The sequence below is a fragment of the Perca flavescens genome, chromosome 2, assembly GCF_004354835.1.
Source record: "Perca flavescens isolate YP-PL-M2 chromosome 2, PFLA_1.0, whole genome shotgun sequence".
Classification (NCBI taxonomy): Eukaryota; Metazoa; Chordata; class Actinopteri; order Perciformes; family Percidae; genus Perca; species Perca flavescens.
The window spans coordinates 7,500,187-7,561,134 of record NC_041332.1 but is presented as its reverse complement, the minus strand read 5'-3'; the positions used below and the strand labels follow the sequence as shown (position 1 = coordinate 7,561,134).

At 42.4% G+C, this 60,948-nt stretch overlaps 2 protein-coding genes across 2 annotated transcripts in view; one reads left to right on the top strand and one right to left on the bottom strand.

Moving 5' to 3' along the window:
- Nucleotides 1-4,218: 4,218 nt before the first annotated feature.
- Nucleotides 4,219-27,687, bottom strand: LOC114545822 (metal transporter CNNM1). Its single transcript, XM_028564368.1, has 10 exons — nt 26,247-27,687; nt 14,526-14,669; nt 13,934-14,074; nt 12,496-12,665; nt 12,316-12,406; nt 11,384-11,529; nt 9,919-10,201; nt 8,286-8,390; nt 6,664-6,768; nt 4,219-4,432 (listed from the first exon to the last, which is right to left on the bottom strand). Exons 1-10 carry the CDS (start codon nt 27,685-27,687, stop codon nt 4,353-4,355), a joined length of 2,706 nt encoding a protein of 901 aa, XP_028420169.1. The 3' UTR covers nt 4,219-4,352.
- Nucleotides 27,688-36,703: 9,016 nt separating this feature from the next.
- hoga1 (4-hydroxy-2-oxoglutarate aldolase 1) overlaps nt 36,704-60,948 on the top strand; it is a 27,760-nt gene continuing 3,515 nt past the window's right edge. The window contains exons 1-5 of the mRNA XM_028601202.1: nt 36,704-37,275; nt 40,802-40,930; nt 42,571-42,698; nt 44,208-44,342; nt 52,144-52,240. Of these exons, the coding sequence (XP_028457003.1) occupies nt 37,053-37,275; nt 40,802-40,930; nt 42,571-42,698; nt 44,208-44,342; nt 52,144-52,240 (712 nt within the window). The 5' untranslated portion in view covers nt 36,704-37,052. The remainder of the gene's footprint in view (nt 37,276-40,801; nt 40,931-42,570; nt 42,699-44,207; nt 44,343-52,143; nt 52,241-60,948) is intronic.

The window sequence follows — 60,948 nt, the reverse complement described above, 5'->3', positions numbered from 1 at the left end:
CAAGGTACTCCTACAGTTAAACTCCAATACCTTCTCTTTTCTGGCGTTGTCCTTAAAAAAAAAAAATTAAAAAAAAGATCTGGGATGTCTATTGTTTTTCCACCTCCAAGATGAATTTCTTATTTTCCATGGTGTTGTAGAGGGGAACTATATACGATATTGGGGGTGGGGAGGGGGGGATGTCTTTTGGTAAATTGACTGGACGCTCTCGCTGTTTCACTTCCTGGCCGGCTGTCCGAACAGCTCATGTGAAAATAGACCCGGCGCTAGAGCTGGGCAATATATCGATATTACATCGATTTCGTGATATGAGACTAGGTATCGTCTTAGATTTTTGATATTGTAATTTCGCAATATGGCGTAAGTGTTGTTTTTTCCTGGTTACAAAATAACTGGATCGGGGATCGGAAAAATGAACAGATCCACGGGCCGATGCAGTTTTGTTAGTTTTTTTCCCCTCTGTCGCACGTGTGTCGCATGATGGAAGAGTTGAGCGTACAAATAAATAAGAATTCAATACATTACATCAATGTTATTTTGTCTTAGTTAGGAAAGTAATGTTTAGTTAGGAAAGTCTGGTGCCTTTAGTCTCTTCCACATGGTGGAAGGAAGGTAGAAGGTATACAGTTTATTATTAATTCAACAACGGTATCGGATCGGTATCGGGTATCGACAGATAGACAAAGCCCTGGCATCGGTATTGGGACTGAAAAAGTTGGATCGGTGCACCCTAATATCAAGCATTGACTTGAATGTCGGCAATTGCTCGCGGGGGTAGCGGCGCCTCCGGAACGCGTGCACAGACGCGCCCGGTGGGAAATAGGGGTAAGCCCTGACAGTGAGCCGGCATTCACCGTACCAGGACCCTGAAATTGAAGCAGCTGAATGGAATTCAGCCATCATTAATGCTATTTACACCTGTGCTCTTTCATGCTGGGACACCTCAGAAATGTCTTCAGTGAAAATGACCCCGGTCTGATGCAGATTCAGTCAAACCAAAAACAACATTTTACCGAATTAGTGACACCAGTTGGGGTAGTTTTTGGGTAATACAGTATAAAACATCTTGTCCATGGTTCGTCCTCCCAAGATCTACGGAGTCGTTTCACATCGATAACGTTGCATTAAGCGTTTTCAGTATTGCTGTTACACAAAAAATGGGTAGCAGTTGAGTGTTGTAGGAAAAACGAAAGAGGAGTCCAGCTTGGTAAAAAAGCATTTAACCTAGGGCTGTGCAATTACTCAAAATGTTAGTCCCGATTACAATTTCGCCTCCTAATGATCTTAAAAAACGGATTCATAAAAAAAAGAAAATGATTATTTTGCATATAATGTTTTGCAAGTAAACTCTTATTTGGCTTATGTTCTGAATTGGGGAAAATAAATTCAAACAGCAAAGTTGTTGATTTGTTTGACACGCTCTACAGGACTAATGTTAGCATCAAATCATGCTAGAGAAGACTCAGCAGTTAAGGCTTAATTTGCATTCAAAATGTAAACCCATCAAATAACCCTTAAATTCACATTAAAATCCATGCATCAGGGAGGCAAAGCAAATATGTATTTGAAAGAACATTCAGTGCTTCTGGATACATTCTTCAGCTCAAATTCTACTGCCATTTTTTGCATAACGTTTCAGAAAACCCGTTTTTGTTGCCAACGTAGAGATAAAAAAGCTGAAATTAAAGCTTTAGTGCGTAACTTTTGTATATTAATGAACCGCCCGTTACATTCAAGCCGTTGCCAAAAGAGTTGCTCCAAAGCTAATTCAGACTATCAGCTCCACACAACTCTCTCTGGATCTCTCAGTATGGCTATGGTCAGAAGATTGTGTCGTCTGGTGATACCCGCGCAGAAACTTGAGTGAAGATGATGACCTCTTCTGAAGAGTCCAAATGTAATCCTCCGTGTCCTCCTTGGCTACTAGCAACTGTGTGGAGGAGGCGTTGGGGGCATGTGCGCGATCACGGAAGGCTTGTATCATGTAGATGCGCCGACAGTTTTGTTGTCATTACTTAGGATTCCTCATGGGGGCGGCAGAAACTACGCACTATAGCTTTAAACATGATTTGGATGAAAACAGCAAAAAAAGGAAATATTTCTGAAAAAAAATGATATAAATGCAAGTCAATCCAGTGACATTTAAAGTAAAGATGAAAAGTTGTGTTTAGCTAGTTGTTAATATTTACATAAATGTTGATTGGTTGAGAAATAATTGGAGACACTGATGAGTGAAGACGTACTGTACATCAGAGTCTACAACAGAACCTTATGGAGGTATGTGTTTCCAGTGTAGATAATATGGAAGGTGTTGGCTTCTAAACCCAATAACATATGTAATCTTGACATCTTATGACACAAGGGGACACAACCATCATATGTTGTGGGGAACAACAGTAGTTTCAGCCACTTTCCAGCCACTTTCAGTTCCCCCTCCAATAAAGAAAAGCTAGAGAAAACGAGATTCATTTATAATTGAAATGGATCTAATGAAAAGGGCTCAGCACGAGCTGAATATTTAAAGAGGTTCAGTGGTCACACATCGTGTCATGAATACAACTGAACTGAAATGAAAGACATTTAAAAAAAAAAAATCTATATGCAGACAGGTGGCTCCAATCTGTCTTCTGTCCTTGTCTGAACCAGAGTCTAATAGCGCTCTTAGGTTCAGAAGAAGACAATTTTTTTTTTTTTGAGCTATAAAAATGCGATTCGTGTCACATATCTTCAAAAGAAAATTTTCGGCTCAGATAATGAAAAAGAAGAGCTCAAAACAAACAAGGATGAGGGTAATTTCTGGATAAGCGGAGGCGTTATAGCGATGAGTTTCACTACGAAGCAGAATATGCAACATAACAAATCCAATCTGACTATTGTCAGATAACAAGGTGCACAATCAATCAGCTACTTCAGAGTCAGCCTGCTGTTTGAACAAACAGCTGCGACGATGCAGAGCGGGCGTTTCAACCATTTGTTTTTTTACATACAAAAACTACTGATGCAAAGTTACACTTATGTCTAAAATTCATTGTATGCTGTTGGATTGTTCATTGTAAGTAGGCGGCCCAAACCAGAAAAACACATACTTTTGGCCACATTATGTACTTGCTTAAGGCCTTTATACACTGGGAGCGTTACGAATAAACAACACGAAAATGAGAAATCCTCACCTGGGAATATTTATACCGGCAGGCAGGGTTCAAAATAATATTTTTTGTCCACCAGCCACATGGCGAGGGAATGTTCAAATTTGACCTTTTTTTTTTTGCTGGTGAGTGACGCAAATCTACCAGCCACTTGTATTTTGCCATCATTTGGCTGGTGGCTGGTGCTAGCTTTGGACCATTGAGGACTTTTATTGTGAAATTAAATTAAAAGAAGTGGATATGACATGCGCTGGTTGAAAGCAGTAAAAGTTTGTCGCATCGGCTCTGTGTTCGGGCTAGTGCCCCCCCGTGTTGTTTTACGCAACAGGAGCTCAGAAAAATCAACATTGTTTTGAAAAAAAGATTAGGTGTCGCTTTGTCACTGCGTCATATTGGCGCTCTTTGCGAAAGAACTCATGACAACAACAAAAAAACGGTGCGAAAAAATATATTGACTTGCGAAGTGATCGCAAGGAAAAAAATAAGAAAAAAAACGCCCCTGGTTTGTAAAGACCTTATTAGACGTGTGCCAATCTGCATTTTAGAAAAAGGGAGGGAAATGTTTTAAAAACTGACACAATCTGGATATAAAATGCTTATTCGTACATAAATAGAAGACAAAAAAGAATATTTGTTTCCGGTTCATGTTGGATTATAGATCTAATCAGCAGGTAAACAAGCAACATTAATCAAAAGACCTTTCAAACCAAAAGCCTGAACACAAAGCAGCCAGTTTACTTCGGTTATGTTGAGATGTCCCCATGCAATTCGGGGCAGTATAAAAACAGCAACGTCTTTGGTGTCTTCCATCCGATTCCTGTGTACTGTTATTCCCCTCAGCTCGATTGGAGAAGTGATCATATATATATATAGTATAAAACTATTATTTTCTACAAACCTTTAACATTCACAGTCATTCCTTTACAAGCATCAGCATGAAAAAACCTGTGAAGTTCCAGTATAATGCATATTGCAAAGCTGCGACTCCCGTTTTCCATGAGTTCAGTACATATCTGAGGATGGGTCCACTTTATAAACACACAGTAACCGTGGGAGGGGGAGGGGGGGGGGTGTTGGAGTGTGTTGTTCTCAGATAAAACTCTGATAGCTGTAGTTCACCAACCACATCGTCTTCACAAACAACTTAAAGAACCATCAGATGATGGAATGTCCGGGTCCGTTGCACTCGTGCGTGCACACACGCTGCTAGGTTTTCACCAGCGGCTGTTCTGAAATGTCCTCTGGTGTTCTTTCTCCTTCGCGAGATTTTTTCCTCTTCTTGTGGCCTGTGGAGTCAACACAGTTAAATTCAAATTCTGTTATTTTTCAAATTGGGACTTAAAGGAACACGCCGACTTATTGGGACTTAAGCTTATTCACCGTAACTTCCAGAGTTAGACAAGTCGATACATACCCTTCTCATCTCCGTGCGTGTCGTAACTCTGTCTGACGCCCCCAGCGCTAGCTAAGCCTAGCACAGACTCTGTCTGACGCCCCCAGCGCTAGCTAAGCCTAGCACAGATCCTGGAGATAACCGGCTCCATCTAGCCTAGCTTAGCACAGATCCTGGAGGTAACCGGTTCCATCTAGCCTAGCTTAGCACAGATCCTGGAGGTAACCGGCTCCATCTAGCCTACTGCTCCCAATAAGTGACAAAATAACGCCAACATGTTCCTATTTACATGTTGTGATTTTTTTTTATAGTCACAGGTTGTACAAATAACAAGGTCACATGAGACACAGCCGTCTTCTAACCGTATACGTACTGGGAACTATATTCTCAGAGAGGCAAAGCACTGCTACTTCTGCTACTTGGGCGGAGGGATTTGCTCGCAGCACTTGAAGCCCTGTGGTGAGGAGCAGAGAGTTCGCCTGGAGTTCGCTCAGAGTTGGAGTAATAGAGTCAACAATTACTAGATAGTAAAAGCATAGTGACCTTGTTATTTGTACATGCTGTGACTTTACAAATCACAACATGTAAATAGGAACATGTTGGCGTTATTTTGTCACTTATTCGGAGCAGTAGGCTAGATGGAGCCAGTTAGCTCCATGATCTGGGCTAGGCTTAGCTAGCGCTGGGAGCGTCAGAGTTATGACACGCACGAAGATGAGAAGGGAATGTATGGACTTATCTAACTCTGGGGGTTACGGTGAATAAGCTAAAGTCCCAATAAGTCGGCGTGTTACTTTAAAGGTGCTCTAAGTGATGTTGGGTGACATAACTTCTTTTTGACGTTCAAAGTATTGTCAAACAAAACGGAGGCTAGCTCGCCCCTCCCTCCTCCTCCTCCTCATCCCGTCCCCTCCACCCTCCCTTCCGCGCACTAACCCCCCCAACCCCCACCCGCAAATCCTTCTTGTCGGCTGGAACACTGTTTGTTATGTTTGGTGGTGCAGGTTGGCGCAGTTTGTTTTTGTTGGCGTTTGTGGAGCCTGGGCTGTCTACGTTTTTTTTTTACAGTGTGTTGAGGGGACAGGCAGCTAGCAGATAGTGAGGAGATGTTTGCTGTATGTGACAAAAAATGTTGTAGCCTAAAAAACGCTTCACATCACTTAGAGCACCTTTAAAACAGAGATTAGTTCTACTGAAGCTAAAAGCACTTAAAAAATGCTTAAAAAAAACAAAACGCAGCAATGTAAATGTAGCCTTTGGCATGTGCAGATATATGCGGCTAGTTTGGTTTGCTGGCTGCAGTTAGCTACAATAGCTAATCCAGGGGGCTAATTTCTGTCTACTTTTGGATGTTGAAACCCTCGACTATCGGTCTGACACCTGTTTAGTGTGTGACAACAAGGGCCAAGTTTCAGGGGTCGTTGTTCCGAGTCCAATTAGCAACTTGATACCCGAGGATGGAGTTGGAGTTAAGGCTGGGACACACAGGGCCGATAATCGGCCGTGGGACAGTCTAGCGAGGTCAGTGACTCAAATCTGTTCGGTGTGTGCCGGGCCGTCATCCGTCTGGGGGGCTGTCGGCGTTCATTTTGGCCGACCTGACATGTACGGATGTATGATGAACGGAGAAAACAAACCCATGTGACGCGTTCGTCCAATCAGCTGCCGGTTTTCATTTCTTGGGCAACAATACAGAGTAGCGCCGCCTGCTGCTATGGAGACGTATTACATTTCTCAAGTCGGTGTCGCCTCAGTGTGTCCCGGGGCAGTTTTTTGGACCTCGAGGACCCGACTGATCATTTCGACTGGCTTTTCTGTCAACGGTGGGCCGTCTGGTGTGTGTGTCTCGGCTTTTAGAGAGACAACGTCTCTAAAAAGATATCTGCATCGTGTCTAGTTTTATCTCTGGAGTTTATTGCTTATAAGCTATAAAAAAAAAGAAATGGAGCCCTGTACAAAACGTCATGAGAATACAAAGTAGGCAAGTCCAAATCACCAATGTATGTTTAAGAAAGAGGTGTGTGTGTGTGTGTGTGTGTGTGTGTGTGTGAGTGTGTGTGAGAGAGAGTGAATCAAAGCAGAGAGAGAGAAAGAAAGGCATATAAAAGGTTTTGTAAGACTGACTGAGTTTGAGCAGGAGTTTCTTGCCCAGTGTGTCCTCTGAGCCGCTCAGGGACAGGCTGCTGATGAAAGGGGACGTGTCCGTTTCTATGGGAACAGAGGCCATGTCTGAGAGAGGGAAGAGAGACGTAGTCATGCCTCTTTCAATGATGAATAGTTTTCGGTCTCTGTCGGAGGAGGACACATTCAAAGTCCTGTGTGACTCTTCAGACAAGTTTGTGCATAAGTGTGAAACTGAGGACGACATGTCAACTGACAGCTCTGGAAACTTTTAAAGCTTTTCGCACGGCATTAAGCATGATCGGTCCACGTACTGTAAACGGCAAAAAGTCTGTGTTACCATATTTGACAGGAATCTAAGCATTTTCCTGTTATTTCTGACAATTTGATAAAAATAAATGTGTATATTATGCTTGAGTAAAGAAAACCCCAATTAACAAAACTAGTAAAAAAATAAATTTATATATTTATTTATATATATAAAATAATATTAATACATGTAAATAAATCACCAAATCATCAATTGCTATTTTTATTCTCAATACTTGTAATTTTTATTTTCCGGACAAATTTGAGATTTGCTCTCTAAGTCAGTCCGGCCAAGAGCCCATTCAAGCCCATTTCCAATTTCTCCAAATCGAGGCACCAATCACAACCGTTGAGGATGGCTTCACACCAATCACAAGCGTTGAGGCGGGCTCTACACCAATCACAACCGTTGAGGATGGCTTCACACCAATCACAAGCGTTGAGGATGGCTTCACACCAATCACAACTGTTGAGGCGGGCTCTAGACCAATCACAACCGTTGAGGCGGGCTCTACACCAATCACAACCGTTGAGGTGGGCTTTACACCAATCACAACCGTTGAGGTAGGCTTTACACCAATCACAACCGTTGAGGCGGGCTCTACACCAATCACAACCGTTGAGGCGGGCTCTACACCAATCACAACCGTTGAGGCGAGTTTTACACCAATCACAACCGTTGAGGCGAGTTTTACACCAATCACAACCGTTGAGGCGAGTTTTACACCAATCACAACCGTTGAGGCGGGCTCTACACCAATCACAACCGTTGAGGCGAGTTTTACACCAATCACAACCGTTGAGGAGGGTTTTACACCAATCATAACCGTTGAGGCGAGTTTTACACCAATCACAACCGTTAAGGCGAGTTTTACACCAATCACAACCGTTAAGGCGGGCTCTACACCAATCACAACCGTTAAGGCGAGTTTTACACCAATCACAACCGTTAAGGCGAGTTTTACACCAATCACAACCGTTGAGGCGGGCTTTACACGATGATGTTAGCGCAGCGACGGCGAGCAGCTTTTTTGTTTACATTCAACATGACGGCTACCGAACCCGTTGATGTCGCTGCTACGTCACCCGGATCTTTGGTCTGATTGGTTGAAGGACTATCCAATTGCGCCCAGAGGAATTTGAGCGGCGTCCGTTGGTGACGCCCCTTTGGAAATGGGCTGCAAATGAATCTCGCCCAGACCCAGTCTCAGTTACAACCGATGCAGGAAAAAACACTGAAAATGTGAGTAGAAAGAGTCTTTCCGAACAATCAGATTGCACGTCTAAACATAGCCGTTAACAATAAGAGCTCATACCAGTGTGCGCGTCGGCCTCAGATCTGTCCTCCCTGATGTAAGGGATCTCATCCATCCTGAGAAACACTGAGTCGCTGGGGCTCTTCTGGCCGTCAGACTTGCTGCCTGCAGCCGATACACATAAGCACATGCACGCATCAAAATACACACGAGGCCTTTCCTGTGGTGTAGTCTTAATGTATTGTAGTGGGTATACTGTACCACTTTTTTTTTCCTGGATCAGAATGGGCCTTTAGGGGGGGGTCATATCAAAGTGTGGGGTCTGAGTGTCCTCCCCCAGGGTTATTTTGAACGTCAAAGACTAATTTCCTGCATTCTGATAGATACACTTTTATGCACCGATTTATGGTGGGAATACCTTTTAATTATCCTATGAGAAGGAAAACACAGATGACATTCAAAATGATATCCAAAATATAATGGAATATAAAGAAGTAAGGGGGCTTTCACATCAGAAGCCTGGATCACAAAAGTTGACCCCAAAGCAATGAGGACAAAATAAATTAGGCTACTTATATTTGTCTTAAATGTGGTAGGGATTTGACTTTTGCCTAGAAATCATATTTGAAGTTTGTTTGTTTATTAACATTAATATTGGAATATATTGGTATATTTATTTATAATATTTTGACCATTAAATGCCTTCAGTAAAAGACTTAAGTATCAAACTTAAGTTGTACATTTTCTGTCCACCAGGGGGCAGTGTATCAGTCAATGTCACGACTGTGAGTGAGCGAGAGTTAGATTTTGAAATGCGTGAAAAAGCCTCAGAATCTGAATTGAAAACGTTTACAAGCAAACACATTTACAAAAAATAATGCCCATAACAGGTTCGAATATTAAGGGCTGCCTAATATTCGTTCGAACGTCATTATTGTTCTTCAATATTCAAATTATATTCGAATAATGAAGTTTGGAGTCAAAGCCCTAATGTGCGGTATAGGCGGAGCATTTGGGCCCGGTTGCTACGCACACACTACACACTCCGCTCAGTGAGGAGCAGGGCGATGAATGTTCAGCAGTGTTAGTTTAGTTCGCTGTCACATTACTCAACCCCGTATTTGTGAATAGATGTGAAAGTTCTGTCACAAAATCATGTTGTTGCGTATCTTTGCACATTTGTAAGTGGGTATATGGAAATCCAGGAGATTTCTTAGTGGGTATACTGCGTATACCTGCGTATCGTGTAGACTACACTTCTGGGCCTCTCCATTTCTGTAATTAAAAACCCAAGATGACAGCCAACAAATGTCTAACACTCCAATTGCTTCTCATAAGGATCCGCTAACGGGCACAAACAAAAACACTGAGAACATGCAGCCTCGTGTATTTTTTTTATTTTCATGTTTCCATGTCATTTATATTGAGTTATTTCTGTGTCTGCCAGTCTGTTTATCTCTCCTCAGACTCTGCCTCACACTGCTTTTTGAAAACATCTCTTTGCAATTTGGATGGGGTTCTTAAACTCTATTCATTGTGAATATTTTGCCCTAATGAATTCAGAGAAACTCATTGGAGGGAGCCGTCATTGTTTGTCTGCCTCTGCTGGCTCACATCATCTCTGATTTATTTCGGTCTGAACTGTGTACCTGCTCCAGGATTGTGGTCTGTCTCAGGAGCGGAGGACACTTACGGACGATGCGGTTCTTCTCGTTGAGCAGCGAGGTGCTGTGCGGGACGCTGGACTGCTGTCCTCGGGTTCGGGCGGAGCTGGGCCGGCCGTGCTCCCTGGGTGGGGGCATGAGGGTGGTGGTGGTGCTGCTGCCGGGGGGCGTCAGCATGGCGCCGTGCTCCGCGGCCGGGGCCTCCGGGGTCGCGGCGTTGCCTTCTGCCAGACGGCCGTCTGCATCCGGCGTCAGAGGAGAGCTGTCCATGCGGGTGGCTGTCACAGCGTTCTGGTAGTGGCTCCGGGTAATCTGACACACAGGAGCAGAGGATTATGGGTAGTGTTAAGGGTTGGAAGGATGCTATTTTACAGCAGCTCCGTGCGGAGGTTAGCGCCGCCCATGACGATTGTGATTGGTTTAAAGAATTGGCAATAAACCAGAGCATGTGTTTCTCCCATCCCGGAATGCTATGTGGACTAGCCAGACCCTCCTCCGCTTTGCAGCGTGTGGATAGTAAAAGTGAGACTAGGCAGTGACTTAAGGAGAAATCCGGCGCAAAATGAACCTACGGGTTAATAACACGTGTACCGAGTCGAGCGTTCTCTGGGACATGTTTTCATGCTAATCGAATGTGACCAGTTTTAGCGCAAACCGCTAATTAGCTTATAACGCTAGTTATAAGTGGGGCACGCTAAAGTAAAAAGAAATCTCTATTTCTATACCACTGACAAGGCTCCACGGTGGCATACTGAGGGTCCCTACATGTAAACCGAAGCATTGTACCGACAGTTTATTAAAAAGATAGTTTAGAAAGACAATACTGTTCACGTATACAGGCAGGCGCCATCTTGGGAATTCTATGTTACTGGTTGCACAGCGTTCGTCGTTCATCTTTTCCCAAGATGGCGACTGCCTGTATACGTGAACGGTACTTATAAACTATCTTTATAAACTATCTTTTTAACTAACTGTCTGTACATTTACAAAGTTCTCAATGCTTGTGTTAACATGTAGGGACCCTCATTCTGCTACTGTGGACGTGTGGTGCTATTTTGAGCCTTGTTAGTGGTGTAGAAATAGAGATTTCTTTTTACTTTACCCTCTGCCCCGACTACTAGCGTTATAAGCTAATTAGCGGTTTTCACTAAAGCTGGTTACATCCGATTAGCATGAAAACATATCTCAGAGAACGGTCGACCCAGTACCCATGTGTTATTAACCCCTAGGTTCATTTTGCGCCGGATTTGTCCTTTAAGTCTGATTCATGGTCCTGCGGAGGCTCCACGCAGAGCTTTCGCTGTAGCCTACGTAAGTGGCCTGGAGTTTATACTTGTGCGTTGGTGTCTGTGTCGTAGCGTATCTCTTTAAGAGAATAGCACGACTGGTGTGTGTGTGTGTGTGTGTGCGCGCTAGGGGAGTGTATACTGTATGATAAAAGGCCAAAATTGAAAACCCAGTGTTCCCTGAGGTGGTGCGACATTCAGGTGTTACCTTGATGATCTGCAGATGTGTGAGCTGTCTGACAGAGTAGTCTGGCAGGTAGACGTTCCCTCCACCGTTCAGTTGGCTCATGCTGCCTCCGTACAGCATGGACTCCGAGCGGTCCAAACCACTGCTGCGAGAGGGGGATCTGTGGACTACAGGAGATCAAGAAACCAATCAATCTTTTACGGAGCACTTTCACAGAGACGGATGAGACTCAATGAAATCATGAGCGAGCTGAGGGCTTCATTTTTCATTTTTCCCTTCTTGATATGAGGCGGGCTCAGCCATTGTAGCTGAAAGCTTCCATTCAGTCAGTCACTTCGCTGCTGTGAATGCTGCATTTATATTCTGGCAGTTAAACGACTCGGACATGTCGACATATTTCAAGCTGTTCAGAGAAATTTTAAATGGCATGGCCGAAGATTTGTGGAGCGTTTGAGTGCTGCTGATCAGGTTCTTCTCTCCAAGTAAAGTGCACATTCACAAGCAGTCATTTAGTTTTGACAAAATGTAGATTCTTTCAGTTTTCAGATTTTCTGATTGTTTAATTTCCTTGGTAAATACATCTTGTGTGTATCTGTGCATATGTAGTCTATATGTGTGTGTGTGTGTGTGTGTGTATACAATATGTATTTGTGTTTTTTAATTCTATACTCATGAGAGCCACTATGAGCTTAAAAAACAAGCAAGTTTTTGGGACGTTTGGGCTAAATTAGGATTTAAGTTTTCAGTTTAGTGTTAGGATTGAAATCTGGAATAGTTTCTTTTACTGTATTCAGGTTAAGTTCAACATGTGGTTAGACGTACAAGTGAAGAGGAAGGAGGTTTAGTTTGGATGTTGGGAAGCAGTTTTTCTCATAAGAGTGTGTGTGTGTGTGTGTGTGTGTGTGTGTGTGTGTGTGTGTGTGTGTGTGTGTGTGTGTGTGTGTGTGTTTTACCTGCTGGCATGATGGAAGGAACCCCAAAGTAGGAAAAAGCTCCATTCTCAAACTTCAGCGCCTCCTTACCAAACTCCACCTCAACCCGACCCTGAAGGAACACAGAAACACGGCAGTGAGCCGACCAGCTTCTGTCCGTCTACTTGCAGTGACTTCTTCGAGTATTAAAAGCTGGTGTACCTGCAGGACCAGGACGAAGTAGTCCACGGATTTGTTGCGCTGGAACAGGAAGTGCTGTGACGCTCGCTTGTTCTTCTCGTCAAAGCTGAGTTCCTGAACCACGCTGGGGTGTTTGATCAGCCTCAGCAAGATCTTCTCTGAGATGTGAGCGGGTTTGAAGGGCTCCACCTCTGACAGAGGGAGGAGAGAAGTGATGACAACATTTTCTCATGTCCCAATCAGGAGGACTGGCCATCCCACTCAGGACTCTGGCTGGTATAAAAATGGGCATGACCAGTATCTAGGGTTGCCAACTTTGTCGCTGAATTGAGGGACAAAAGGTGGCCTGCCACAGCAGTGCGGGTAGGTTTTTGTGTGAATGTACGGTGTATTGTTTTAAGCCATTTGTCATAATGATAACTTAGATCTCTTAATTTAACATTAATACATATATTAGGTCTCATGCCTTGCCAACATACAGTGGATTTAATAATAGTTTGTTAATGTGTGCATTTCTTTGGAAGCATGATGGGTCAAGTCATTCTTATCTCCATGGCCAAATGAAAATTCCCTGCAACAAAGTACAGAAGTCAACGCTTGAAGGGCTTTACCCACTTTTTTTTTTTTTTTTTTTTTTACATCCCATGGTTTATTGTAGCTGCACAGCCTTTTTTTTTTGAAACGGTCTCCCTGTCTCAACCTGCAATGTTGAATCCTTTTCTGTTTTTAAATTAAGACCCATGTTTAAAGCCCATCTTTTTCATTCACATAGATTTTGCTTGTTTTCATGTACAATCCCCAAGCAGCAAGAGATATTAAGGCCGGTTACACACTGAATGCGTGGCGCGAGCGTGTAAGCTGTGTGGCGTGTCCATTTATATTTCGGCTCCCATGGTAACAGGTTAGAGCTTGCACACTGCCTGCGTGACACGCACGTCTCAGGCGCAGCTCGAGACGCGCTGTAAACGCGTGCATGCTAGAAATAGAACCAACGCCTATTTTTCAAGCGTTTCCAGGCAAAATAGAATACAAAAAGATGTTTTTATGTCATTTAGACACAAACAAATATTAATAAATGACATGTTGATGTTTGAAAGTCTCAAGGTTTTGATATAAATGCAGATATATAAATGTAATAAAAAATAAATCGATTTTCTAATATTGCACCTGTCAATACAGAACAAATTATTCTGTAACCTATTTTTCCATCAATAGCCTACTGCCAACGTTGTCTTTGCTGTAATCAAATCAGTATATATTTATGTTTAACATGGTATATCATTTTTTTCCACACCAAAGGGCCAACATTCTCTGTCCCTTTAAAGAACTGAGCCTGGAGGAAGTATCCTGAGTTTGGATGCTATCCCTCGTCTCTCCTTCCCTCTGAGGATGTTTGCTTGTTCCACAGTGTAGAGATACAAGAACCCAGACACGCATTAGCGAGCTGATTGGCTGTTACCTGTGGACAGGAAGCGGTGTGTTGCCAGGAGAAGCTGAGGAGAGATGTTCACTTTCATCTCGTTCTCCGACAGTTTGAAGATGGAGAAGTCCTGCTGCTTCCGCTCGTGGTGAGAAACACGGCGCTTCGTACGATTGTCAGCTGATTGGGCAGACACACACCGACACACAGAATGAATAAATCCCAAAGCTCTTAATGCACACGTGTCAAACTTAAGGCCCGCGGGCCAAATCCGGCCCCCATATAAATTTAGGTTCACAATAAATTTTGGCTTGCCTATTGTTGTGACTTTTTACAAAGTTTTTGGTGCCTTTTTCAACAATTTTGACTCATTTTTTCTGCGCTTTTTTCCGATTTTTTTTGTCATTTTCTTTGACATTTTGTCGACCAAACTGTAGGTGAGAAGACTATATAGAGACATGCAGTAATACAGTCAAAGATATTTGACTTTTTCGATGACATAAAAGAAAGAAACTCTACATGTCTGGCCCTTGATACGATTCTCATTTTCCAGAGTTTGCCACCCCTGTCTTAATGCATGCGATACATTAATATTTTGAGTGAGTGCGTGTCTGTGCGCATGCATACATACTGTAGAGGTCCGTCTCGTCGAGTATCTCTGACTTGATGATTTCCTCGATGACGTCCTCCAGGGTGACGATGCCCATCACCTCATAGAAAGGGTCGCCCTCACCCTCGTTGTTCACCCGCTGCACGATGGCCAGGTGGGACTTCCCTGGACGAAAAGGTCGACTCAGTCATCACTTTTAAACCAGATTGCATTTAGAAAATACTTTACAGGGCAAAGTATACAGTACTTAAGCAGTATTTATTAGGAACGCATTACAAACAAAGCTGAGAAAATGACTAGTGACCCCTCCCATCCATTACACAGCGAATTTGAACTTCTTCTCTCAGGGAAGCGTTTCAGAGTACCAACAGCAAATAGAAACCTCTTTAAGAAATCCTTCATCCCCAATGTTAAGCTGCTAAATAACATTGCTTTTTTTATGCACAGCAAGCATTTTTAGTAGGCTATATTTATCTCTTTATTTACTTATTTACTTTTTGTAAATGTAACCTTTGTAAAGTCACTTTTTATGAAATGTATTGTCTGTTTTGTCCGTCTTGGCTATGTAGCCTACTGTTTGTAATGTCCTGTCTCTCTTGTATTCTTGGTGAAACCAAAGAAAATTCTGTGGACAATAAAGTTTTTTGTATTCGCAAAACATTTGGACAAAGCAAAATGCAACTGCAGTGTTTTCTCTAGGTTTGTTGAAGACGTAGGTGCACATATTTTTCATCTTCACCTTTCATCTTTTTCACCAATTTCACAACGGACCTTTTTCAATTTCCATTTTTCAAAGCCATTATTTGGTCTCTAAAACTAGAGCGGATAATAAATATAACACTCAAAGAGCTTAAAGAATAAACTTGCTAAAGAAGTCCACAGGGGACCGACAACCATTAGTCATTTAGTTAGTTTTGATGCGTTGATTTTACATTTATATGGCTTAGATGCTGCCCAAAAGGGGTTGGGTGCTGCACCTAACCCTTATCAGAATCAGAATCAGATATATTGGTCAAGTATACTTACTTACACAAGGAATTTGACTTTGGTAGGTGTTAACTCTCTATATATTCAACAGTAGACAAGTAGTAGTAACATACTGTACAATAGAGACAAAAATATAAACAAACAACACAGGACTTTCACCCAGGAGACCGGGGATCGTGTTCCACGTGTCACGTTTTCCTAAACCCAACCGTCGCTTTCTTTCTTTTCCTAAACCCAACCGTGCCGTTGTTGCCCCGCGTCCCGTTATTATTTTCTTAAATCCAACCGTCCCATTGTTCTTTTCCTAAACCCAACCCAACTGTACACGCAGATAGCTCCAAATGCGTACAGATAACACGCTCCACTTGGCTTAAGAAAGTTCCGTGTATGTTTACGCGAAGTCATGATATCACATGGCTGGGTCCGAAATTCCAAACTAACATGCTATTTAGTACCCTAAAACAGCATGTGAGATTTTTCAGTATGTCCGAAATCTTAGAATTTAACCAATAGTGCTCGAATTGCATGCTATTTCTGGTGAAATATTACATTATGCAAACACTGGACAATACACCGGCATAAGTATCCCACAATGCAATGCGGTAGCAACCAAGGAGCTCTGTATTGTCAAAAACGCTTTACTTTTTCCGTCTCTTCTCACGTGCTTGGCTTGCATCGAGTGGGAGCTCTGCAGCCTGATGCTCAGTAAGTGGAGCAGCAGGAGCTGAATGCAGTGGGTGTAACAGCGAGGGAGGATTCAATACAAAACACAGGAACGCAATCCATCACATGGACACACTCTCCAGAGTCTGCTGGGCCTCTGCTGTTTCCAGGAGGATGAGTGTGTTTCTGGAGGTAAAATCTTGGGGCGTTTCCAAAGACAAATGGAGTAATTAATAATCTGTGCACTGCTGGGGGGAAAAACTTGTTCTGCAGAAAGAAATAAAACATAAAAGGCAGGCAGGGTCTTAAATGGGATTCAATTTAATTAATTTAAACGAAGCGGAAAGAACAAGAAGAAAGGGTTTTGTGTGTGTGTGTGTGTGTGTGTAGAGACACTGCACTGCAGACAGCAGCAGGTTGTGTTACGTCACTCATCCATCCCTCCGTTACATAATTCACAAGTTCACTGTCAGGCAGACACACACACACACACACACACACACACACACACACACACACACACACACACACACACACACACACACACACACACACACAAAAACAGAGTGAATCCTTGTTTGTAGCTCCTCCTCAATCGGCTGGCTCCAAATCAACTTCCTCCTTGCACTCATGCCTGCCAAATACTACCAAACACACACACACACACACACACACACACACACACACACACACACACACATCAATTCTGGCAGAGCCGCATTCAGCTAAATAGGTCAGCCTTACATACAAAATAGCTTGGAAGAGGAGAGAGTATTTTCAGTCAGTCTTATATGTTCTTTCTCTGTGTTCTGCAGATTTGGCTTATTCGTTTCTCCATCAGTGTTTCTCTTAACGCTTCTTTTTCCTTCTAGTATTTCTTTGACCTCCCAACCTTTTTTAATGTCCTTGATTTCCTCTTAAAGGGACAGTTCAGATTTTTTGTTGTTTTAACACATGGGTCTCAAACTCGTGGCCCGGGGGCCAATTGAGGCCCGCGGGATGATATTTTGTGGCCCCCCTACTTAACATCAAAGTTTCGTTTCAGTGCAGCCCGTGCGTTGTTCTGAAACGTTCTTATCACTTACGGGCTACCATAGCTAGTCTCGTGACAGCTTCCTGCGGCATTTGCTGTCAACGGTTGTCAAGCTAGCCAACCGTGAAGTACCTGGGGAAGTATCAACGTGTTCCAGAGTGACGGAAAATATATGCCATCACCCAGTTCCTGTCAAAACGTCACAGGCAGTTTCAGTGAAAGTGGGAGAGCACAGGGGCACCCCTACATGTCTCACATGCACAGAGAAAGTTGCGGTGTACAAGGAATATAACATCAGACGTCATTACTCAACTAGACATAGTATACTAGTATACAGAGAAAGAACCGGGTCGCCAATCTTAAAAAAATGTCTATTGAGGGAACAAGATTTATTTAAGAGCAAACAAAGAATACTTTTGTTGAATACTTGATGCGGCCCAGCCTGACCCGCACTCTACCTCGAGTGGCCCCCAGGTAAATTGAGTTTGAGACCCCTTTTTTTAACGGGTTAGTTCAGATTCACCAAAGTTGCACAATAACACTAACAAACTAACCGATTGAGGCAGCGGTAGACTAGCAACTCCGGTGTTCTGCGAGGTAAAATTACTGTTTTTGTCAAAGGAGTCTGGTGGATTTGAAGAGAGCATCGATGGAACGGTTTTGTTAATATTATTTAAAAATGGAGCTTTACAACAGCTTAGTCAGAGAGGCTAATTTATACAGAACTCCCTCTAAGGAATGCGTCCTTTGTTCCTGTCCGTTCATTCTGTGTCCCATGTGAGGAACCAACTCTTTCACATGGCAAGACCTGCAAGAAACTGCCTCCAGAAGGCTAGTAGGTAGTCTATGTCCACCACGTTCCACTTCTGGGATTGGTCCGATGCTGCTGGAAATTCTGCTGGATGTCGCTCTTTTCTGGCCCGGATGTCCGTTACCTTCCTCTTTCTTTGTGGTGAGGACTGTGGTTAACTGCTCCTCAGATCTCTGCAGGGTAAATCCAGACAGCTAGCTAGACTATCTGTCCAATCGGAGTATTCTCACGCACGACTAAAACAACCTTTGAACGTACACATGTTCCACCAAAACAAGTTCCTTCCCGAGGCTATTTTGCAGAGGCACTGTGGCTCCGTTGGGCACTTAGCGCCGCCCATGACGATTGTGATTGGTTTAAAGGAATGCCAACAAACCAGAGCACGTTTTTCACCCATCCCGGAATGCTGTGTGGACTAGCCAGACCCTCCTCCGCAGCGCAGTGGAGGAAGGTCTGGCAATGTGGTGACTAGCTAGTAGGCTAAACTCAGCAAGTTCACTTTACCAAGTGTCACTGCAGGGTCCCATGTCCAAAACTTAACACTCGACCAGAGAGCAATAGATTTAGATGAATTTGAAAGTGATTTTGTCCAGCTGATCAGGATAAGGGCTGATCAGCTGAAACATGTACTGTGAAAATATAATGAATACAGAGAACAGATGGCAGGGAGACAAACTGTAAATACAGCACACTGAATATTTTATACTCTGCCTCCTGGGACACGGTACATTAACAAGGATAGAGAGAAAGAGGGGAAGGAATTAGAGGGAGAAAATAAAGGACTGTGGGGGGGGGTGGATATGGCCGTAAAAGGGCAGTAGTGTCTCATGTAAATCAATCAGTGTCAACAGAGGAACAGGATCAATAAAGTCCCACCGGAGGGTTGCAATTATATAACAACGGTTACCAACAAAATAAAAGTTATGATATGATGTATTCATATTGTGGGGCATTCATTCCCAAACGGAATAAACACCGCACATATAAACACTAAACTGCTTTGCTAGCTCAATCATGTTGTAACTAAGATATATGCTGAAAAATAATTCTTTGGATGGATAGGTTTAGTTAGTATAATGTTAATGTTATTTATCCGCGAACTTCAAATGTTAGTTTAATGTTAGTCAACCAGTCAATTAAAGGGTAATTACCGTTTATTTCAACCTGGACCCTATGTTCCTGTGTTTTTGTGTCTAAGTGACTGATGGGAACAACAATCTCTGACATTGGTCCAGTATTAAGCGAGAACACTGCAGTTGGCAACTGTGAAACAAGCTACAGTGTAAGTTAATAGGGCAGTTGTCCAGCTTGTATTTACCTTCACAAAAGTGCTCGTTTTGCCGCTGACAAGCTCAGATTAATATTCTAAGTGTCTGACAACATTATGGAAAGTATTTCTAAGGAGAATGACCTTTCTGTTAAAGGAACACGCCGATTTATTGGGAATTTAGCTTATTCACCGTAACCCCCAGAGTTAGACAAGTCGATACATACCCTTCTCATCTCCGTGTGTGCTGTAATGCTGTCTGACGGCTCCAGCGGCATCAGGCCAGCACAGAACATGCAGGTGAATGGTTCCAGTAATCCTACTGCTCCAAATAAGTGATAAAATAACACCAACATGTTCCTATTTACATGTTGTGATTTATAAGTCTGGCGTGTACAAAAAAACGTAACGTAACATGAGACACAGCCGTCTTCTAACTGTAAACAAACCGGGAACTATATTCTCAGGCGGAAGAATATAGTACTTGGGCGGAGTGATATGCTCGCAGCAAGCCTGTCTGAGAATATAGTTCCCGGTTTGTTTACTGTTAGAAGATGGCTGTGTTTCATGTTACGTTGTTTTTTGTACACGCTGTTCCTATACAAATCACAACATGTAAATAGGAACATGTTGGCGTTATTTTGTCACTTTTGTCACAATTTGGAGCACTAGGCTAGTTGGAACCAGTTACCTGCAGGATCTGTGCTGGGCTAAGCTAATGCTGGAACCGTCAGACAGCGTTACAGCACGCACGGAGATGAGAAGGGTATGTATCGACTTGTCTTACTCTGGGGTTTATGGTGAATAAGCTTAATTCCCAATAAGTCGGCGTGTTCCTTTAAAGAGTGAGATAATTTTTTTTAATATAAAAACATCCGCTAAATTGCGTTTGCTAAACCCACAAGACTCCATGTAAATAAACAGTAATTTTAGCGTCATAAAATACACTTCATTCAAAGTCGACAGAAACCAAATAAAACTATGAACCACTTTTCCAACCATCACTACTCTAGTTTTGGTTGAAATAAACAAAGTTTGCCGATTTACATGTGAAAATTGGTTGGCTCTATACACGCTAAAAGTATTGCTTTCTGGTGGGTTTATTTAAAGTGATGAGCTTGGTGTTCTCTGGGCCTACTATCATTTTGATTTGAGTACGTTCCAAATGTCTAGTCGACCAATCAGATTGCCTGGTCGGATCTACTTGTTGTATAATACAACATCTCCCCTTTATAAAAGGATAATAGTGAATCATAACTTGATTTTTTAAAATAAAAATATATCACGTATTTGTCTTATTTTGTCAATATTTACCACAGCTAGTTTCTTGTTTAGACTCTCAGATGGAATCATATTTGCTGGCTTTTCTTCTTCGGAAAACTGTCACCACAAATTAAAGTCAGAGCTCTTACTTGGCCACACCGAGACTTTTCTTATCTCGATTTTGAAGCTAATGTTGTTCTCGTGGTCTGTTTTGGCATCATCGACGAAAAAACAAACTTCTCTAGTTTTCTGGCAGTGGGATGCAAACTCCCGTCCAGGATGTGTGTGTAAAATGTTCACCGTTCAGCCTTCCATCTGTCCAACCAAGCTTCCCCTGGCAATGGCAAGGCTTTTCGTACCTGCATTGTTCACAGCGGGAGGAGGTGTTACTTGGCCGGTTTCATTTGTGCCAGACACGCTGCTTAGCATTCAGGCCAAAAAAAACAGACCGGCAGAGTCTCTGCTACACCTCTGCAGTGTCTTTAAATGTGTTGAAATGAGTGTTTAGTCTAACTCTTGGCAGGCAAAGGTGTGCCTTATTTTCCAGACACTGCCTCTTCCATACAACTCTTCTAATATACTGCAGCTAATAAGCTCTCACTGCAATTATGGCATTGGTGGTGTTGCTTTTTAGATTTCTAGGGTACAGTTACCATTGTTTCGACTTTATTTCATTTTGAAGTTATCTGCTTCAAAAATACTAATGTTAATGCAGTTGAAACAATGGTTGTATGGTATAACAAAAGTTCTCTTTACGTTTTGTGTAGGACCATATTATTGTAGCTGAAAAAAGAGATTTGGACTTTCCAGCTTGCAAATGTGAAATGTGTTAAAGGGGCGCTATGCAGTTTTGGCCATTTCTTCGCTTTTTGTTGCAAGGGTGTTTTTTTTCCGCTCACAGGCGCTAGGGGGGAGCGAGACGACCACCATTCAACTCGAAAAAAAGTCATATAACTATTCCAATGACTCCGAAGCTGTTCAGTTAAGGTAAATTAAGCTAAAAAAAAAGCACTGCATAGTTCTCCTTTAACTTTATATGCGTTCAAACTACAGTCAAGATAGTAGTTACCTTGTTTCAAACGTTTTCTTACTGTGACATACGAAAGGCCTTTAGCTCTGCCAGTCCTGTTATCTACTCCACAACACTCTGAACACTGAGCTGTGGCTCCCAAAGTCGGCTCAGTCAACCTGAATAAAATCTTAAGTAGCCACCGGGCTCATTTAGCAAAGCACATGTATCCACGGATACATGTGTCTCCACGGAGAGCCTACGTAAGTGGCCTGAAGTTTATACTTGTGCGTTGGTGTGTGCGTCGATCTAATAGCAGGGCCGGCATTTGTGTGTGTGTGTGGTAGAGCAAGTGAGAGAGTGACGGCCACTAGCTTTCATAGCAGTAGTGACTCTAGAGGCATAGTGGGAGGAAGGAAGTGTCCCCTGTTCTTTCTGACCACGGTGGGAAATCTGGAGCAGGAAAAGTTAACCCTCTCCTTGATTTCATGTTGTTCATGGAGAACGCTACCAACGCTACCAAGCCACAGCCGAGCGACGTGCGTCCCCGCGACGTGTAATTGCATTGTTCGAGAGGTACATGTCAGGCTACGGCGTAGGGTCTGTGTCTCCATGTACCTACGTACGTAGCCACGGCGTAGATTTTACACAGAAGCATAAATCACGCTGAACTCTGGCATATTGAGAAATGCAGAGAGCTTTGCAAGGGTGTGAAGGTAACGTACATTTATTTAAGTTCAAAATTCTAGCTTTTACTTGTCGGACTTGACGTATAGCACTTAAAGGTGCACTATAAGTTCCTGCATGACGTCCCTTCTGTTGACGTTCCAAGTAAATACCAAACAAAACAGAGCAAGCTCGCCCCTCCCCTGACTAAAGCGTCTTATATACTGTATATACTTGTATACAACTGGGACGTGCAAAAGTGACGTCATGAGATCGCCGTGACTATTCAAACCCGCGCTGGTGCTCACGACAATAGTTGCGGTCTTCTCCTGAACAGCGATGGCGCTAATGAGCAAAGGCTACCGACGCTGCCCTTTCTACGGACTAGAAGAAGAAGAAGAAGGTAAACAACGGCAGAACTGGCAGCAGCATTGCGGTCAATGCTTCGATTTGATTCAATGACCTTCTTTGTTAGATCGAGCCTTTCATTCACCATAAAAGAGCTCATCTTCACCCAGTAAGTTTACAAGACAGACTTGCATTCACTTTGAGAGTTCTGGCATCCGGTTGTTGGCTGCTAAAAAAAAAGAGCTGCATGCGACCATCGGGTGCACCGGCAGGATATTACGTCATTTTGACGTCACGATGGTGAGCGCCACCTTGGATGCGTCTAGTATATAAGAGCCTTAACTGTCACTAACTCCCACCCCCTCCCCAAACCATCTTGTCGGTGATCGGCTGGAACGTGGTTTGTTGTATTTTGGTGCACAGCCTGTGCCCCTAGTGTTTGTTTGACGTTTACGGCCCCTGTGTTGTCTCCCGAGACCAGGCTTTTTCACGGTGTGTTCAGGGGACAGGCAGCTAGCGGATTAATGAGAGACGCCTACGATTTGAGACAAAAAATGAAATTGCGCTGAAACCGTGCAGGGACTCATAGTGCACCTTTAAGACTTGATAGTCTAGACTTGAGACTCACAGTGCTTGTGCCTTGCAAAAACAACTACTTTGTCCCACTTTTGTCTTTTACCCTTTGGTAGCATGTTAAAGTAGACAAATCAAATGTGTTAGTAAGACAGAATTACAGTGAGCAAGCTGACCAGTTGACATATACATTATACGTAGATCATCAATCAGCTCTCAGTCAGAAACAGATCAGAGATGCCACACTTGGCCAGAAGGTCTCAACTGTGTATGATGCGCTCATACCCACAGCAGTGATACGCTAAAAAACAACAGGCTGCGCAATTGTGGGTGTGTTGCTATGGGAAACAGGTAGAAGAAGAAATACAAACTAGGGAGTTAGCAAAACGCTAAGACGCTACGCAGATGTTTCAACATAGATATACACCACTGTTGTTTTGTATGTGTCTGCACTTATTCGTTTTTTATTTTTCCCAGAGCTCTCAGTGGCAGCATCCACTGCTGCAGGGGTCCCATTGAAATGAACGAGGGAACCTGCGTTTTTCTGCCGCAGTGCCTGAAGGTGTTGTTATACAGAGAGAGAGAGAGAGAAAGAGAAAGAGGGAGAGAGAGAGCGAGATCCCACTGATCCCTCTGTGGAACAGTGACACAGAAAATCATGTTTGTTCATCACAAAACTCTGATGGCATCTGGCTTTGTACAAAATACTCCACACACACACACACACACACACACACACACACACTGAGGTTTAAGTCACAGGGAAGACATTTCACTGTGTTTCCCAAATATGCATAGTAATCTAAGCTCAAAACAGAAGCTCATCTTTAAAACATGACATTTACATGATGGCAGATTTCCTCTCGGTGCTTACAAAATAAGCATAAATGTAAATGTATGAGCTGTCACTTGTCTTCTGTAAACAGAAGCAGCTTTGGTCAAGGTGTCCTTCTCTGTTTACCTCCGTCTCTCTTCCCGTCCCCGGCACACACACCCAGCAGCAGAAAAGAGAACAGAAAACGCTGACCTTGCAGGTCCTACGAACACGCAGGAAAGGCAGAGAGCACAGCGAGGCCTGTGATTGGCTGCTGAGCACCCCACCCATTTTATATACTCTACAATAAAGCAGCTGACTCCATACAGGAGAAACAGTGCCCTGCTGCAGCAGCAGCTCTGCAAAGTGGGGTTCAACTCTCTTTTTATTTTTTTATTTTTTTTTATGGAGCCAGGGGAGGGCATTGCAGACTAAAGCTCTCAGACACACATTCACAATACTTAAAGGAGCAGTTACAGGGTAAAGAAGGTTGCTCAAGGGCAGCTCAGCTGTCATTTGTGACTTTTACGGCAAGTCCGTGGACTCAAACCAGCAACTTTTAGGTCACATCCTCCTATAATTTTCACAAGTTGCCTGCCAAAATGTAGGTCTGCTTTTCTGTAAACAGGGTACAAACACATGTTCAGTGTCTACACAACATGTGTTTGCCCCCCCACACCCCCTCCAAATTGAGCATACATACATAAAGTCAAAGAAAATGTATTTCATGTTACTACAAGGTCTGATTATGAATGTTGTTTTTTTTAATCTCAGGTCTCCTTTGAAAAACAGATCTCGATGAGAAAAATAAACAGTCCCTCCAGAAAAACGTGATTATGCGATCACATAATTCAATGCATAATCAGCCAAAGTCTGCATATTTATGCGGGGGGAGGGGGTCGCACTTTTTCAAATACGCCGCACTTTCGCCGCATAAATTGTCGATTTCCGCGCCAAATGTGCGTGGCTTGCATGATTTCATAATCCCCGCATTTTCGATTGCAAAAAAGTCACACATATATCTTAGCAGAAAGTTGAAAATGTTGCGTTTACTTCGCAACATTTTCCCCTGTTGCCACGTTTATGAAGTGACGTAATTACGCAACGTGAACATAATCGAAAAGCAGGGTGTTGGGGGGGAATCACTTTTTTTTTCTCTTTTTCATCAAACTGCAGTTTTTGCACGTTCCCGCAATTTCATTGCATAAAATTGCATAAATATCCTGCATATTCCATCGCACTTTTTTAAGAAAACGTGCCGCATAATCAAGGATTTTTTGCCCGCAACGATCACAAAAAAACTCTGCATTTTTCTGGAAGGACTGACTAAAGTTAAGTGGATGATCCGTACATGTAAGTCAGTGTTTTCCCTAGGTTTGTGAAAGTCATAGCAGGAAGTATTTGGCGTGGGGTTTAGAGGTCTTTCCTCAAGAAAATGTTATGTTTTTCAATAATAAAAAAAAAATGCGATTTCACATCATTTTGCAGCATAATTATTGCCATACCTGTGTCTTGAAAAGCTAGAGCAGATAATAAATAAATAACACTCAAAAAGCCTAAAGATTAAACTTGCTAAAGAAGTCCACTGGGGACCGACTACAATCATTAGATCTGAGGAAAGTCATTTAGTTAGTTGTGATCACAATGACTTCACATTCATTCTTTCGGCTTAGGTGGTGCCAAAAAACGGCTTGTGTGCCTTATGATGGTAGGTAGGGAGAAGATTGAAAATAATTCTGAATTTCCTCAACTCTTGACTTTCTCTTAAATTTCACTGGAAGTGTCTTCATCAGACCTGTCTCGGACAGTGTGACATGCAGTAACTCTATAAGATCTAGAGGCCATAATCAAGCGGGCACAAAGACATCTCTTCATACAGTATGTGTACAGCATGACTTGGGATTGGCTGGTTTTCTAATAATAATAATATGAATAATCACATAAAATAACTAGCAGCTATATTAGTGTTTCTCTGATCAAATATATTTTCAACGTGACAGCAATTTCATACATTGTATTTATATCTTCTGAGACTGCACTTCATTTGACCAATTCTTTTTATTTATTAATTTTTTTTTGACAGGACAGCTTAGTTATGACAGGGGGGACAGAAAGGGGGAATGACGTGCATCAAAGGGCCGCAGGTCGGAACCGAATCCACGGCCACTGCGTCGAGGACTAAGCCTCTGCATATGTGCACACGCTCTACCAGGTGAGCTACCCGGGCGCCCATTTGACCTCAATTCTCTCTGACACACACATACACACACACACACACACACACACGTGCGCGCGCACTCATACTCACCTTTCTTGAACTCTTCCAGCATGGCGTCCAGTTTGGTGTCGTTGAACACGAAGTGCAGCGGGTGTTTGTAGAACTGGGTGATGGTCTTCAGCGGGGTGCAGTCGTCCGGGTCGACGAACGCCAGGTCCTTGACGAACAGGATGTCCACGATGTTGGAGCGCTCGTTCTCGAACACCGGTATCCTCGTGTATCCGCTCTGCATCATGTCCGACATGGTGTTGAAGTCCAGCACCACGTCCGAGGCCAGCATGAAGCAGTCGCTCAGCGGCGTCAGCACGTCCTCCACGGTCTTGGTCCGCAGCTCCAGCGCTCCCTGGATGATGTTGAGCTCCTCTTTCACCAGGTCGTGGTACGGGTCGGACACGCGCAGCATCTCCAGGAGCTTCTCCCTGGTGTAGAAGTTCGAGATCTCCTGGTTGAGGATGAGGTCCAGCAGTTTGCTGATGGGGTAGGAGATGGGGAAGGAGATCACCATGAGCAGCCGCGTCACCCAGATGGTTTTGGAGGCGATGGCGAGGCCGTGTCGCGACGCCACCGAGTGCGGGAGAATCTCCCCGACGAAGAAGATGCCGAAGGCGCAGATGACCGTGGAGAGCCAGGTCATGCCCAGGATCTGGCACATCCACACGGCGAGCGAGGCGTTGATGATCGCGGTGCCCAGCAGCAGGGTGCAGAGCACGTAGTTACCGTGACGACGCACCGACTCGATTTTCCGCGCGTAGTTCTGCTCCTTGTCGGTGCCGCTGTTCTGGAGAACCTGCAGCTCCACCGGATCCAGCGCCAGCAGGCTCAGGTTCAGCCCGCTGAACAGCGCCGAGAGCCCGAGCAGCAGCACGGACACCAACACCTGCAGCCAGAGCTCCGGGACAGCCGAGCGCTCCACCACGGCCACCCAGAAATCCCGTGTCCGGTAGTGTTCCCATTTGGATCCGTCGAAGGCGCACATTGAGTAGTACTTCATCTTCTCCCCCCTCCGCAGGTCTTTGGCCAGCAGCTCCACCAGCACCGAGTTTTGACTGGAAGCGGACTTGAAAGAGCCCAAAACCTCGATGTCGGACGTCCTGGCGTTCTTGTCCATGCACATGTTCCGCTTCGGGTGAGCTTGTCCCTCTCGCCCGGGACTCGGCTCCTCGATGAAGGCGACCCAGGGCGCGGCGTTGTTGGCGCGAGTCGCCGCGGTGCGGTTCAGCCTCTGCGGGGAGGTGGAGTAATAAACCCGCAGCATGAAGCGGGTCCCCTCGGTGGCTTTCAGCACCCCGTCCGCCACGGACAGCTCCGCTCCGGTCTCCTCCGGCCGAAAGCCGAGCAAGCCGAGCGCCGGGGCGGGGAGCAGGAAGCCCGCGGCCAGGGAGAGCAGCAGCAGGCGGGGAGGAGAGAGCGGAGCCCCGCCGGGGAGCAGGGCTCCGGTTCGGGACCGCGCGGCCGCATCCTCCGCAGCCATGATGCGGGTGTGAGAGAGGCTCGTTCAGTCCAGAGCTGCGGGGTCACGTGGCGCTGCGTGGTTCCGGTCCATGCGGGAGAGGGAGGGACCAGCAGCTCAATAACCGCGGTGATAATGATGTTCTGTTGCACAGAGAGAGAGAGAGAGAGAGAGAGAGAGAGAGAGAGAGAGAGAGAGACGCGCTCCAGTGTGCAGTGACGTAACTTTCTAATAATAGCATCGAGCTCACTGTCGTGAAAAAATACTGTTTACATTTTTTTATAGGGTTAAATCAGTGATTTGTGAATTTATTGTTTTATGATAGTTATGAAAACGATTGATCGTGACGATAATAATAATTATATTTTTTAAGATTCTATCCCAATACTAAAGTGTATTGATGACGCTCCTTAAGCGTTAACTAATTGTGCTTAAAACATTTTTTCCATCTGTATTATTCCTCCCTTCTTCCTAAAGTAAAGGCTGTCAACATTGATTTTCACTTCTTTAAGGGGGTTATAAGTTGTAAGTAATGGTTTCGTCACTAATACATACATTATGTATGCTTTATAGATCAGTTAGACTGTCAGTCAATAATAAAGAGACCTTCTGGTTTGCCAGGTTGTTTATCGTCCTCCAGCATGTCACTTGCTTTAATCAGGTAGATCGTCCAGATGCAAGTGCTTTTCAGACCAAAAGCCATTTGCTAACAATTCATTTGCATTAACTGCTGATTTTGTTGAATATTAAAAGTAAACTTTGATTAATGACTTACTATAACTGCACATTTGATGGTTTATTAAAGGAACACGCCGACTTATTGGGACTTTGTCTTATTCACAGTATCCCCCAGAGTTAGATAAGTCCATACATACCCTTCTCGTCTTTGTGTGAGTTGTAACTCTGTCTGACGCCCCAACCACTAGCCTAGCTTAGCACAGATCCTGGACGTAACCGGCTCCATCTAGCCTAGCTTAGCACAGATCCTGGACGTAACCGGCTCCATCTAGCCTAGCTTAGCACAGATCCTGGAGGTAACCGGCTCCATCTAACCTACTGCTCCCAATAAGTGACAAAATAACGCCAACATTTTCCTATTTACATGTTGTGATTTGTATAATCACAGGGCGTACAAGGTGTAACAAGGTCACATGAGACACAGCTGTCTTCTAACTGTATACATCCATATATTCTCAGAAAGGCGTAGCACTGCTACTTCTGTTACTTGGGCGGAGTGATTAGCCAACACCTGAAAAGCCCCGTTGTTATTCTCTGCTCCTCACCACGGGACTTCTCAGGTGCTGTGAGCAAATCACTCCGCCCGAGTAGCAGAAGTAGCAGTGCTTCGCCTTTTTGAGAATATAGTTCACAGTTTATATACGGTTAGAAGACGTCTGTGTCTCATGTGACCTTGTTATTTGACTATACAAATCACAACATGTAAATAGGAACATGTTGGCGTTATTTTGTCACTTATTGGGAGCAGTAGGTTAGATGGAGCCGGTTACCTCCAGGATCTGGGCTAAACTAGTGGTGGGGGCGTCAGACAGAGTTTATTCATTCATTCATTCATTCATTCATTCATAACATGCATGAATGAAAAAAAAAGGAACAGGAAGAAGAAAAAATCTTATGGTACCTGTCACTTATTTGTGCACATCAAAAAAAAAAAAAAACAGCAGATTCATGAGTGGATCAACCCCAATCCTCACCCCAAACACCAAAAATGATCAGTACTACCTATCTTTACATTTAATTATCATCATTTTAAGCATATTAGTCATCTTTTTTCTTATAACATTCCTGTATTTTTTTCTAATACAAATTCTTAAATTTACAAACACTTTCGCAGCACTTCCGTTCATAGTCCAATGTGTTCCACAGTTTAACTCCATAAATGGACAAACACCTCTGTTTTTGTGTAGTACGTGCAAAAAGAGTTTTAAAATGATATTGCCTTCTATGGCCATCTTCCTCTGATACAGGAGTAAATAAATTTTGTAAAACCATAGGCAAAACTCTTTGCTTAGCTTTCCACATAAAAATCAAAATCTTCAAATCAACCAACTCTTTGAATTTTAGAAGTCCAGATTTTATAAATAAACTATTAGTGTGTTCTCTGTAGCCTGTCTTATTGATAATCCTTAATGTTTTTTTCTGTAACAAAAACAGAGGTTTTGTGTTAGTAGGGTATGTATTACCCCAAACTACTATGCAGTATCCAAAATATGGGAGTATTAGGGAATTGTACAACATAAGCAACGTTGAATAATCTAAAACATCTTTAACTTTATACAAGACCCCAATGCTTTTACAAACTTTACTCTTAATATAAACTATGTGTTCTTTCCAATTCAATTTATCGTCCAAAATAACACCTACAAATTGTCTCATTAACTCTTTCAATATCAATTCCTTCAATTGCTATTCTTACATTTTCATTCTTTTTACAATTACCAAAAATCATGTATTTTGTTTTTTCCCAATTTAAACATAGTTTATTTTTGACACTGGTCTATAGTTATTAAAGTGATGTACATCCCCCTTTTTGAAAAGGAAAAACACCCGAATGTATACACAAATTAAAAATAAGTCAGAGGATTAATAATGCAGTCAATGGTCCTTTTTACAATGGTCATGTCCAGTCCATCACTATCAGTAGATGTTTTATTTTCACATTTGCTAACAATAGACGCAATTTCATTTTCCTTAACCTCACCCATGGACTGCATTATTCTACTTTCCATTCTAGAGGTAGCATTTTGCCTTTGATTAGATATATCAATTGATTTGGCAATGTTCTCCCCAATATTAATAAAAAATGAGTTAAATTCATTGGCCACATCTATGCTATTGTTCATAACAGTTTCATTGTACACAAAATATTCAGGAAACTTAATATGTTGTGAGTTTGGTTTTATTATATTATTTAATATTTTCCATGTTGTTTTCATATTTCCTTTTTTATTATTCAATTGTTTATTGTAATAATCCCTTTTGGTTTCTCTTAAAATTGTCGTCAATTTATTTTTGTATGCTTTATATTTGGTTTCACAATTAGGTGTCCCATTTTTTACAAAGTCTTTATACAATCTGTTTTTCTTTTTACATGCTTTAATTAATCCTAATGTCATCCAAGGTTTATCATTTTTATGGGATTTCTTTGACAGCTTTATTGGGCAACATTTATCATAACTAGAGATATATAAAAAAAAAAGTTTCATATGCTGTATTCACATCGGTCACATAAACACCTGACCAGTTCTGTTGTGAAAGCTTACTCCTAAAGTCATTTATTGTTTTCTCGGTTCTTACTCTAAAATATGAAGGCTGATGTGAGCTCTTTTATATGTCAGGTTGCATATCACATATGGTAAAAACAGGCAAATGATCGCTTAAGTCATTTATCAATAATCCACTTTGTATATTTTTTTGAACATCATTTGTGACAATATTATCAATTAATGTGGCACACGAGCTAGTAATTCTGCTAGGCTGTCTAATTAAAGAAAAAAGAGATCTTGTATGCAATGCATCTAAGAAATCTGAAGTAAACTTACATTAAGATTGATTAAGAAAATCAATATTGAAATCACCACTTATTAAAAGTGTTTTCTGGTTATTCTGTGTATCAAGTAATTGCTCAAATTTGTCCTGAAAAACATCTATTTTGGATCCTTGAGCTCTATAAATGCAAGCAACAATCACATTCCTGTTTTTTCCCATATCAATTTCAACAGCTACACATTCAAAGATTCCCTCGATTGCAATAGACATTTTTTCAACAAGTTTGTATTTCAAATGACTGTCAACATACAATGCCACACCTCCTCCTCTTTTTTCTGATCTATTTACGTGATATAACTTGTATCCTTCTAGTTCAAAGTCTCCTCCCTTTTCATTACTAATCCATGTTTCAGAAAGTGCTATTATATTGAATTGACTTGTAAATGTAGTGATATAATCCTTCATTTTGTTGAAATTTGCATAAAGACTTCTGATGTTGAAATGAACAAGCGACAGACTGTCCCTTAAATTAACATTTAAATTAAATTCATAGTCAGTATAATATTTAGAGGTGTCACCTGTTTCATTCAACCCATGGCTATCAGGGTCCAGGTCTTTTTCAAAATCATGCATGCTTTGCTCAAATCTTGTCAGTGTTATACTTATCTAGTTTTAAATAATAACAACAAAAAATCTCCATATTCCCTTCCCCCTCTTCCCCCACTCATCCCACCCCCCTCCCAGCTTCCACCGCCCCCCCATACATAAAATAAGTCAGCGCTCATAATAGATCCACTCTCCCAAAAACTTTATCAAAGTGACAATCATTATGACAAACCAAAACAACAACAGCAACAACAAAAAAAAAAAATTCTCAAAAATTCATAAGCTCGAGAAAAAAAGTCCAACAAAATTGCCTCATAGCAGCGTTACCAAGTCACTGCGCTGGAGTTACTTTAATCCTCTATAGTTGAAATGAAAAGCTCAGCCTTACTTGCGTCTTGAAATAAATGATTGGCTTTCCCTTTGCTAAGTTTTATTGTCGCGGGGTACAGAAGGTTACGACACGCAAGGAGATGAGAAGGGTGTGTGTGGACTTATCTAACTCTGGGGGATACTGTGAATAAGCTGAAGTCCCAATATGTCGGCGTGTTCATTTAAACAAGCCCATGAGCATTTATTAATGGATTGCATATACTGCCAACAGAAAATCTTAGCAGCACAAATAACTTTTCACAGCCTGGCAACCCACAAGTTTTTCTTTTTATTGGTTTGTAATTGATCTATAAGGCATTTCAATCAGGAGGGACTTCCTTGCAATTATGAACATATTTATCGTACAGACAAACATGTAAATGTAACAAGTCTCTGGAGATTGGACTCCATCGAAACCAAATGTCATAAAGGGTTAAGGAAACCCAAACATATCCCCCGATGGAGTCCAGACTCTGGTGGTGGCGATGAAGGAGCAGAGGAACCATCGACAACCAAGCGCAGACGATACTCGAGTCCGAGGGCATGACCACCGGTGGCAGGACGCACTCTATTTCCTGAAACGACAACTGCCAACCGCGGACGAGAGAGCAGATTTAAAGCAGGATGTCATGCTGTGATAGGCTCGTGACAAATGGCCGACTCTGATTGGTTTAACTAACAACGACACAGCTGGATCTGATTAGCCTACTACTGACAAGTGACATACCATGAAACAGCTGATCATTATGAGTGATGGAAAAGGTATATGAAGTCTTCCTTTAAGAATTTACGCTGAGCTTCATTAATCCATGCTTTATTAACATGAGTAAAGCCGTTAGTTACAACAAGAAATTGTTGCAGTTATTGTTTCTATGTTATTTTATGAACATTATTTTTCTGCAGGAAACTATCATTCTTGTGATTTGCATTGGCAATTGTAAACAATTTGGCTGTCATATAACATTATAGGACAGTGGTTCCTAAACTTTTAGGCGTGTGACCCCTTCAAATTGTTTGTTTGTAGTGCGGAGTTGAATAGCAATAGCAAGTTTTTAAAGGGGTGATAGAATGCAAAACCGATTTTAGCCTGTCATAGTTGAATAACGACAGTTCGGTGGGTAAATAGGACATACATAGAAGCTCAAAATCCCATTGACACCCCTTTACTATGACAATCTCATATTTTGAAACTGCCGCTGAAAACGGGCGAATCTCAACAAAGCTAGTTGCTTACGTAAGCATCTCAAAACCTGTACCTTTGTCATGCCCACGGGTGTATTAAGAGAACAGTCACGCCCCAACATTTACATAGGCTACACAACTGACCTGAGATCAGCTAGTCTTCTGAATCTAGGTCACGCAGATCTCTGCTATTCCATTACAAAATTCACTTCTGAAACTTTTTTTATGCGAGAAATCAACTATGTAAAGCTCAAATATGGGCCGTTTTACGAAAATGGATGGCTAATTGCAAATTTTGTCCGACTGTGTGTCGGAGTTCAGCACCGGTGCTGCCTGTGTTGCTGCCTTGCCGCCCAGCCTGTCCTCCGTCACAGACCCTGGCCTGCTATGAGCTCGATTGAGCTCGGCCGGCAGCCCGGTGCTCAATACCCACGCAAACTCACCCTTTTCTGGGTGACTGGAACTACCAAACTCCGCTGCCCTGACAGAGCTCCAGGGCCTGTAGCTCGCTGTTCTCCCTCCCCTCTTCCTGCTACCGGCCGGCCGGTGAGTGACTGAGAGTGCGGTCAGCGAGCTTGTTACGCCCGCAATCTCTTACTCCCGCATGTTCCAGTTAATCTTATAATGGATATGTGTGTTGAGTTATTTAAACAAACAATCGGGGAAATAAATGCCTCTCGTTCGCAAGTCTCATTGATAGAGCCCGCGGTGAGCTGGAGTCCATCAATGAGAGCAAGCTAGCCTCCTCCTAACGAGACCTCTGACATTCACAAAAATGCATTCAATTGAAATCCGAAATCGGACAAGTGTTTTGTACGACCTTGGGGAACCTGTAATATACATGCCGTGACGAAATTCAAACTGTAAATATACTATAGTTATGCCGAAAGTGTAGCTAGCAAACTGCGATATTTCCCCATTGTATTAAATGGGACATATAGCTACTTAGCTAGCTGCTCCTCCTAGCAAGACCCTGAGTTCATAAAAATACCTTAAATTCAAAACGGACACGTTAGCTTTGTAAGACCTTGGGGTAGCTGTGATAAAAGTGCGGTAACAAAATTCAAACTGTAAATATATTATAGTTATGCCGGCTGCGGAGCCCCAGTAATGCAGTAATCCACAAAGGGTGACTTTGCCCTGGGTATGGAGCCCAGCAGGCTGCCGCTTTCTCGTCAGACTGTGTGGAGCTCCTAAAGTCCAACACATCTTACCAAATTTGCAATTAGCCATCAATTTTCGTAAAACGGCCCATATTTGAGCTTTATATAGTTGATTTCTCGCATAAAAAAGTCTCAGAAGTGAATTTGGTAAGGAAACATTGCAGTGTCTGGAATATGAGATTCTGTTGCGTCGCTAATGTGTGTGTGTTGGGGATTCGCTCAACCAATCAGCGCGCGTCTCTGTGTGTATTGCGATTCACTCAACCAATCAGCGCGCATCTCTAAGGTGTGTGTATGGCGATTCGCTCAACCAATCAGCGCGTGTCTCTAATGTGTGCGTATGGCAATTCGCTCAACCAATCAGCGCGCAGCTCATCTAAATATTCATGACCATACCATATTTGGAAGAAAAGCTCTTGTTACAAATAGGGCCAAAACACAGGGATGCATAAGGGCCAATAAAATATCAACCAGGCCATTTTCAGCCCAACCAATGTTATATACCCCATTAGGAGACCATAAGGAACAGTGTGAAATACTGTTGACAGGGCCGCCAACAAGCTGGAGCAACACTGTTGTCTAAAATATAAGTAAGTTTTAACTTGGAACTAAGGGGCCAAGCCAAAATCCATGAAAAACAGCTTCAGACAAATATAGTACACCAAAGTACTTGCAGGGGTGTTCACATACATTTATGCCACACGTGATGTACTTCTAAGGACGTAGATCTCATTCTCTCAGTCATCAGATCTTAACCCAGTTAAGCACCTATGGGAGATTTAGAACTGATGCGTCAGACAGTATATGTTATCTTTGTATCTTTGTATTACATTTGCATCAGTCAGAGCTTAACGGCACAAACTGCAGACCGCTGAGACTGTTCACTGATTTGTGCAATGTCAGTGCACTTAGACAATTCTCCACATGGTGGAGGTAGTATAAAGGCTATCAGAGGCTGCGGAGGCCATCCCATCCACAAACTGTCTGTCACATTAGTAGACACTAACATGCCGGGTTTGTTTTACTCAGATCTCAAACATGTAGCTCTCAGTCTCACATCATTATGTTGCCTTATATGTGTTTGTGTTCCTCTTGTTCATTTTTCTGTTCAGTGCGGCAGTGTGTTGTTGATGTAACTTCTTTAAGAGCCAGAAAACCATAGTTTCATAATTCCCATGACTGCAGAATCTGAGTAGTTTCTACTTTTAAGAGCTTTAAATGAGTTAGATTATTATAGACATGATGAATATCTGATAGCCTACGTGTAAATTTAATGTTTAAAAAAACAAAGATGTATCAACATTTCAGTCAGGGAAATCAGCTGCATATCTGGAAAACACCATTTGGAAACCATCCCAGTTTCTTAATCCAAAGGTTAAGGATGGGTAGTCCAGTCAAATTTTGATCAGGACCTTAAAAAATGCTTGGATGATATTGGCTTTCTGTAAAAAATCAGATGTTGTTTGATTTATAATTCAATTCAATTTTATTTATAGTATCAAATCATAGCAAGAGTTATCTCAGAACACTTTACAGATAGAGTAGGTCTAGACCACACTCTATAATTTACAAAGACCCAACAATTCCAGTAATTCCCCCAAGAGCATGCATTTAGTGGCGAGGAAAAACTCCTTTTAGGGAATAACCTCGGACAGACCCAGGCTCTTGGTAGGCGGTGTGCAGTATAATGTTAATGTATAATGTTACTGAAAATGGGAATTCCACCTTGAAAAATCGTCATCTTAAATAACCTATATGATAAAGGCTGGAGTTTTGACAAAGTCACATATCTTTGAAAAAGGAGAAACCATTTTGTAAGTGGTGCATTTTTGACAGCTATCACCTCAACTGTCTATATTTGTATATACTTATTGAATAAGTATATACGAATAAACAGGACCAAATATGATTATAAAATGAATAAGTCTTATTCATTGTATAATCATATTTGGTCCTGCATGAATACCAGATACTTCATAAAGTGGTTTTGTGTGTGTGTGTGTGTGTGTATATATCATAATAAATAATAAAAAAATAAAATATATATATATATTTTTTTTTATTTATTATTTATTATATATATATATATATATATATATATATATATATATATATATATATATATATTTTTTTTTTTTTTTTTTTTTTTTTTTTTTTTTTTTCAAAGTCCTGGGACAAGCTTGTGGTTGATGACCCCTTACTGCCCCTGGGCGGAGCTTTGGATCTGTTGCATTAGCCGGTTGCATTGCGTGCTGAAAATCATTGTTTCTAGCCGCCTGACAAACATGTCAAACGTGTGTCAGGTAACCGTGTGAAATCAACAGAAAAGCCAGAATTTTACGGAGCGAAAAGTAGCCGGTTAAAGCCGCGCTTCATTCTGCGCGAACAGAGTCGTTTTTAAGAGTTGAGAGACACTTTCAAAGTTGTTGAGAAATTACAAATTCTGGTCAATATTTACAAAAGCGGGTTAGTCATTAACCGTCCTCGGTTGCAGCAGCTGCACAGAGTCCCACCTCGCACACAGTCAGCGAGCCGCTCGGCCACTCTGCCCGCTTTGCAATGCTTCTTGTACGGCTATGGAGAAGCCTGAGTCCCGTGTACAGAGGAGTTCACCTGTCGGCATGGAAACGAACCCAGAGCCACGCAGCAGCAGCGTCAGCTGTCCGGCTGGACCTCAGCGGTATTTATCCGCCCATTGCCACTCCGTTCACCGCCAAGGAGGACGTGGACTACCAGAAACTGGAGGGAAACCTGCAGAAATATGCCAAGATACCATTTAAAGGTCAGGCCTGGAGAAGGGAGCGCAGAATAAGAAACAAAACTTGGCTTTTCTGGAAGGTTAGAAGAGTCTAGAAAGGTTCCCAATGTAGAGTCTGAGGTGCAGGGGTCGCTGAGAAGGACCCGGATGGTGCACAGTATTAGACAATAAGAGTGTTAGCGTTTTTAAGTCACACTGGTAGTGATTTACACATGAGGGCAGACTTATGGAAGTAACCTTAGTTATTGAGTGGCTGGTAAACATTTGAACATTCACTAGACATTTGGCTGGTGGACAAAAAAAAGTTAATTTTGGACCTTGGTTGTACGCCTTCAGTATTTGCTTAGGGACCTGATAGAGAGGACAAAGTTCAACACGGAGGAAAAAACGAGAAATCACCTGGAGGCCTGCGTGTGTTTGTCGCCCTCTGGTGGATTTCTGTTACTAGGCTACTACAAATATGATTTTTACAGCAGCCACAGTCTACATGTACTACATAAACGGTGCTGATGCTACTATCTAATACATTTGGCATTAGTAGTAGTACTCTGAAATTATTATTTAGGACTGCAACTAAATTTTAGTTTCATTGTCGATTAATCTGTCGATTTTTATTTTCTCGATGAACTGATTAGTTGTTTGGTTTATATACATATGTCGATTAGTGTTTCCCAAAGCCCAAGAAGACGTCCGCAAATGTTTGTTTTTTTGTCCACAACTCAAAAATATTTAATAGGATATAAGGATTTTACGGTGGCCGAGACGGTTCAACACAAATACAAAAGCCACACCACAAACACAAAAACTAAAACACAAATACAAAAGCTACAACACAAACGCAAAAGCCACAACACAAACGCAAAAGCTACAACACAAACGCAAAAGCCACAACACAAACGCAAAAGCTACAACACAAACGCAAAAGCAACAACACAAACGCAAAAGCCACAACTCAAACGCAAAAGCCACAACACAAACGCAAAAGCCACAACATAAATACATAAGCTGGAAGCAGATGTGGTTGACAAACGGAGCCGGAGGAGGAAAGTTCTTGTTTGTTTGAGAAGTAAGTGAAACATGGTTCCTTGCTCATTATGATTACTGTCACAATGTGTTTGTCACAAATAAGCAGCATTGTTCAATATCTTTTTTTATTTTCATATGTACTCTGCTATTTAGGCTACGAAGCTACAGCTATAACGTTATCTAAATGGCGCCCAGCGTCTTTTACCCGCGAGTCCTACGTTTAAAGTCTATAGTTTGTCACGTTTAGTGAAGCTGTTTAAATCACACAAATATTATATCCCACTGTTACATGCTTGTAACTTGTTAACCGTTATCTATCTGGTTAGCGATCAGATCCCAGTGGCAAATTCCCTCGATACTGTTGGTTTGGAAAGTGTGTGTGTGTGTGGTTATGTTTACTGTAAACAGATGTTTAAAGTGAATGCTAATTGTTTTACCTTCAATATGCTGCCTATTATAGTGTTAGGGGCGTTATATGTCCTACATACACACATACAGTACATGGGTTGGTCTGAATGAAATAAACCCAGAAATTTAAAAATGACCTTGCTTCGTGCTTACTAATAAAAATAAATAGAATTCAGACTGTGGACTCCTGTGTTTACACTGTATTTAAAGCCATGTAAAAGGGTTTGTTCATAGACTGTATATTACCATTTGTACAGTCTATGGTTTTGTTGCATGTCCTTAGTCTTACCCCTACAAATAGGCACACACACACTTTCCTTTGTAGCCTATATGGAGAGTACATACATGAAAATACAAAGATATTGAACAACATTGCTTATTTGTGACACTCACATAGCAACAGTACGGTAATCCTAATTAGCAAGAAACCATATTTCAATTACTTCTCAAACATGCAAGAAATTTCCTCCTGCTCATACGCTGACTTCTGTTGTCACTCACTTTTGTTGTCCCTTATGCATTTGTGTTGTGGCTTTTGCGTTTGTGTTGTGGCTTTTGCATTTGTGTTGTAGCTTTTTCATTTGTGTTGTAGCTTTTGCGTTTGTGTTGTGGCTTTTGCGTTTGTGTTGCGGCTTTTGCGTTTGTGTTGTAGCTTTTGCGTTTGTGTTGCGGCTTTTGCGTTTGTGTTGAACCGTCTCAGCCACCGTAGGGATTTTAACACTACTGCTGCTACTATTATTACTTACTTGTTACTGGTAACATAATTACTCCTTTTACCAATTCTGGTAGGCTACTGCTATTATCGTTCCAATATTAAGAAGTAAATAAAGAGAAGAGAACAAAAAGAAGAGTGCTGGCTCTACTTAGGCCTGATCTCTTCCGATTTATCTTGTACAGTCGTTATTGTTGTGGGTAGATGACAGAATAGTTTTCAAAGGTATACGTTTGGTCTAATGGCGGCACAAAAAAATAAAAATAAATGTAAAGCCTCTCTGGCCACCAGTTTGAGAGACAACGCTGCGGAGGAGGGTTTGGCTAGTCCACACAACATTACGGGATGGGAGAAAAACGTGCTCTGGTTTATTTGCATTTTTTTAAACCAATCACAATCATCTTGGGTGGCGGACGGGGCCTCTGCAAAACAGCCTCGGGAAGGAACTTGTAGAGTCTTTTATCAACTCCTACATTAGGCCAATGAGGTGGGATCAGGGGAGAACTTGCTTGTTCTGCGTGCCGATAATCAATGTCCACAATCTGTCTGCATTTCGGTGCTGTGACCCATTTATTTTCCTTAACGGCCTGCTCACCGTCGCACAAGCAATACATTTCATTTCATTACTGGTTTAGTTCCATTCATTTTCTTTTGCACACAAATCAAAGACACGCAAACCTGACACGGCTGACACAAAACTGTCTGCTTTCCCCAATTTCCACACATATGTGTACCTGTGGCTGATTACATACCTGCAATGCAAACAAGCCGCTTTTTGGCGAAAATCGCCGTTTTGAATGGGAAAATGTCATCCAGCTAAATCGTGTAGATCCGAAAAGTGTTTATTTTTGGGGAGGATCCGAGACCCGGTGCTAATATGGCACCGGTGCCTTAACGACTGGTATCTACCGGACCGAAAGGGGAGAAGAGATGTGTCACCTTTTTCAGTTTGCAGCTATATGTGATTACCTTTTATGCCTTCCCAAAGGCAATGCTCCACCCAGTGCTCAAACATAAAACAGCATATTAATTGGCATAACCAACATGGTAGCCTATAAACACAAAAACAAAGTGGTGTAATGGCTCCAACAGAACCTGTGTTGGTGGAACGCGTGTACGTTCAAAAGTAGTTTTAGTCGTGCAACAGAAAACTCCGATTGGACAGATAGTCTAGCTAGCTGTCTGGATTTACCCTGCAGAGATCTGAGGAGCAGTTAACCATAGTCCTCACAAATCCACCGGAGGTTAGAACGCCAACACAAAAAATGGGCGGAATATCCTGCGGCACCTGAACAATCCCGGAAGTGGAACGTCGTCGCTATAGACTAGTTGGGCACAGACAGTCAGACAGATTAACATACATTGAGGTCAAAAAAATGAAATATGTTTCTTTTTGTCTTGCAGGTCTGGTGGTTCAGGGCTCCAACGGGGAGTACCCGTACCTGACGGAGGAGGAGCGGGTGGAGGTGGTGAAGACGGTCAGGAGATCACTGCCGACCGACAAACTGCTGGTGGCCGGATCAGGCTGTGAATGTAGGTGTGTGTGTCTGTGTGTGTCTGTCTGTCTGGGTGTGTGTGTGTGTGTGTGTGTGTGTCTGTGTGAGTGAGATAGGGCTGTGCAATTAATTCGAAATGTAATCGTGATTATGATTACGGTTCCCAATGATCACAAAAACAGAATGATCGAGAAAAGCAATTATTATATATATTATATATATATAAGTATCAAGGCAATTTTTTTTTTTTTTTTACTGTTGATTTATGTAACTTTTCCCACTGCTTTTTAAGTTCAATAACTGCAATATCTTTCCAGAAGTCAACGAGTAATCGTGTTAAATTATCGTGATTTCAATATTGACCAATTATTTTCTTTTTTTTTCCATAATTGAGCAGCCCTAGTGTGTGAGTATTCTCTTTTACTACTATGACTATGAAAATCTTTTTCATGCGTTCAGGGATAAATAATGTTAAACAAATGGACAATAATTAGTTAGCTTCAAGACAGCAGTGGTGGTAATATACAGTATATTTGACATTTAAAAAACAATCATCAAAAATTGACACTCGCTGACACTGAAATAAATAAATAATGATAAATCCTTAATGATAGTATGTTGGTTGTTGTGTGTGTGTGTGTGTGTGTGTGTGTGTGTGTGTGTGTGTGTGTGTGTGTGTGTGTGTGTGTGTGTGTGTGCGTGGAGCTGTAATTGCCTTCTACATGTGTTTTCCGATATAGATCTTGATTTGAAGGTCATTATGAGGCGGGTAGTGCCATTCATTCTTGCAGGCTGATAATTGAAGTCAAATGGAGTCTAGCACTTTCATTGCCTGTTCCGTTCCATAATGAACATTCACACAGAGAGGAGCGTTTACTCTCTTCTTCCTGCACGCACTGACGATGCAAAGACCTCCTGGGCTCTCACTTCATCAATTATTTCACAGATGTTTATTCAATAAATATTCCAGCGACGTATTTGTTACCCAACCTTGGCCCTTCAACCCAGAAATGCTGCAGATACTGCTACCACTCCTACTGTATTCAGCCTGCCCTGCTTCCTCCTCTCTTTACTGTGTCGACACCGTGTATGGAAATTGACGCCTCGGTTTGTAAAAGAGACGAATGTACAGGTGATGGAAGATGAATGGGGGCCTTGTATATGAGGGGCAACATATACATGCATACATACGAGGCCTCCAATGCAATGAAGGCAATAGAAATAAATACTATAGAGATACATTGGACAGCCACAGTGCCACAAGTGCAAAATGAGAAAGCATACAACCTTACAATATGAGATGATTAGAAAGCAACACACACACACACACACACACACACACACACACACACACACACACACACACACACACACACACACACACACACACACACACACACACACACACACACACACAGCACTTGCTTTGTCTTCTTTGTGTTGTAAGGAGTTATTATAAACCGCTCGGTTTGGCCTTTGTGGGCTTTGAAGGCCTCTGAATTGGGACATAGCTAGTGTGTATGAAACCTCCTGCGGCCATGAGTCCCCCTGTGATTTCCACCTGCCGTCCTTGCACTCTGGTTGTGATGAAAAGGGTTTAGAGGGACGTGTTGTGCAGTCGAAAAAGGGCGCAGATCAAATCTGAACGGTAAAGTTTCTTCTCTTTCGTCTGTTCAGCCACGAGAGCCACAGTGCAGCTCACGGAGAAGATGGCGGCAGCCGGAGCCGACGTCGTCCTCGTGGTAACGCCGTGCTTCTATAAGGGCAAGATGGACGGCCGCGCTCTGATCCAGCACTTCACAAAGGTCACCTGACCGTCCAGCACAAGTAGTACTGTTCTTGACTTAACCCTTTGTGTTATCCTCGGCTCAAATTTGACCCGTTTTTCTACGTTTTCAATATCAGAAATCTGGGTTTCTTTGAACCAAATAGCCCCAAAATAACATGGATGTACATTGTATGGAACAAATACAAACAAGAATAATGATTATTTTTGGGTGTTTTATTACATTTTATAGCATTTAAAAAATGTTTTTAAATGGTTTCAAAACCATATCCTGACATCCACCACAACATCCTCTGATCTTAACTAGAGATGTTCCGATACCGGTATCGATACCAGTATCGGTATCGGCACCGGTATCGGTATCGGCTCCGATACTGCCTAAAACGCTGGTATCGGTATCGGGAAGTACTGGAGTTTATGCACCGTTCCGATACCACGTAATAAAGCCCTAAAGAAAATCTACGTTAAAGTAGTTTATTTCTGTTCTTTTTCCGTTATAACTGACTGTCAAACTGGAGAATAAAAGAAAGTTCTACGGCATTCATTGTTTGTGTTTGTTCATGTTTCACAAAGAGTTTAACCTGAGCCAGACCGACAACAAAGATAGAAATAATATCACATCCATACAGAGGTAGTAGTATACAAACTATATGACACACTGGTATCGGATCGGTACTCGGTATTGGCCGATACGCAAGTTCAGGTATCAGAATCGGTATCGGGAAGCAAATAATGTTATCGGGCCATCTCTATTCTTAACTAATAGTAAAAATAATGTATAATGTCTGCATTTTTTTAACTCCAAAATTTGGTATAATGTCATGTAAGTAAGGTTTATTGAGCATAAATTTAAAAAAGTGACAAAAAATGTAAAAAAGCGCCAAAAGCATAGAAAAAAAGTGACAAAAATGTCAGGAAAAGCGCCAAAAAAAATTTCATTTTCAATGTTGACCCGCTAGGACGGTCGATGGTCAACGGGAAGACAACACAAGGGTTAAGAAATTCTTAGTCCGAGTCAGTGGGGCCCTTGTTGGTGAGGCTTTATAGGATTTATTGTACATAAGGGAGAGATTAAGGGAAGGAACGGGGAAGTCTGGGATTGGAACATGGTAGAGATGGCCCGATTTTACTTACCGATTCCGATACCCGAACTTGCGTATCGGCCGATAACGAATACCGATCCAATACCAGTGCTTCATATATTTTATTATGTTTTGACAACTGTATACTACTATCCCTGTATGGATGTCAGTCTGGCTCAGGTTAAACTCTTTGTGAAACAGGGACTAACAGAAACAATGAACGCCCCAGAACTTTCTTTTATTCTCCAGTTGGACAGTCAGTTATAACGGAAAAAGAACATAAATAAACTACTTTAACGTAGGTTTTCTTTAGGGCTTTATTACGTGGTATCAGATCGGTGCATAAACTCCAGTACTTCCCGATACCGATACCAGCGTTTTAGGCAGTATCGGTATCGGACCATCTCTAGAACACGGTGGTGATTTCTCTGCGTGTGCCCCTGCAGGTGGCCGACAGCAGCCCGGTGCCGGTGGTTCTGTACAGCGTACCGGCCAACACGGGCCTGGAGCTGCCGCTGGACGCTGTGGTGCAGCTGTCTCAGCACCCAAACATCCTGGGCCTTAAGGACAGCGGAGGAGATGTAAGAACCACTTCCTCGACATCTTTTCATCTTGTAACGTGTGAGTCATTAAGAAATCCTGATCCGCTGCAGTGCAGGTGGCACCGCGCTGCAGGTAGAGAAACGTTATCTCCGATGCTTCGTCGACCTTTACGGGGGCCGTAATGGATCAGGCTCGGATTCTCGTTTGCATCGAGCTATTTGATATTAACCGGACAAAGTTGGACGACATCCAATGAGGCCAGTTTTTGCTGTGACATGACAAGTCTGAGAAATGCTGATAACTGATCAGCTTTTCCAACCCTGTCAGCAGTATTAAGACTTTTAAAAAAACTCCCGAAGCTAGATAGAAGCGTAACCACAGTGTTTTTCAACCTGGACACCAATTTTCCTGTGTTTTTGTGTCTAAATGACTGATGGGAACAACAGTCTACCGATATACAGGAAACGACTTAATGGCTGTCAATGAGCGTATTGGCAGTTTTATTTTGAGGGTTTCTGTTTTTTTATTTCTTGGTTTCCTGTTACCTGTGTCCTCTGATAACAGCTGAGAGTAGAGTGAAGTATCACGGCGCTGTGCCGCCTCCAAAAAATCTGAAGAACCAACAACAATCCCAAAGCAGAAGCTCCCCCTCTCGCCTGTGTGACTCACACAATCCTACACTTGTGTGTGTGTGTGTGTGTGTGTGTGTGTGTGTGTGTGTGTGTGTGTGTGTGTGTGTGTAGCTGGTGTAGCCAGTTAAAACTTACATACCTCTAACGGTCCGCCGCATACGTTACTTGTTCAATATAGCCAAAGTCATGCAGCCTTGCCCCTATTTTCAACTGTTACTGTTACTATATAGTTGTGGGATGTGTAAATCAATGTTGTTTTTATTTATTTTCAAAAATGATGTGCACTTAAACACAATTGTGCTAGTAGTCACACAGTTAAGTGTTTGGACACCCTCATAAATAGTTGTGTGATTTATAAATCAATGTTGTTTCTATTTATTCCATTCATAAACACTGCCAGTCAGTCCTTCAAGAAAAATGTGGAGTTTTTTTGTGATTGTTGCAGGCAAAAATCCTTGATTATGCGGCACGTTCTTGCAAAAACTGCGGTTTGATGAAAAAGGAAAAAAAAAAAAGTGATTTCCCCAACACCCTGCTTTTCGATGATGTTCACGTCGCATAATTATGTCACTTCATAACGTTCTCATGGCAACGGGAAAATGGCTACTCTTGTGTGAAGTAAACTCAACATTTTTCAACTTTCTGCGAAGATATATGTGACTTTTTTGCAACGAAAATGCGGGGATTATGAAATTATGCAAGCCCTGCGTATTTTGCGCGGAAATCGACAATTTATGTGCCGAAAGTGCGGCGTATTTGAAAAAATGCGGCCCCCCGCATAATTATGCAACTTTGACTGATTATGCATTGAATTATGCGATCGCATAATCACGTTTTTTCTGGAGGGACTGACCAATACTTGATTATCAGACTAAAGCTAAGTTTTTAATTCCAGCATACACTAACCCGCATCTCATCACCAACTACACCTGTAACCAGAGTGAGTGATTTTTTTTTTTTTTTTTCATTTTATCTAGACATTATGGTTGACATATTGTTTGGATGTATTTTTTTTTTACCAACTTCATAAGCTGGTATCAAAAGTGAAACGGCGTGAGAAAAGTAAAACGATGCAAAGCAACGCTAATTTGGCAGCAATGAAATAGCAACGCTAGCACGCTGAAAGCTGCACAATCAGAAGGAGCATTGTCTTCCTGTGTTGATTTTTCGCGGCCCATTTCCAGTGAACTACCTGCTGCAGAGAAGAGAGTGGTGATTGTTGAAGAACCTAAAACTAAAGTGTGTGTGTGTACTTTTATCCTGCAGGGATGATTGCAGGGGTTAGTAGTGAGGTGGGGTGGGGCGGGGGGTGGAAGAACAGTTCGCTCTCGCTGAGCCCTTAATGCCTTTTCGTCTGTGTGGGAAGTGTTTGCAAGAAGTTGCAAATGGATTTCTGATTTGGGAAATAACATGTTTGTCCACTTGCTGGGAGACAGGAGCGTGGGTGTAGTTCAAGCACAGAGCGGCCCCCGCTCAACAGTAGGCGTGAAGAGGGCCAAACTCAGAAAACATGGGTAGATAGGTCAATTTGAGGAAGGCTGACAAGTTGCTGAAAGATTGTACAGAACATGAGTGGCACACAGCTTTTCCCCACATCAGCCAGCTCCTGCTAGCTGACAGATTATTCCTTAATCAAAAATGTTACATTTTTAGGTAACACTTTACTTGAAGGTATCTACATAAGAGTGTCATGACAGGATCATGAACACATGACCCTGTCATGACACAGTCATGACACATGAACCCTAACTCTAACCCTAACCATAACTTGTCATGACAAAAACCAAATGACACTTACTAAAAGCGTCATAAACGTGTTTACCTTGTTTTTAATGTTTATGACACGTTCATGACAGTGTCATGTCACTCTTATGTAGATACCTTCAAGTAAAGTGTTTTTTTTTTTTTTTTTTTTTAGCCAGGGTAAATTTGAACAGAAAAATACTTTGCACACGTATAACTTTATCAAAAATATGTCACATTTATCACATGGTTTAGCTCAAAGTAAATCTGGTTAATTTTTAGCCAAAGTCAATTTGAACAGAAGAATACTTTTTTATAACGTGACACAGGTGCGTCGGAGTGGGGCGAGTATAGGCCAAAAGTTGCAGAAAAACTCCCGCACATTGTTTTACTTACAAAGATAAATGTAAAGGTCCCATGGCATGAAAATGTCACTTTATGAGGTTTTATAACATTAATATGAGTTCCCCCAGCCTGCCTATGGTCCCCCAGTAGCTAGAAATGGTGATAGGTGTAAACCGAGCCCTGGGTATCCTGCTCTGCCTTTGAGAAAATGAAAGCTCAGATGGGCCGATCTGGAATCTTCTCCTTATGACGTCATTTGATTGGTCCGAACAGCTCTGGTTCGAGCATAGTTGCTCCACAACGGATCAAGTCCAGACCGAACTTCCCGACCTCAAATGTTGTGGGCGGGGCTAAGTTCGGCAGGCATCCAGTCTAGTGCGGACAGGCTTGTAGGCCAATTCTAGCTGTCTCACAGCAGCCTCTCACTGCATGATCATCACGATTGATGTGAAACAGCATGTGATTGGTCGTGCTGTCATGTGAAAAAAGCTTCTGCTCTCTTGTTTTGTGTCCTGTCTGACCGCCAGTTTCTTAATAAGAAAAGTACCACAAAATTGCACTGAAAGTACAATACTTTCGCATAATAGTTACTTTCCACCACTGCTGCTAACATTTGAGTGTCTCCAGCGGAGACTCTGATTACAGAGCTTGTTAGAGGATCAAATCACGGTTCCCAGATTCTCTCAGCTGCTGTCTTGTTTTGTCCACAGCTCAAAGATATTCAGTTTACTGTCACGGAGGAGAGAAGAAACTAGAACAATATTCACATTTTGAAAAGCTGGAATCAGAGAATTGTTTTCTTTTTTTTTTCATAAAAAATGACTCAAACCGTTTAAAAAGATTAATTTAAATAGTGGACAACTAATCGATTTATCTCTGCAACTCTCTCTTGAGAGAGACTGTCATTTGTGAATAAATGAATAGGACATATGAGGGTGAAAACAAGGTTTGTCAGCTGGCAGGTTCAGTCATGGGTTAGAGTTCGAATCCTACTTCAGACTTGAGATTTTTCATCCACCAGTCTTTCCTAAGTGGGCATTCACACCAAAAAAAGCAATCTGTCGATTTTCCGCAAGCTTGTGCGGCGGCGGGGGGGGCGGGTGTCAATGAAACGGCCCATTTGTGTGACGTCCTGTTATGTCCTTAAACCCCCCCCAACGTAACACAAGCAGACTTTATTTTTCACAATTACTGTTTTCCGGCCAGATTGTTTATAGATTTCGATGTTTCCGACCGCACTTGAAGGCAGCTTTATTTCACAGGAGAAAGAGAGAGAGAGAGAAAAGAGACGAGTGAGACACAGCGGGTGCTTTGTTGTTGCAGGGAACATTCAGCTACAACCCTAACTCCCGGCCAGTTCACTGCTTGTGTTTTGTTTTTTACCCTCATAGGGTTTTAAAGTGCTCATATTATGCTTTTTAGCTTTTTCCCTTTCCTTTATCGTGTTATATATCTTTTTTGTGCACGTTATAGGTTTACAAAGTGAAAAAGTCCAAAGTCCCCCCAAAGGGACTTACCATCTCCAACAGAAAACACTGTTCACCAACTGCTCCAAACAGCTCTATTGTAGTCCAGCCTTTACTTCAGAGACAAACGTGCGTCACTTTGTAACACACGTTATAATGCTCGCCTAGCTGCTAGCATGGCACGCCCTCATACTCTGCTTCTGACTGGCTAGTAGTCCTTACCTAGCTACTGAGCATGTGCGACTCCCAACAAAGATGGAACAGAAGTGCAATGCCTCACTTGATTAAATTAAACCATGTAAACCTATGCCGGTACAACCTCTAAATACAATTATGAACTTAAAAAAACTAGCATCTTATGAGCACTTTAAAGGCAGTGATGTTTCCTGTTTCCTGTACGGGATTCTCACACCGCCTCAAACCATAGCTCAAAACACACAGACAAGTCTGATCTTCGGTTACATGATTGGCCTCCGCAGCGTAACGCAGGGTTGCATTTCTCCAAAAGTTGAGTAGGTCTCACCTTTTTGCCACAGGCCGGCTGCGTTTTTTTGTGAAAAAAATGAATGGAAAGACTAATTGCCTCCAATTTGAACTCTCTAAAAGACCAAAAGAAAATGTTCTTGTCATGTAGTTAAGATATTTGCTGCTTTAACGATCCTCCCCCTCAGGGATCCTTCAAACTTTCATCTCCTCTAATCTGATTCCTCTTGCCCACGCTGGTTGCCAACACATTTTGGGTTTTTTACTTTACGTCTGTGAGCGATGAGCAAAGTGGTTCGCATAAGGGTTAATTTCCCGAGGCTTCAGAGTGTAAAACAGGCAGATATATTACAGATGGTCTGTGTGATCTGTGATATACTACATCAGATGGTTTTTGACAGAATTTTGCACCAGTAAAGACTTAGAAATAACGATGAAGAAAAAACTCAATTTCCACCTCTGTGTTTATATCAATGTGCATTTTCTTTTGGTATAATATAATCAACATGACTGTATAATAAACAGATTTCTTTGAGAGGAATGCGGCTATCAAACGTGTGTAAATCGATCCTTTTGTCATAATATAATAATAGCAGAAGGGGTAATATTAGTAGGCTATTCTAAAACTAGAAAGTGGTGGTGGTTTAACCGGGCAGAGGGCAGTGATGTTGCCTGTGTAGATAACGGATGTGTAATAAAACCATGTCAATTCACGTGGTACGGACGGGCAGCGGGTCTTCGGATGTCATCGACGACGTCATTTGTCTAAAACCACACAAGCCTCGATCCGCGCTTCACGGAAAACATCCGGGATTTCTCGACTCACGCTTCGAAGCCTCGCCACAGAACGTAAAATCAGTAGATAAAACGTATGTCTGAAGGCTTACGGTACGCGTTCGTAGCGATCTTCTTTTCCACGCTTCCCATTCATTGTCTTTGTAAGCAGCCGTGCGATACATTCTCGTAGCCTTGCAGCGAGTTTTCATTTCACTACTTAATGCAAATGAGTGGCGTCCAGTTAGACTCGCCGCCACTCGAAACTCCCAAACGTCTTTTAAACTGACCGCTGCCGATCTCAAATGAAGACCGATTCAGCAACTGCATAGCTTGTTTCTCGCATAAAACGTTTGTTCTAATGCATATATGCATATCTAATGCTTATGTTGCATGTGATTTTTCTACTGAAATCAGATTTTTCTCTTTTCTTTTTTTTATACACCTATTGCACATTTTTGCCCTGAGGCAACAGAAATAATCAATAATTTAGATAAATAAAACCTGTGGGGGATAATGCATTATCATTAGACCACAACCTTCAGGAGATGGTTAGCAGGGTTTTTCCTACATAGAGGAATTTTCTTTTTAATATGAGAGCTAATCTCTGGCTGTACCGTTTTAACGGCAGTATTTAAATCTTAATATTTAAAGCAGTTTTGTTAATTGGGGTTTGTGTACATACTGTACATTTTTGTTTATCAAATTGACAGAGATAACCGCAAAATGCATAGATGACCATGCTTACTGTGCTTGCGTGAACTCACCCTCTGCAGGCTAATAACAATAATGAGACTTATGCTGCGTTCCAATAAATAAATAGACATAAATAGGCAACGTAAAGTAATTCCGCACATTGTAATCAAGATTCACATGCGAATTTGTACTACTACAGGTTATGTTTATTAAATGAAGCCCAAAATATGTCGACTAGAAATCGCTAGTATCAGCTAGCGCTGGCTAATGTCAACGGTAGGTAGCCGCTAGCTAACGCTAACGCTAGCTAACGCTAACGCTAACGCTAACGCTAACGCTAACGCTAGCTAACGCTAACGCTAACGCTAACGCTAACGCTAGCTAATGCTAATGCTAACGCTAGCTAATGCTAGCTAAAAGGTTTGTGGTGACTGCCTGGAACGCTACCAAGTTGTGAGTTGTGTCTTGAAGTCGTAACTTACGGGCTACAAATTGTGTCTGGAATGCAGCATTAACCCTTGTGTTGTCTTTCTGTCGACCGTGCAATTTAGCTTTTCTGTGTAAAAATGTCAATTGAAACTTTTGTCGCTTTTCCCGATGTTTTGGAAAAGTGTTGACGTTTTAGTCACTTTTTTCCCAAGTTTTTTGTCACTTTTCCTGATGTTTTTGTCGGGGTTTTTTCCCGGCGTTTTTTTCTGACGTTCTTTTATCAATTTCTTTTCTCCAAATGCTATAAAATTGACTAAAACACCCAAATTCAATGAAAGTAGCGAGCTGATGATTTAATCTACTTGTGACGAGCGTTGTACGGAACCATACATGCGTTTTTCTTTTGACAATTTGGTTGAAAGAAACCCAAATTTCTGATATAGAATCGTTAAATTTGACCCTAGGACAACAGGAGGGTTAAAAAAAAAAAAGAAGAGCTAATGAGTGTTTTTTTGTCTGTTACCGGGGCAGCCGGTTGCTCCGGCTGTATGGATAATAGCCGGAGTGCTGCAGCCTTCAGGAGCCCAGCGGGAGATTCCTAGAACCTGACTGACTGACTGATCAATTACAGTCCTGCGTGTTTGAAATGACTGATACGGGGGAAACTGATTGACACCCCCGGGAGGTTATAAATAGACCCTCAGCGGTAATGGTGATGGAGACTTAAACCTGGAAGGATGCAGGTTTTCCCTGCAGACTTTTTTCAGTTTCATGTGCAGAGCAGCTTGCTCGCTTTGAACATTTCAGGTGTAATTTGGATTCTGCGCTTCATATCCGGATTGACAAAAGAGAATTAAAAGAGGCAAAACAAAATAGGGAGCTTATCAATTATTCATGAGCCTTTCCCCATCCTCCTCGTTTGAAGTTGATTCCCTTTTTTTTTCTCTCTCACTTGGGACTTGTCTGTTTTTTTTTTTTTTTTTTTCTTCCTGGATCTGATACCATCCCCTCTTCCCCAAAACCTCCACCGTGTTAAGAGTCGACGCTCGTCTCAATTTGAGCGATTTGTTTACCCTGTGAGATGTTGGATTTGTCGTTGTCTCTTGTGACAGCGTCTCCAGGGGATTAAAAAAAAAAAACTATACCAGATATTAGTCCTGACAGCAGGGAGGAGGGCCGACGATGAAATGGTTCTGATTTTTTACCTTCTTCTCTCTCTCTCTCTCTCTCTCTCTCTCTCTCTCTCTCTCTCTCTTCTACTCATTCCTCAGATCTCCCGGATCGGCCTGATTGTTCACAAAACCAAAACGCAGGATTTCCAGGTGTTGGCGGGCTCAGCAGGGTTCCTCATGGCCGCCTATTGTGTTGGTAAGAAGCCCTAAAACGGGACTAACTGTAACTAACAGCGCTGTTGTTCCTCACAGGGAGCGGTCTGTAGCCTTCTTATCCCCCGGGCTGCCATCTCCCTTACTGTTTGTTTTCTTTCTTTCTTTTATCTCCAACCAAAAGGCAGAAGTTGTCTTTTTGTACTGTATCCCTTTCATTTTGGGTCCTCAATTACAAGCGTAAAGAAAACGACCACATTATTCACAAATATATCTAGGTTATTTTTTTTATTTTTTTTGTGTGGGTGCTTTGATAAATGTGTCATCCACACAAAACGGCTGGCTATCAGATGTCAACATCCGCCCTCCGTCTAACCCATAAATCCTTGCGTTCCGGTGTCACTTCCTGTAGTTGTTTCAGATTTCGCTCCCACTCCAAATGAACGGAGCAGCTTCCTGAACGGATCGCGTGTCACCGTCTACTGAATGTGCAGATTTTTAGGGACGTGATCCTGATATTGAGTTTCACAAGATACATGTCCTAAACATGTCCTCATTTTTAGATTGAGTTCCTACTCTAAGCAGCACGGACGGATGATGAGACGATGGGCCCCACCATCTTTCCTACATAGGAGCAACACACAGACTTTGTGATGCTTTTGCCTCTTTTTTTGTGTTGTTTTGTGTCTCTCTGTGGTCATTTTGCGATTATCGGCCCTGGTCGATTATCGGGCCATCTTTTGAAAGTTTGCAGATTATCTGTATCGGCGTTTCAGTTGCCTGATAACCAATAAAGTTAATTCATTCAAAAGTGCGCTTCTTTGGCTCGGCTACAGCTCTGAGTCTGTCCCTCTGCTTCGCTTTCACTCACCATTGAGTCTGACTTTATGACTTTATTTGATTAGCGCGAAAATGGATGCTGAGGTGGTGAAGTGGAGGCTGGCCACTGGAGGACTTATTTTATTTCCTTGTTCCAGCTTCCAAGTGGCCTATAGCCGACGTTAGTCATGAATAAATGATGTTAAAATATGTATAAATGACTCCTTCTCGACAAAAGGCAAAAGAGCTGTGTGCGCGTGTGCACATTTGAATAATGTCGGGCTGTAAACGGGTTCGAGCTTTTAAAAAGCTGTCAATCTAAATGTACTTGTCGGGCTCGGGCCGAATTGTGTCGGGCTCAGGCCTTGTCGGGCCAAACTTTTAAGGCCCAATTACAGCTCTATTGTGCCCCGTAGGCCGTTAAGTAATCCATCCGTGCCAAGCAGCTGTTATGGCTTCATTTACTTTTACTATCAAAATCAATTAGCAAAGGCATGGAAATGACTGGAGAGACTGAATCCATCACAAAGATCATTGAGTCAACTCTAATGAACTTGCGTCTGCAGTTGAAAGCAGGAAACTGTTTGAAAATCTCTCCTACTTAATGAATGATGAATGACAATGCAAAGCTTGTACTTCATGAGCTATGGGTTTGGCAAACATAGCCATAGCCAAAATATATAAAACAAAAAAGTAGAGTTACACACGTCCTAGTAGTTAATACACCATCAAAAGATGTTTCAAAACTGTCCTACTTAGCAATTTTATTGCCATAACAAGAGAGAAATGTTCACAAAAACATAAAGGAGACGAATGTCTGATGTGCCCAGATTTTACTAGCTGAGTGTCGGGATAGATTCACGCTCGTGCATGTCGGTGCACAACTGTGCAAACACACTTCCAATAAAATGAAAGAAAGAAGTTCTTTGAAGTATTTTCCGGAAGTGGTTTTTAAAACCGTGAAAACCGAGTCTCAGAAGTTTCTATTTCTCAGAACTCGAGAGTCTGAATGTCACAACCATAATACTACTCACAGCCTGGAAACAGAAGAGACCCATTTACAGTTAGAATTCAGACCAGCAAACCCTTCTGAAGCAACCTCACAGTACATTATTACACGGCCTGGTTGAGTACTTGATTCGGTCAATTACAGTACTAGTCTGCTCTGTCTGTATAACAGAACAACAGACTGTTGCCATGGGCGGAGTTCTCATCATAGACCCTGGCGGACCATTTTTAAATCAGTTAAGTCGTTTTCAAATCAATATTTGTGCTCATACGGAGCTCAGCGGATCACAAAGGGAGAGAGAGAGAGAGAGAGAGAGAGAGAGAGATAGAGAGAGACAGAGAGAGAGAGAGAGAGAGAGAGAGAGAGAGAGAGAGAGAGAGAGGATGGAGAAAACATGGATCGCTAACGGCGACTAAAGGCTCTGACACACCAACCCAACGGCCGACCGTCGGACTGATCCCTCGGCTCCGGTCTCCCCGAGGCGCTCAAAAAGTGCCTCGGAACACACCGAACGGATGCCAACTTGAGCGTACGTTCTGGGCGTTCGTGAGACGTAATACAGTCCTTCCAGAAAATGAGTTTTTTTTGTGATTGTTGCGGGGAAAAATCCTTAAAAAATGCAATGGGATATGCGGGATATTTATGCAATTTCATGCGATGAAATTGCGGGATCTTGCAAAAACTGCGGTTTGATGAAAAAGAGAAAAAAAAAGTGATTTGATGACATAATTACGTCACTTCATAACGTTCCCATGGCAACAGGGGAAAATGGCTGCTCTTGTGTGAAGTAAACACAACATTTTTCTTTCTGTTAAGATATATTATGTGACTTTTTTGTAACGAAAATGCGGGGATTATGAAATCATGCAAGCCCCGCAATTTTGCGCGGAAATTGGCAATTTATGCGGCGAAAGTGCGACATATTTGAAAAAATGCGGCCCCCCCACATAAATATGCGGACTTTGGCTGATTATGTGTTGAATTATGCGATCGCATAATCGCGTTTTTCTGGAGGGACTGATAATACGTCTCCATAACAGCAGGCGGCCGTAATCTGTATTGTCTCCAAAAACAATGACAACCGGAAAAGACGGGAGATCTCTGTAGACCTCGTAAACACAGAGCACGCTGTCGCCACTCGTTGTTTTCATCAGAGAGTGGTGATAGTAGTCAAGAAGGATCATCGTTACTCGCTGAACGGAAGAAAATACGATGGCTAGTAACAAGAAGACACTGGCGTCGTCTGCTCCGGTTTTCTCGTGCACTGATTCGCTAGTCAAGGGCTAGCGCTCCACCAATCAGATTGGTCACTGAGTCCGACTGCCCACAAGTCAAAGCGGCTAAAATGAAGGTAGACGGCTCCTCTGACTGACGACGGCACGGAACACACCGAACAGACTCGACTCACCGATCCTCGCCAGACTGTCCGACGGCCGATAGTCAGGTTGGTGCGTCAGCGCCTTAACGGCAACCGTGCCAACAGAGCGCTAGGTAGCTCCACGGTTAGCGTGGCGACCTGGTTTTCGCCAGAAAGCGGTGCTTTTCAGCGGTGCAGTTAACCGTCCCGACCATGACGCAGGCAGGTAACCTCTGTATGAGTAGCCGTGTGATAAGCGGGATAATGTGGAGCGAGACAGTCATTACCTCTTACGTATTTTACTATTTGTATTTCACCTATGCTCAAGAGACTTTCACATTAAAAGCCTTTTTCCTCCCATGTCCAATATGTCAACCTTTCAGAAATGAAGAATTGGCCTGTTTTTATCTGGACTGTCGTGCTTTTTAATCAGCCCGAGTTTAGTCGGGGTTTTCTCATGCTGCGGTGAGGCATGGCGTCTTTCATTTGAAGATGAGTAAATCATAAAACATCAGCAACCCTTTGCAGCAGCGTTATGAAACCATGTCTTGTACCTCGTCGGTATGACGGCCACGTACGCTGAACTGTAAGCCTGGATTAGATAACACGTTAGGCATCGAGGAACCTAATGAGTCATCTTCTCCCACTGCCAGCCCTGCCTCTCTCACACACACACACACACACACACACACACACACACACACACACACACACACACACACACACACACACACACACACACACACATATTCTTCCACAGTTCTCTGATCTTTGCTCCCTGACATGTTCTCATCTCCATAAACTGGTTGTGTGTGTGTGTGTGTGTGTGTGTGTGTGTGTGTGTGTGTGTGTGTGTGTGTGTGTGTGTGTGTGTGTGTGTGTGTGTGTGTGTGTGTGTGATTGAGTGATTAATAGATATGTCCACACTGTGTCTCCGTTGTCTGAATCCATGCTCTCAACACCCCCACCAGTCGGGCTGAAAGGGGTCGGCCGTCTACCTGTCAGTCAAAATCTGAAAAAAAAAAAAAAAAAACCCCACAACGTGGAAAAAAACGCAACAAAAACGTCGGGAAAATAGTCCGAACATTTCGAGGACAACACGTTCAGAAAAAGCTGAAATCTTGCCTAAGGCCCCAAATTGTCTAGGGCTGGCTGTGTGTGTGTGTGTGTCTGTGTGTGTGTGTGTGTCTTTGTGTTTGTGTGTGTGTGTGTGTGTGTGTGTGTCTGTGTGTCTGTGTGTGTTTGTGTGTGTGTGTGTGTGTGTGTGTGTCTGTGTGTGTGTGTGTGTGTGTGTTTTTGTGTGTGTCTGTGTGTGGGTGTGTGTCTGTGTGTGTGTGTGTGTGTGTGTGTGTGTGTGTGTGTGTGTGTGTGTGTGTCTGTGTGTGTGTGTCTGTCTGTGTGTGTCTGTGTGTGTGTGTGTGTGTGTGTGTGTGTGTGTTTGTGTGTGTGTGTGTGTGAGTGTGTTTGTGTGTTTGTGTGTGTGTCTGTGTGTTTGTGTGTGTGTCTGTGTGAGTCTGTGTGTGTCTGTCTGTGTGTGTCTGTGTGTGTGTGTGTGTGTGTGTGTGTGTGTGTGTGTCTGTGTGTGGTGTGTGTCTGTATGTGTGTGTGTCTGTGTCTGTGTGTGTGTCTGTCTGTGTGTTTGTGTGTGTGAGTGTGTCTGTGTGTGTGTTTGTGTGTGTCTGTGTGTTTGTGTGTGTGTGTGTGTGTGAGTGTGTTTGTGTGTTTGTGTGTGTGTCTGTGTGTTTGTGTGTGTGTCTGTGTGAGTCTGTGTGTGTCTGTCTGTGTGTGTGTGTGTGTGTCTGTCTGTGTGTGTGTGTGTGTGTGTGTGTGTGTGTGTGTGTGTGTGTGTTTGCTTCAGTTGGTTCTGGCCTACAGACCTCGTTCCACCGTTCTTCCACTTCCCTGGACATCTTGAGTCCCATTTTGCCTCCCGTCTGTCTCAGTCCAGGCTTCTGTCTTTGTTGACGAGCTGTCAGTCAGCGGTGTGATCTGAGCGGCGGCGGGCCGCAGAAAACAGAAATCAGAAATCAGACAGCAAATCCGTCCATCAGCAGCCGCCGGCTCGACTATCATCAACAACAACAACGACGACGACTCCGAGGCCACAGACGGCGGCCGACTCTCCACCGAGACAGAGATGTCACACTGAAAGGCCATGATATCTTGTTGCCTTGGAAAAACGTATATGTATCTAGCTCGGTCAATAATAAAAAATAAATAAATAAAAAAAACGACATCATATGAAGCCCTGCTGCCTACTGATCTGTCAGGGAAGGAAAAAAAACAGGATGGAAGCCTGAAACGCTGGACATCGAAAAACGATTCTGAAAAACGTTGTCAGTAAATGATATGTGTCTGTGCGTTGACAGCAGTGATGTCCAACCACGGCAGTGATGGAATGCCTTTATTTAAGAGGAGTATATGTTCAGCCTGGAGCCATGCAGAAAACATTCCAGACGTTTCCTTCTGCTGCGTTTTATCTTCAGTTGTTTGAACAGTGAATTCTGTCCACACCGTGTCATGTAAAAAAACTCCAGCTGAAGGATTACACGCTTCTCTGAGGATTCGAGGAAAATTCTCCCATGTCTTTGGCAACTCAAGTGCTTCTTGTACTTTTGCAATGCATGCTAACAGCGCACCGCGCATGATTGCTTTAATATTTACAGTATATTTATATTTAATTTGCGTTTAATATTCTAAACGTACTGAACAAAGTGCGGTACACAGTGAACTGATCAAACGTGATTTATCAGGCCACCTGCTTCAACTTAACATGAATATGAAACCAAATTATAACAATTTGTTGTGAATAAGAGTGCAACCCTTAAAGGCTTGACCAGGTTTGTATGCGGAAATAATAATAATAATTTTATTTGTGTTCAATTTCAATTTTATTTGTTAGGGACAGTGTACAATTTAAACATAAATGTAATCATTTAATGCATTGCACCAGAGTTAGCTAATTTGCATCTGTAGTTCCTTAACGCCTTTTAAAAACTGTCAAAAAGACAAAGCAAAAACAGGGTACTTAGAGGACAATGCAACAGAAGAAAGCCAAACGGTAAGACAAAAGACAAAATCATTTAAACTAAAAATAAAAGCAACAATAAGACGACAATAAAAAGACGACATCACATAAAAGCGAGTCTATAAAAATGGGTGATGTGATGTCATGATGTTAAACCCAGTAAGAATCCCAGCTGCTTCGTTGTTCTAGCTGCGTCTGACGCTTTTATAGCAGAGAAAACCAGAGCGATGTAATGTCGGCCAGTCCAGTTTTCTCTGGGCTAAGATCGCTACCGTTCCGGTTTGTGAACTTTGCCTCACTCCTGACAGATTTAGGCAAATAGGGTGAATATGTGGGGTCTCACCAGGGTTCAGCGATGAGGTTTATTTGTACTTGTCAGTTCGGGCAAGTGAAAAAAAAAAGTTTTTTCTATTATTGCTAGTTGTGTCAACCACATCCTCTACTGCTGCCCAAGAAAAGTCCTTCCAGGACACTCTCTTTAGCTCGTACACAGCGATCATCTTCTTCTTCTCCTAACAGGACAGCTGCCAGTCACGTGTCACTAGAACTCAAAGCCTTGATTGGCCAACAGCACTTCTAAATCACATCATTCAACGAAGTATTCTCCGACATGGGCATGCAGATGGGGGCAAGAGAACGATAACGTAATTTATGATAACAGTGATGATCGGAAAAGAAGATTTAACCTTTTTTTTTTTTTTTTTGCCCCAATGGCAAGTGGGTTCAGGGGTCCAAAATTAACTCTTTTGTCCACCAGTCAAATGGCTAGTGAATGTTCAGAATGTACCAGCCACCCAATAGATAGTCTCGCATTGCCAGACCTTCCTCCTCCACAGCGCTGCGGAGGAGGGTCTGGCTAGTCCACACGACATTCCGGGATGGGAGAAAAACGTGCTCTGGTTTATTGGCATTTCTTTAAACCAATCACAATCGTCTTGGGCGGTGCTAAGCGCCCGACGGAGCCCATAAAAGCTTTATTTGTCATTGCATAAATACCGTGTATTAACACAACAGCGGAAGGTAACGGACATCCAGCGATATTTCGGCACCAGAGCAGTCCCGGAAGTGGAACATCGTGGATATAGAATACTCAATAGATACCCATTGTTTTTTAGCTGGTGAGTGAAGCTAATCTACCTATCCATTTGCATATTTTACCAGCATGTGGCTAGTAGATGGAGCTAATTTTGGACCCAGAGTGGGTTGTTATATTTACTTGCCCAATGTGGCCTTTTACTTGCCCCGGGCCCTTATTGTTGAAGCCTGCTCACTAAGATGAGAGGTCTATGCTGCAGCCCTCCTTTGTGATTTAACTTGACTATACACATGCAAATCTTTTGCCTTGCCTACATTTTTTTTTTTTTTTTTTTTTAATTTTTTAATTTTTTATTTTAATGTGAGACAAGAAACAACAAGTGATACAAGACAAACAGTCACATAAAGGAAAAAGATAAAGAAAAATAAATAAATAAGAGTAAGGTAAAATAAAACTAGCAGTGCAAAATTAAATATTTTGTGTGCTTATTCAGTCACTTTTCAAACTCAAATTCCTACCCCTATACATATTACTCTAGACCATTCTTCTTTTAGGTATAATTCTAATGGGGACTATTCCCTTACAAAAAATCAAGCGTATTTCTTAGTGTGGTAGTAATGTGAGAGTCATTTCACGGAGAAAAAGAGAAAGAAAAGAGACGAGCGAGAGATATCGACTGTGTGTTGTTGTTTGGCAAACATTTAGCTGTTCCCCAAACTCCCGGGCAGCTCAGAGCTTGTGTTTGGTGTTTTAAAACTTTCTTCTGGAAGCGATAGAGGCAGTGATGTCACTGTTTACTGTACGGGACTCTCACACCTCCTCAAAACGCAGCGCGACGTGGGGTTGCGTTTTCTCCAAACGTTTTTTTCTGCTATTTACTTGCAAGACAGGCGATAGCAAACCTATACTCTTCTAACCTAGACTCTTCTAACCTAGACTCTTCTAACCTAGACTCTTCTAACCTATACTGTTCTAACCTAGACTCTTCTAACCTAGACTCTTCTAACCTATACTGTTCTAACCTAGACCCTTCTAACCTAGACTCTTCTAACCTAGACTCTTCTAACCTATACTGTTCTAACCTAGACCCTTCTAACCTAGACTCTTCTAACCTAGACTCTTCTAACCTATACTGTTCTAACCTAGACCCTTCTAACCTAGACTCTTCTAACCTATACTGTTCTAACCTAGACCCTTCTAACCTAGACTCTTCTAACCTATACTGTTCTAACCTAGACTCTTCTAACCTAGACTCTTCTTACCCTAGACTCTTCTAACATATACTGTTCTAACCTAGACTCTTCTAACCTAGACTCTTCTAACCTAGACTCTTCTAACCTATACTGTTCTAACCTAGACTCTTCTAACCTAGACTCTTCTAACCCAGACTCTTCTAACCCAGACTCTTCTAACCTATACTGTTCTAACCCAGACTCTTCTAACCTATACTGTTCTAACCTAGACTCTTCTAACCTATACTGTTCTAACCTAGACTCTTCTAA

Coding starts and splice junctions, on each gene's coding strand:
- LOC114545822 (XM_028564368.1), bottom strand. CDS start 27,687: ATGGCTGCGGAGGATGCGGCCGCGCGGTCCCGAACCGGAGCCCTGCTC. Junction 14,670..26,246: donor GCTGGAAGAGTTCAAGAAAG/GTGAGTATGAGT, acceptor CTTTTCGTCCAG/GGAAGTCCCACCTGGCCATC. Junction 6,769..8,285: donor TGAGGCCGACGCGCACACTG/GTATGAGCTCTT, acceptor TCCCTCTCTCAG/ACATGGCCTCTGTTCCCATA.